This window comes from Bos grunniens, chromosome X (genome assembly GCF_055505025.1).
Source record: "Bos grunniens cultivar Pamir isolate PY7600 chromosome X, Bosgru_T2T1.0, whole genome shotgun sequence".
NCBI lineage: Eukaryota > Metazoa > Chordata > Mammalia > Artiodactyla > Bovidae > Bos > Bos grunniens.
This window is the reverse complement of record NC_141194.1, coordinates 69,938,842-69,998,347: the sequence shown is the minus strand read 5'-3', so window position 1 is coordinate 69,998,347 and position 59,506 is coordinate 69,938,842. Positions and strand designations below refer to the sequence as shown.

Below are 59,506 nucleotides of genomic sequence, written 5' to 3'. Positions count from 1 at the left end.
CCAGGGAACATTGATAGTGAGAGCCCTCCCAAAGGCCTCAATCTCAACACTAAGACCAAGTTCAACCCAAAGCCCAGAAAGCTCCAGAGATGGATGCCCCATGTCAATTGTGCAGAGAAACAGAAGCACAGCTCTGCACATTAGCAGATAGGCTGCACAAAGTGATGCCAGACACATAGGCACCCCAAAACATACTATTAACATGGCACCGCCCTTCAGAAAGAAAAGATCCAGCTCCATCCACCAGAAAAAGGGCACAAGTTCCCCCAACCAGGAAACCTTCATAAGGCAGCTACCCACATGTGGGCAGACTCCACAATTAAGAAGAACTATGACTTTCCAGTCTGCAGAAAGGAGATCCCAAACACAGTAAATTGAACAAAATGAAAATACATAGAAACATACAGCAGATGAAGCAACATGGTAAAAACCCACAAGACCAAACAAATGAAGAGGAAATAGGCAGTCTACCTGAAAAAAATTCAGAATAATGATAGTAAAGCAGATCCAAAATCTTGAAAATAAAATAGAAGCACAGATAAATAGACTGGAGGCATGAATCAAGAAGATGCAATAAATGTTTAACAAGGATCTAGAAGAATTAAAGAATAAACAGTCAACAATGAGCAAACAGTAATAGAGATTGGAAATATACTGGAGGGAACCAACAGTAGAGTAACTGAGGCAAAAGAATGGATAAGTGAGCTGGAAGATAAAATGATGGAAATAACTAAAGCAGAACGCAATAAAGAAAAAAGAAAGAAATAATGAGGACAGTCTCAGAGACATTAGGGACAACATTAAGCATAACAACATTCAAATCATAGTGGTCACAGAAGAAGAAGACAAAAGGAAAGGACATGAGAAAGTGGTTGAGGAGAATATAGTCAAAAGTTCCCTAAATTGGGAAAGAAAATAACCACCCAAGTCCAGGAAGTCCAGAGAGTCCCAAACAGGATAAATCCAAGAAGAAACATGCCAAGACACATATTAATCAAACTAACAAAAATTAAACACAGAAACAAATATTAAAAGCAACAAGGAGAAAGCAACAGAACATACAAGGGGATTCCCTTAAACCTAACAGCTGTTCTTTCAACAGAAATGCTGCAGGCCAGAAGGAAATGGGAGGATATACTTAAAGTGATGAGGGGGGAAACCTAAAACCAAGATTACTCTACCCAGCAAGGATCTTATTTAGATTTTAAAGATAAATCAAAAGTTTACAGACAAGTAAAAGTTAAGAGAATTCAGAACCACCAAAATAGCTTTACATAAAACAATAAAGGAACTTCTCTAGCGAGGAAACACACAAAAAAAGACATACAAAACAAATGCAAAACAATAAGGTAAATGATTATATATATCAATAATTATTTTAAGTGTAAATGAACTAAATGCTCCAACCAGAAGTTACAGGTTGATGGAATGGATATAAAAGCAAAACCCCTATATATGCTGTCTAAAAGAGACACACCTGAAGCTTAGTGAAACATACAGATTGAAAGTGAGGGACTAGAAAAAGATATTCCATGCAAATGGAAATGAAAAGAAAGCAGGTGTAACAATACTCATATCAGATAAAATAGACTTTAACATAAAGACTGTTACAAGAGACAAAGAAGGACACTATGTAATGATCAAGGGTTAAATCCAAGAAGAAAATATAACAATTATATATATATATATATATATATATATATATATATACACACACACACACACATACATACACCCAACAGAAGAGCACCTCAATATGTAAGGCATATGTTAACAACTATTAAAGGGGAAATTGACAGTAACATAATAATAGTGATGGACTTTAGTAACTCACTTACACCAACAGACAGATCATCCAGACAGAAAATTAATAAGAAAATACAAGCTTTATATGATACTCTGGACCAGTTGATATTGATAGGGCACTTCATCCAAAAACAAGAAATCTCACTTTTTTTTCAAGTGCACATGAAACATTTTCCAGGATAGATCATATCTTGGATCACAAATCAGGCCTTAGTAAATTTTTAAAAATTAAAATCATTTCTAGCATCTTCTCTGATTATGACACTGTAAAATGAGATATCAGCTGCAGGAAAAAAAAAAAACTGCAACAACACACACACGGAGGCTAAAAAACACACTTCTGAATAACCAGCAGATCACTAAAGAAATCAAAAAGAAGTCAAAATATGCTTATTAAAATATGACAATGAAAATACTACTCAAAAGTTATGGAATACAGTAAAAACAATGCTAAGAGCTAAGAAATAAGATTATAGCAATACATGCCTACCTCAAGAAACAAGAAACATGAGAGACATAAAATAAACAACCTAACCTTACACCTATAGCATCTAGAAAAAGAAGAATTAAACCCCCCAAAATTAGTAGAATGAAAGAAATCATAGAGATCAGAACAGAAATAAATGAAAATGAAATGTAGACAATACCAAATATCAGTAAAACTAAAAGCCGATTCCTTGAAAAGATAAAGCACATTGACTAACCATTAGCCAGACTCATCAAGAAAAAAAGGAAGACCCAAATCAATAAAATTAGAAATGAAAAAGAAGTTACAACAGACAACACAGAAATAAAAAAGATCTTAAGAGACTACTATTAGCAAGTATATGTCAATAAAATAGACAACACAGAAGAAATGGGCAAATTCTTAAGAGTATAACCTTCGAAAACTGAACCAGGAAGAAATAGAAAATATGAATAGACCAATCACAAACACAGAAATTGAAACTGTATTGAAAATCTTACAACAACAGCAAAAGAAAAGCCCATGGCCACATGGTGTCACAGGCGAATTCTATCAACAGTTTAGAGAATATCTAACACCTTTCCTGCTAAAACTCTTCCAGAAAATTTCAGAGGAAGGAAGACTTCCAAACTCATTCTACAAAGTCACCATCACCCTGATATCAAAACCAGACAAAGACACCATACAAAAAAAGAAAATGAGAGGCTGATATATTTTTGCAACATATATGCAAAAATATTCAACAAAATTCTAGCAAACCGAATCCAATAGCACATTAAAAAGATCATATATCATGAGCAAATGGGCTTTATCCCAAGGATGTAAGAATTCTTTGATATATGCAAAGCCATGTGATACATCTTAACAAATTGAAAGATAAAACTATATGATCATACCAATACACCCAGAGAAATTCTTTGACAAAATTCAACAACCATATATGATAAAAAATAATAACAATAATAATAAAATCTTCCAGAAAGTAGACACAGAAGGAACAAACTTCAACGTTATAAAGCCACATATGCCAAACCCACAGGAAACCTTATACTACTCAATGGGGAAAAACTGAAAGTGCTTCTGCTAAAATCAAGAACAAGACAAGGGTACACATATTCACCACTGTATTCAACAAGATTTTGGAGGTCTTGGCCACAGCAATCAAAGAAGATAAAGAAATTTTTACAATCCAGATTGGAAAATAAGTAAAACTCTCACTGCTTGTAAATGACATAATTCTCTACATAAAAGATCTAAAGATGCCACCAGAAAGTTACTGGAGCCAATCAATGAATATAGTGACGTCACAGGATATAAAATGAATGCACAGAAATCCCTTGCATACCTATACACTTAACAATGAAAGATCAGAAAGAGATCTTAAGGAAACAATCCCATTCACCATTGCAACAAGAGAATCAAATAATTAGGAATAAGTTTACTTAAAGAGAAAAAAATCTACATGGAAATTTTTCATCTACATAAAATAGTGATGAAAGAAATCAAAGATGACACAAACAGATGGAGAGATATACCATGTTGTTGAATTGGAAGAATTAATATAATGAAAATGACTCTACTACCCAAAGCAATCTGGGCTTCATAGGTGGTGCTTGTAGTAAATAAGCCACCTGCCAATGCAGGATACATAAGAAATGTGGATTCAATCCCTGGGTCAGGAAGATCCCTTGGAGAAAGGAATGGTGAACCACTCCAGTATTTATGCCTGGAGAATGCCATGGACTGAGGAGCCTAGCTACAGTCCATAGGGTCACAAAGAGTTGGCCATGACTAAAGTGACTGAGGATGCATCCAAATTAATCTATATATTTAATGCAATTTCTATCAAACTATCAATGGTATTTTTCACAGAATCAGAACAAATTGCATGAAAACACAAAAGATTCCAAATAGCCAAGGCAATCTTGAGAAAGAGGAATGGAGCTGAAGTAATCAATCTTCCTGACTTCAAACTATACTACAATGCCATAGTCATCAAAACAGTATGGTACTGGCACAAAACCAAAAATATAGACCAATGGAACAAGATAGAAATCCCAGAGATAAATCCGTGCATTAGTGGACACCTTATCTTTGACAAAGGAGGCAAAACTATACAGTAGAGAAAAGTCAGTCTCATCAATAAGTGGTGCTGGGAAAACTGGTTTGCTACATGTAAAAGAATGATATTAGAACACTTCTAACACCATGCATGCATGCTCAGTTGCTTTAGTCCTGTCCAACTCCTTGTGACTTCAAGGACTATAGCCCACCAGGCTCTTCTGTCCATGGTATTCTCTAAGTAAGAATACTGAAATGGGTTACCATGCCCTCCTCCAGGGGATCTTCCCAACTCAGGGGTCAAATCAGCATCTCTTATGTCTACTGCATTGGCACACAGGCTCCTTACCATGAGGACCACCTGGGAAGCCCTCCTAACAACATACACAAATATAAGATCAAAATGTATTAAAGAACTAACTAAAAGATCAGAAACTATAAAACTCAGAGAGGAAAACAGAATACTCTGACATAAATCACAGCAAGATCCTCTTTGACCCACCTCCAAAGAAATGGCAACCCGCTCCAGTATTCTTGCCTGGAAAATCCCATGGATGGAGAAGCCTGGTAGGCTACAGTCCATGGGGTCACAAAGAGTGAGACACACCTGAGCTACTTAACTTTCTTCTTCTTTTTTTTTCTTCTTCTAGAGTAATGGAAACAAAAACAAAAATAAATGAATGGGTCTGAATTAAACTTAAATGATTTTTTTAAGGAAACTATAAGCAAGATGAAAAACCCTTCAGAATGGAAGAAATTAATAGCAAATGAAACTACTGATGAAGGATTAACCTCCAACATATACAAACAGCTCATGCAGCTCAATAATAGAAAAACAAACAATCAAAACGTGGGCAGATGACCTAAAGAGACATTTCTCCAAAGAAGACATCCAGATGGCTAGTAAACCCATGAAAAGATTCTCAACATTGCACATTCCTAGAGAAATGCAAATCAAAACTACAATGAGGTATCATCTCACACTGGTCAGAATAGCCATCATCAAAAAGTCTACAAGCAATAAATGATGAAGAGGATGTAGAGAAAAGGGAATGCTCTTGCACTATTGGTGAGAATGAAAATTGATATAGGCCCTATGGAGAACAATATGGCAATTTCTTAAAATACTAGGAATAAAACTACCATATGAGTGCCAAAGAATTGATACTTTTGAACTGTGGTATTGGAGAAGACTCTTGAGAGTCCTTTGGACTGCAAGGAAATCAAACCAGTCAATCCTAAAGGAAATCAGTCCTGAATATTCATTGGAAGGACTGATGCTGAAGCTGAAACTGCAATACTTCAGCCACCTGATGCAAAGAACTGACTCATTGGAAAAGACCCTGATACTGGGAAAGATTGAAGGCGGGAGGAGAAGGGGATGACAGAGGATGAGATAGTTGAATGGCATCACCAATTCAATAGACATGAGTTTCAGCAGGCTCTGGAAGTTGGTGATGGACAGGGAGGCCTGGCATGCTGCAGTCCATGGGATCACAAAGAGTCGGACACGACCGAGCAACTGAACTGGTACCCCAGGAATCCCACTGTTGGGCATATACCCTGGGGAAACCATAATTTAAAAAGTCATATGTACCCCAATGTTAATCCCAGCACTATTTACAATAGCTAGGCCATGGCAACCTAGGTGTTCATTGACCCATGACTGGATAAAGAAGTTGTGGCACATATACACAATGGAATACTACTCAGCTACAAAAAGGTACATATATGAATCAGTTCTAATGAACTGGATGAACCTGGAGCCTATTATACAGAGTGAAGTAATTCATAAAGAAAAAAACAAATATCACATATTAATGCATATATATGGAATCTAGAAAGATAGTACTGATGATCCCACTGGCAGGGCAGCAATGGAGACACAGACGTAATGAACAGATTATTAGACACAGTGGGGAAAGGCTGGGATGATTTGAGAGAGTAGCATTGAAACATATACATTACCATAACATGCACATGTGAAAAAATAGCCAGTGGACATTTGCTCTGTGGACATTTGCTCTGTGACTCAAGAATGCCAGTGTTTTGTGACAACCTAGAGGGGTGGGATGGGACATGCAGTTCAAGAGAGAGAGACATATGTATTCTTACAGCTGATTCATGTTGATGTATGGCAGAAGCTATCATAATATTGTAAAGTAATTATACTCTAATTTTAAAAATTAAAATTTTAAAAATAGAAAAAATAAAATGTTTTAATAAATATGAGAATATAATGTTTATAGATAAAACAGTGATAGCAAAGTATGATTTTTCAGATGACATTAAAACATATAAAGAAAAATATAAATAAAAAAATATTTAAGTGCTGGCTTTCATAGTATAAAAAACCCTCACAGGACTATGATTAATATAGTATATTGCTTGGAATAGAGTAATCAATCCTGTATTTACTGATATCTGAAATTTATACTAATATTATTACAACTCCAGTTTTTATACATTTACTATGTATTGGTCACTGTAATTAATATTTTATGTGCATTTTGTCATTCAGTCTATAAGGTAGATATTATGTTATTTTTCTCCATTTTTAAAAATGAAAAATCAGACTCAGAAATGTTAAATGATTTGCTTGAGATGATACAGTCAAAGGTAGTAACAGCACCCTTTATAGACCTTTGCCCAAACATTATGCTATATTTTCAACTCTGCATCTAGTTCCAGGTAGAATTCAAAGAGGTACAGGACAAGACTTCTGTTTTCTAGGAGCTTGCAGGATGGTTGGTGAGGTATGACTCACAGCTAGAAGTATTTCAGAGGCACTATAATAAATGTTCAGTTGCAGGACTCTACCTTTAAGTGCTATAGTCATCCAGAAATTCTAACTCAGTCCAAGACACTTCTGAAAATCATGTGAATGGAATTTTAACTGTGTTAGATGTACTGAAAAACCACCTAGGAATAACAGAAGTAAATAGGAAAGCCACTAATATTTATTGCCCACTTATTATTGTGCAGGTATACCATTTAAACTCTACCCACAATAACCTTTGTTAAGAGTATTTTACAAAGGAGGAAATTTAACTTGGATACCTTAATGTCCCAGGATACCTGAGCAGAAAGTGGTGAAGCTGAAATTTGGATCCAGGGGTGCCTAATTCCAAAACATAGGAAGCAAATATTTTGTAACAGGAAGAGCATAGACATGGAGCTTTACTGTTTCTATCAGTAAAAGCAGCATGATAATAATACCAACCATCTTAATATAATTATAACATTGAATCACAAAAATAGAATATCATCACATATTCAAATATTTTTCAACACCTTCAGGTACATGAAGTAAGTAAAATAGTGTATGTAAAGTCTCTGGTATGTATTAAGCAATTGATAAAGTTATTGGTATTTTTATTTTAGTAATGCATATCAAGAACACTTAGGATGATGCATTGATTTTGAAGTATTTTAAATTCAATGCTTTTCAAATATTTGAAAATAAGAGAAGAAACAACTCTTAGCAGTACTCTTGGTTATCTCTATACAGAGATAGTTATTTTTTAAAATTGGAGTTTTTATGCAGATAAAATTCACAACAGAAAAATGAACCAGCCAGGTCTTGATTTAATATGATTAAGTCTCTTTGCAAACTGATGTTATCAATATTACTTATTCCATTATATTCCATTAGTTGTTTATAATGGTACTTACTGTCTTAAACCCTAGGACTTATTTGTATATTTTGGAAATTAATCTGTTGCAGAGATTTTCCAAACTGGGGATCTGGCAAAGGAACTGAGAACACCCAGGGAATTTGACTTTAAAGGCCAGTGGGATTTGATTATAGAACTTCCACAGGACTAGGGAAACAGACTCTTGGAGGATACAAAGAAAACCTGCACTACAGGACCCAGAAGAAAGGAGCAGTGACCCCACAAGGGACTGAGCCACTTGTGTGTGAGTGTCCAGGACCTCAGGCAGAGGCGTGGTTCAACAGTGGCCTGCTACAGGGGTAGATGCTCTGAATACAACAATTCTGGGAGCTGCAGCATGCTGGCATAAATCCGTTTGAAGTAGGTTGGCATTTACCACCATTACCCATACCATAATTTGGTCTCAGGCCAAAGTGCAAGGAGGAAACACAGCCTCACCCATCAACAGAAAATTGCTTTGAAGATTTACTGAGCATGATCCCGCCCATCAGAGCAAGACCCAGATTAACCACAGAGAGTCCCTGTCATCAAGAAGCTTCCACAAGCCTTTAATCCTTATTAATCAGAGGACAGACAGAATGAAAATCACAATCGTAGAAATTTAACCAAACAGATCACATGGATCATATCCTTGTCTCAGTTCATTTCAGTTCAGTCTCTTAGTCGTGTCCGACTCTTTGTGACCCCATGAATCGCCGCACGCCAGGCCTGCCTGTCCATCACCAACTCCCAGAGTCCACCCAAACCCATGTCTATCAAGTCAGTGATGCCATCTAACCATCTCATCCTCTGTCGTCCCCTTCTCCTCCAGCCCTCAATCTTTCCCAGCATCAGGGTCTTTTCAAATGAGTCAGCTCTTTGCAATAGTTGGCCAAAGTATTGTAGTTTCAGCTTCAACATCAGTCCTTCCAGTGAACACACAGGACTGATCTCCTTTAGGATGGACTGGTTGGATCTCCTTGCAGTCCAAGGGACTCTCAAGAGTCTTCTCCAACACCACAGTTCAAAAGCATCAATTCTTCAGTGCTCAGCTTTCTTTATAGTCCAACTCTCACATCCATACATGGCCACAGGAAAAACCATAGCCTTGACTAGATGGACCTTTGTTGGCAAAGTAATGTCTCTGCTTTTTAATATGCTGTCTAGGTTGGTCATAATTTTGCTTACAAGGAGTAAGCATCTTTTAATTTCATGGCTGCAATCACCATCTGCAGTGATTTTGGAGCCCAGAAACATAAAGTCTGACACTGTTTCCACTGTTTCCCCATCTATTTTCTATGAAGTGATGGGACTGGATTCTGTGATCTTAGTTTTCTGAATGTTGAGCTTTAAGCCAACATTTTCACTCTCCTCTTTCACTTTCATCAAGAGGCTCTTTATTTCTTCTTCACTTTCTACCATAAGGGTGGTGTCATCTGCATATCTGAGGTTATTGATATTTCTCCCGGCAATCTTGATTCCAGATTGTGCTTCCTCCAGCCCAGCATTTCTTATGATGTACTCTGCATATAAGTTAAATAAGCAGGGTGACAATATAAAGCCTTGATGTACTCCTTTTCCTATTTGGAACCAGTCTGCTGTTCCATGTCCAGTTCTAACTGTTGCTTCCTGACCTGCATACAGGTTTCTCAAGAGGCAGGTCAGGTGGTCTAGTATTTCCATCTCTTTCAGAATTTTCCACAGTTTATTGTGTTCCATACAGTCAAATGCTTTTCCATAGTCAATAAAGCAGAAATAGATGTCTTTCTGGAACTCCCTTACTTTTTGATGATCCAGTGGATGTTGGCAATTTAATCTCTGCTTCCTCTGCCTTTTCTAAAACCAGCTTGAACATCTGGAAGTTGACGGCTCATGTATTGCTGAAGCCTGGCTTGGAGAATTTTGAACATTACTTTACTAGCATGTGAGATGAGTGCAAATGTGCGGTAGTTTGAGCATTCTTTGGCATTGCCTTTCTTTGGGATTGGAATGAAAACTGACCTTTTCCAGTCCTGTGGCCACTGCTGAGTTTCCCAAATTTGCTGGCATATTGAGTGCAGCTCTTTCACAGCATCATCTTTTAGGATTTGAACTAGTTCAACTAGAATTCCATCACCTCCACTAACTTTGTTTGTAGCGATGCTTCCTAAGGCCCACTTGACTTCACATTCCAGGATGTCTGGCTCTAGGTGAGTGATCACACCATTGTGATTATCTGGGTCGTGAAGATTCTTTTTTTCAAGTAAACTCAATTTTTATTCTTCTATTTAATACATGGATATAAGCATAAAATCTCCTTAAACTGCTTGCAACCCTGAGGTAATGCCCTTGGGTATATAAAATATACAGCAATAGCAAATGAAATCTGAGCTCCAGAAATGAAAGTGGACTTCAAAAACATAATTTAATATTTATGTAATTGCACACATACCAATAGTATTCTATCCCTCATCTAGTCTCTGAATCCAACTAAATCAACTGCCTTGCATTTTTCACACTGGACAGCCTGACTCCCTACGCATATTTCATCATACACAATGCCTCCTTTCCACTGAAATTTAATAAATTGACATGGGATTTACATATAGGGATATCTATACAGTGAACATTGCCAGAAAGCACACCCAGTTTTTGACAACAGCATCTACCCACATAAAAACTTTGGCCCCCAGAGGGAACTTGATATAGTCTGACTATAGTAACCTTGGGGGGAGTGTCCTTGAGGGTCCCCTAGGATCCTCCAGAGGTGAGGTTTTTCATATAATCTGAGGGCTGCATCAAAGTTATGGCTGACTGAAAGAGGTGGAAGGTCATGGCAACTGCATTAAAGAACCAGCAAATGTGATGTTCTCTGGGGTCAGGATGCACAAGGCATCTACTGCCCCAATGGCATAACAGCTGGGTTGACTGTGGAGCTTGGGGGCAGAGGCCAATGGGCCTTTTATAGGAGACCACTGAATATTCAATTTTCCCAAAAGTTTCATAAACTATGGTGAGGGCAAATCCAATGAAAATCTAAAGGCTAGTTCATTATATTATCTATATATTATCATCTTCCCTCTGAGGATAACATATAAGTGTAAATAAAAAAGCAGACAAATGCTTATAAGGTGACTCAAGCTAGAGAGTGACTTTTGCCTTAAAACAATTGTCAGGCCTGAAAAGCAAAATCTTGCAAGCAAAATCTAACTTTATCTGGCCCATTGATAGACAATGATCCTGAGTCCCTCCTTGATTCACAAAGTCTATTTTTCTGAGGAATATCCTCCATTAATATTCATTTTGTGTCATAATTACTACAAAGGGTAACCAGTGCAGCTTTATCCTCATTTCAAGCAGTGACTCCATCCTGGTCCTACCATCTGTCCGCTTGCTTCACTTATCAGAACTCCTACGTGGCCTGCGGAAACTGGATACATTTTCGTTCAGTGCATAGATCCTTCGGGAGAACTCTTCAAACTCTCCCAGAACTTGTTCATCACACTCCACTGCCACAGCACTGTCCACGGGGATGCAGTTAAATGCTTCCAGCTGATCGCCTGAGGTGAAGCCTGTGGCTTCCATTCCAATGATCTCTTCTGCTTGTTCCACGGTGAAGCAGAGCACAGCTTCCGAGACTGGGTGGAAGCCCCCGGGGAGCTGGGCGCCAGACAAGCTGGCCTACTCACTGGGCAGGAGGGTGCTGTTGATTGTGGCCGGAGGCCCCGAGAGGGTTTGTCCTTGCTCCTGGCTAGTTTTCACACTCATGTGGCCTCCATTTAAGCTGTCACCCAGATCTACCCCCCCTTTTTTTTTCTTGTTTTCTTTGGAGAGGTCCAAGGAGGTGTCCAAGGAGGAAGACAGATGCTGTCTTTCTGTCAGATTCTCCTGTGGAGGGCACAAGGGTCACAGGCTGGACAAGTGCAGAGTTATGACTGGGGGGAGGGGTTCTGTACTGGACTCTCTCACTCTCTGAGCTGGCCCGTTTCCAGTATCCTTTGTCTGGTGAAGGGATTCCCCCAGAGAAACCTACATCTGCACCCCAAATATGGAGTTTTGTCTCTTTGGAACAGGGTTTGCACTGGAGGTGTGATGTCTGTCACACCTGACCGTTAGTCCATGCTCCATGAAGTTTTTCAGGTTAGAAAGGGTTTGCCTCAAGTCTGGAGTCCCTAGTTCATGTTGATATCTTAGCTGTGCTCTATTTTTGTTTCAGAAGATAGACACCGTAATCAAACTACAACTTCTCTCCTCCTTTTGCGCATAATCGAAACTCTCTCTCCTTTTCAGTCAGCTTGTCATTAATATTATCATTGATTGTTGATCTAGATCCCTTATGAATTACAGGATGGGCACTTGTAGGAAAAAGGAGATCATGGATACCATATGTGCAGTATAACCAAGGGCAACAGCAATGCCTCCATCATCTTTTGCTTGGAAGTCCTCAGAATTGGGCAACTTGACACCACATACAAAGTAATCTTTATGCTCATTCAAATCAATAGGGTAAATGTAGGAAAGCTCAGATAGTAACTGCCTGCAACGAATTGTCAACTGAGCATTAGTCTTCAGAAAGAGTTCTCTTTTCACAGTGCACTCCTTTCTCAACTCATTTAGGGATTCCTTTTGGAGTTGAAGCTTGAGGTGCTCAGCTGAAAATGTACTTCCTTTGTTCTGTAATGCAATTTTTTCTTTATGCAGCAAGACTACTTCCTGTCCCAAAGCTTTCTTCTGTCTTTCCAGTTCATTTCGAAGCACCAAAATTTTTAATTGCAGACACTCACTTTCTTTTTTCAGCCCATTGCTTGTAGATGTGAGTTTTAGTTTTTTCGTCAATTCCCTTTCCAATTTTCTGAAGTTACCTGAGTCTGTTTAATTGCACACTGGGCTCTATGAAGCTGCAGCAAAGAGAAGACATCATAAGAATTTCAAACACAGTTCTGATGCACCTGATGACGAATATTCTTCTGAGCATTTGAATAACCCTTATGTTCAAATGGAGCACCATATTAGCCATCATTCAGCCCCAGAATTATTTCATTCTGGTTGCGGGCATGAATCTGCTGACCCAGGTATTTAAACCAGTCCAAACAGATTTCCATTCAGTCAACAGCTGGTAGATGTCCTCCTTTCCACCCCATATCTTTACCACAAAACAAGACACAGATGTATCCAGACAGTCTGGCATTATTCCAAAATCAAGACTCCACCATATTGTATTCAAGGAATTCTTAATCACTTCACTCCTATAAAATTCTTTGTATACCTTTTCACTGTTACACAAGTGAAGTGTGAAGTAGGTATCAAGGAGCTGATGGCTATTAACAATGTTCCAGGCAGCAATGTTCTGAAGATGTCACTGCTGAGATGACAGCTCCACATGCAGGGCCCCCGCAGAAGAACCTGGCGGGGGCGTGGCGGCCCGGCCCATGGGCAGTGGGGGGAGTGGGCCCCGGACCAACGCTGAAGATCTTTTTTGTACAGTTCTTCTGTGTATTCTTGCCACCTCTTCTTAATATCTTCTGCTTCTGTTAGGTCCCTACCATTTCTGTCCTTTATTGAGCCCATGTTTGCATGAAATGTTCCCTTGGTATCTCTAATTTTCTTGAAGAGACCTCTAGTCTTTCCCATTCTATTGTTTTCCTCTAATTATTTGCATTGATGGCTGAGGAAGTCTTTCTTATCTCTCCTTGCTATTCTTTGGAACTCTGCATTCAAATGGGTATATCTTTCTTTTTCTCCTTTGCTTTTTGCTTCCCTTCTTTTCACAGCTATTTGTAAGGCCTCTTCAGACAACCATTTTGCTTTTTTGGATTTCTTTTTCTTGGGGATGGTCTTGATTCCTGTCTCCTGTACAATGTCATGAACCTCCATCCATAGTTCATCAGGCACTCTGTCTATCAGATCTAGTCCCTTAAATCTATTTCTCACTTCCACTGTATAGTCATAAGGGATATGATTTAGGTCATATCTGAATGGCCGAGTGGTTTTCTCCACTTTCTTCAATTTCAGTCTGAATTTGGCAATAAGGAGTTCATGATCTGAGCCACAGTCAGCTCCTGGTCTTGTTTTTGCTGACTGTATAGAGTTTCTCCTTCTTTGGCTGCAAAGAATATAATCAATCTGATTTTGGTGTTGACCATCTGGTGATGTCCATGTGTAGAGTCTTCTCTTGTGTCGTTGGAAGAGAGTGTTTGCTATGACCAGTGTGTTCTCTTGGTAGAACTCTATTAGCATTTGCCCTGCTTCATCCTTGTCTAGCTCAATGAAACCATGAGCCATTCCCTGTAGGGCTATCAAGACTGAGTGGTCATGGTAGAGTTCTGATAAAACGTGAGAATGAGAATGGAATAGCAAACTACTTCAGTATTCTTGCCTTGAGAACCCCAAGAACTGTATGAAAATAAAAAAGATGTGACACCTAAAGATGAAACTTCCCAGGTCAGTAGATGCCCAATATGCTACTGGAGAAGAGTGGAGAAATTACTCCACAAAGAATGAAGAGACAGAGCCAAAGTGGAAATGCCCAGGTGTGGATGTGACTGGTGATGGAAGTAATGTCTGATGCTGTAAAGAACAGTATTGCATAATAACCTGGAATTTTAGGTCCATGAATCAAGGTAAATTGGGAATGGTCAAACAGGAGTAGCAATAGTGAACATCAACATTTTAGGAATCAGTGAACTAAAATGGACCAAAATATGCGAATTTAATACAGATGACCATTATATCTACTACTGTGGGCAAGAATCCCTTAGAAGAAATGGAGTAGCCCTCATAGTCAACAAACGGTTCTAAAATGCAGGACTTGGTTGCAGTCTCAAAAATGACAGACTGATCTCTGTTCATTTCCAATGCAAACCATTCAATATCACACTAATCCAAGTCTATGCCCCAAGCACTAAGGCTGAAGGAGATGAATTGAACAGTTCCATGATGATCTACAAGACCTTCTAGAACTAACAGCACCACCACCAACAACAACAAATGGAATGGAAAAGTAGGAAAGTCAAGAGATACCTGAAGTAATAGGCAAGTTTGGTCTTTTGCCTTGAATGAAGCATGGCAAAAGCTAACAGAGTTTTGCCAATAGAAGGCACTGGTAATAACAAACACCCACTTCTAACAACAAAAGAGATGACTCTACACATGGACGTCACCAGATGGTCAATACGGAAATCAGATCAATTATATTCTTTGCAGCCAAAAATGGAGAAACACTATACAGTCAGCCAAAACAAACAAACAGAAAAGACCAGAAGTGGACTGTGGCTCAAATCATGAACTCCTCAGTGCAAAATTCAGATTTAAATTGAAGAAAGTAGAGAAATCTGCTAGAAGATTCAGGTATGATCTAAATCAAATCCCTTATGAGTATACAGTGGAAGTGACAAATAGATTCAAGGGATTCGCCCTGTAGATACAGTGCCTGAAGAACTATAAATGAAAGTTTGTGACCTTGTGCAGGAGGTGGTGATCAAGACCATCCCCAGGAAAAAGACGTGCAAAAACGCAAAACAGTTGTCAAAGGAGGTCTTACAAATAACTGAGAAAAGAGAAATGAAAGGCAAATGAGAAAAGGAATGACATTTCCATTTGAATGAACAGTTCCAAAGAATAGCAAGGAGAGATAAGAAACTTTCCAGAGTAAACAAAGCAAACAAATATATAGTGGAAAACAACAGAATGGGAAAGATGAGCGATCTGTTCAAGAAAATCAGAGATACTAAGGTAACATTTCATGCAAAGAAGGGCATAATAAAGGACAGAAACGGTATGAACCTAAAAGAAGAAGAGGATATTAAGGTGAAGTGGCAAGATACTAAGGAGAGTTGGTAAGAATACACAGAACTATTAAAAAGAAAGATCTTAATGACCCGGATAAGACATCCTGGAATGCGAAGTCAAGTGGGCCTTAGGAAGCATCACTATGAACAAAGCTAGTGGAGGTGATGGAATTCCAGTTGAACTATTTCAAATCCTAAAAGATGATGCTGTGAAAGTGCTGCATTCAATATGCCAGCATATTTGGAAACCTCAGCAGTGATCGCAGGACTGGAAAAGGTCAGTTTTCATTCCAATCCCAAAGAAAAGCAATGTCAAAGGATGTTCAAACGATCACACAATTGCATTAATCTCACATACTAGCAAAGTAATGCTCAAAATTCTCCAAGCCAGACTTCAACAGTACATAAACCATGAACCTCCAGATGTTCAAGCTGGTTTTAGAAAAGGCAGAGGAACCAAAAATCAATTGCTAACATCCATTGGATCATCAAAAAAGCAAGAGAGTTCCAGAAAAAAAAATCTACTTTTGGTTTATTGACTACACCAAAGCCTTTGACTGTGTGGATCACAATAAACTGTGGAAAATTCTTCAAAAGATGGGAATACGAGACCACCTTACCTATCTTCTGAGAAATTGGTATGCAGGTCAAGAAGCAACAGTTAGAACTCGACATGGAACAATGGGCTGGTTCCAAATTGGGAAAGAATTACGTCAAGGCTGTATATTGTCACCCTGCTTATTTAACTTGTATGCGGAATACATCATGAAAAATACCAGGCTGGATGAACCACAAGCTGGAATCAAGATTGCCAGGAGAAATATCAATAATCTCAGATGTGCAGATAACACCACCTTTATGGCAGAAAGTGAAGAACTAAAGAGCCTCTTGACGAAAGTGAAAGAGAAGAGCAAAAAAAGCTGACTTAAAACCCAACATTCAAAAAACTAAGATCATGGCATCTGGTCCCATCACTTCATGGCAAATAGATGAGGAAACAATGGAAATAGTGGCAGATTTTATTGGGGGGGGGCTCCAAAATTACTGCAGATGGTGACTGCAGCCATGAAATTAAAAGACGCTGGTTCCTTGGAAGAAAAGATACGACCAACCTAGACAGGCTCTTAAAAAACAGAGACATTACTTTACCAAAAAAGGTCTGTCCAGTCAAAGCTATGGTTTTTCTAATAGTCATGTATGTATGTGAGAGTTGGACTATAAAGAAAGCTGAATGGTGAAGAATTGATCCTTTTGAAGTGTGATGTTGGAGAAGACTCTTGAGAATCCCTGAAACTGCAAGGAGATCAAACCAGTCAATCCTAAAGGAAATCAGTCCTGAATATTCTTTGGAAGAACTGTTGCTGAAGCTGAAACTCCAATACTTTGGCCACATGATGCAAAGAACTGACTCACTGGAAAGCACACTGATGCTGGGAAAGTGAAGGCAGGAAGAGAAGAGGATGACTGAGGATGAGATGTTTAGATGGCATCACTGACGATGGCCTTGAGTTTGAGCAAGCTAATTGGTGATGCCTGGTGTGCTGCAATGCATGGGTTCATAAAGAGTCAGGCATGACTAGGTAACTGAACTGAACTGGAGTCCATTAAGAATATTATAGTAAAACAATTTTTAAAATGCATAAAAGCACAGAAAGGAAAGTTATTTGTGCTCTGAGATAATCACTATTACAACTCTGGTGTGCTTTTTCCCCCATTAATTATATAAACAAAACTAAAATTGTAATGTGCACAATGTTTTGCTACCAACTTTTTGCATTAATGTTTTGAAGAAATTTCTTTAATTTTTACTGAATTGTTGCTTTACAAAATTGAGTTTGTTTCTGCTGTACAAGAAAGTGAGTCCACTATATGTATACATTCTTTTATACATAGGATGGGTTTCCTATGTACAGGAAGGGTTTCCTTCATATTTTGGTACCTACAGAGCATTGAGTAGATTACCCTGTGTTATAAACTTCATTCTCATTAGTTATCTATTTTATATATGGTAGGGTATATACATCAGTCACAGTCTTCCAGTTCAACCCACCACACTTCCCAACTTGGTATCCACACATTTTTTTTCTACATCTCTGTCTTTATTTCAGCTTTGTTAATAAGTACATCCATGTCATTTTTGTAAATTCCACATATATGCAATATTACACGGTATTTGTTTTTCTCTTTCTGACTTATTTCACTCTCTATGACAGTCTCTAGGTCCATCCACCTCTCTCTACAAATGGTACAAATTAGTTTCTTTTTGTGGCTGAATAATATTCCATTATATATATGTACCACATCTTCTTTCTTGATTCGTGTGTTGATAAACGTTTAGGTAGCCTCCACATCCTGATTATTGAAATTAATGCTGCAATGAACATTGGAGTACATGTATCTTGTGGAATTATGGTTTTATTAGGATATATGCCCAGGAGTGGGTTTTCTGAGTCATATGGTAGTTCTTTTTATTTTATTTTTTTTACTTTTAAAGGAACCTCAATACTGTTCTCCATAATAACTATATCAATATACATTCCCACAAAGAGTATAAGAGGGTTACCTTTTCTTCACATCCTCTTTAGCATTTATTCTTTGTAGATTTTTTGATGATAGCCATTCTGACTGCTGTGAGGTGTTACCTCACTGTAGTTTTGATTTGGATTTTTCTAATGATTAGTGATACTGAGAATCTTTTCATGTTTGTTGGCGATCTGTATGACTTTTTAATAGAAATGTCTATTTAGTTCTTCAGTCATTTTTCAAATGGGTTTTTGCTTCTTTTGATATTGAAATACATGAGCTGTTTGTATATTTTGTATATTAATCCCTTGTCAGTTGCTTAGTTGCAAATATATCCTTCCATTCTGAGGTTTACCTTTTGTTCTTGTTTATGGTTTCAGTGACTAGGCAAAAATGATTTTTTTTTTGCATTTTTTTAATCTTTTATTTAAATATTTTTAAATTTTATTTTATTTAACTTCACAATATTGTATTGGTTTTGCCATATATGAAAATGAATCTGCCACAGGTATACATGTGTTCCCCATCCTGAACCCTCCTCTCTCCTTCCTCTCCATACCATCCCTCTGGGTCGTCCCAGTGCACCAGCCCCAAGCATCCAGTATCATGCATCGAACCTGGACTGGTGACTCGTTTCATATGTGATATTATACAATATTTCAATGCCATTCTCCCAAATCATCCCACCCTCTCCCTCTCGCACAGAGTCCAAAAGACAGTTCTATATATCAGTGTCTCTTTTGCTGTCTCGTATACAGGGTTATTGTTACCATCTTTCTAAATTCCATATATATGCATTAGTATACTGTATTGGTGTTTTTCTTTCTGGCTTACTTCACTCTGTATAATAGGCTCCAGTTTCATCCACCTCATTAGAACTGATTCAAATGTATTCTTTTTAATGGCTGAGTAATACTCCATTGTGTATATGTACCACAGCTTTCTTACCATTCATCTGCTGATGGACATCTAGGTTGCTTCCATGTCCTGGCTATTATAAACAGTGTTGTGATGAACACTGGGGTACACGTGTCTCTTTCAAGTCTGGTTTCCTCAGTGTATATGCAAGCAGTGGGATTGCTGGTTCATAAGGCAGTTCTATTTCCAGTTTTTTAAGGAATCTCCACACTGTTCTCCATAGTGGCTGTACTAGTTTGCATTCAGACCAACAGTGTAAGAGGGTTCCCTTTCCTCCACACCCTCTCCAGCATTTATTGCTTGTAGACTTTTGGATTGCAGCCATTCTGACTGGTGTGAAATGATACCTCATTGTGGTTTTGATTTGCAGTTCTCTGATAATGAGTGATGTTGAGCATCTTTTCATGTGTTTGTTAGCCATCTGTATGTCTTCTTTGGAGAAATGTCTATTTAGTTCTTTGGCAAATTTTTTGATTGGGTCATTTATTTTTCTGGAGTTGAGCTGTAGGAGTTGCTTGTATATTTTTGAGATTAGTTGTTTGTCAGTTGCTTCATTTGCTATTATTTTCTCCCATTCTGAAGGCTGTCTTTTCACCTTGCTTATAGTTTCCTTTGTTGCGCAAAAGCTTTTAAGTTTAATTAGGTCCCATTTGTTTATTTTTGTTTTTATTTCCAATATTCTGGGAGGTGGGTCATAGAGGATCCTGCTGTGATGTATGTCGGAGAGTATTTTGCCTATGTTCTCCTCAAGGAGTTTTATAGTTTCTGTTCTTACATTTAGATCTTTAATCCATTTTGAGTTTATTTTTGTGTATGGTATTAGAAAGTGCTCTAGTTTCATTCTTTTACAAGTGATTGACCAGTTTTCCCAGCACCACTTGTTAAAGAGATTGTCTTTAATCCATTGCATATTCTTGCCTCCTTTGTCAAAGATAAGATGTCCATATGTGCGTGGATTTATCTCTGGCAAAAATGATTTTTTAAAGGAGTATATCAAGTCTGTATATTGTCACCCTGCTTATTTAACTTATATGCAGAGTACATCATGAGCAATGCTGGACTTGATGAACCACAAACTGGAATCAAGATTGCCGGGAGAAATATCAATAACCTCAGATATGCAGATGACACCACAATTATGGCAGAAAGTGAAGAAGATCTAAAGAGCCTCTTAATGAAAGTGAAAGAGCAGAGTGAAAAAGTTGGCTTAAAGCTCAACATTCAGAAAACGAAGATCATGGCATCTGGTCCCATCCCATCATGGCAAATAGATGGGGAAACAATGGAAACAGTGAGAGACTTTATTTTGGGAGGGGGGCTCCAAAATCACTGCAGATGGTGACTGCAGCCATGAAATTAAAAGAAACTTGCTCCTTGGAATAGAAGTTATGACCAACCTAGAGAGTATGTTAAAAAACAGAGACATTATTTTGCCACCAAAGGTCCATCTAGTCAAGGCTATGGTTTCTCCAGTAGTCATGTATGGATGTGAGAGTTGAACTATAAAGAATGCTGAGGGCCGAAGAATTGATGTTTTTCAATCGTAGTGTTGGAGAAGACTCTCGAGAGTCCCTTGGTCTGCAAGGAAATCCAACCAGTCAGTCCTAAAGGAAATCAGTCCTGAATATTCATTGGAAGAACTGATGCTGAAGCTGAAACTCTAATACTTTGGCCACCTGATGCAAATAGCTGACTCATTTGAAAAGACCCTGATGCTGGGAAAGATTGAAGGCAGGAGGAGAAGGGGACGACAGAGGATGAGATGGTTGGATGGAATCACCGATTCAATAGACATGAGTTTCAGCAGGCTCCAAGAGTTGATGATGGGCAAGAAGGCCTGATGAGCAGCAGTCCATGGGGTCACAAACAGTCAGACATGTGAGCAACTAAACTGAACTGAACTGACTATGCAAAGCTGTTAAGTTTAATTAGATACCAGTTCTTTATATTTGTTTTTATTTTCATTAATCTAGAAAGTGGGTCAAAAAAGAACTTCTGTGATTTATATCAAAGAGTGTTCTGCCAATGATTTCCTCGAAAAGATTTAGAGTGCTGACATTACCTTTAGTTAGGTCTTTAAGTCACTTTGAGATTATTTTTATGTATAGTGTTAGAGTCTGTTCTAATTTCATTATTTTAATTTTAGCTGTCAAGTTTTCCAGAAACACCTACTGAGAAGACTGTCTTTTCTCCGTTGTATATTCTTGCCAACTCTGTCATAGATTAGGTGACCACTGAGCATTGGATTTTCCTCTGGGCTTTAATCCTGTTCTATTTATCTATATTTCTATTTTTCTGACAGGGCTATACTGTCTTGATGACTGTAGTTTTATAGTGTAGTTTGAAGTGATAGTTGTGAATACTTCCAGCTGTGTTTTTCTTTCTCAAGATAGTTTTGGCTAATTTTGGTTATTTGTATTTCCATAAAAACTGTGATTTTTTTCCTGCTTATTATGTGAAAAATGGAATTGGTAATTTGACAAAGATTGCTTGAACCCAAAGTCCAAGGTAAGGAACAGTGGCTGCGCTTTGCTGGAGCAGCCGTGAAGAGATACCACACATCAAAAGTAAGAGAAAACCAAGTAATACAGCAGGCACTGAGAGAGGGCATCAGAGGGCAGACAGACTGAAACGACAGTCACAGACAATTAACCAATCTGATCGCATGGACCAGAGCCTGGTCTAACTCAATGAAACTAAGCCATGCCCTGTGGGGCCACCCAAGACGGACAGGTCATGGTGGAGAGAGGTCTGACAGAATGTGGTCCACTGGAGAAGGGAATGGCAAACCACTTCAGTATTCTTTCCTTGAGAATCCCATAAACAGTATGAAAAGGCAAAAATATAGGACACTGAAAGAGGAACTCCCCAGGTTGGTAGGTGCCCAGTATGCTACTGGAGATCAGTGGAGAAGTAAATCAAGAAAGAATGAAGGGATGGAGCCAAAGCAAAAACAACACCCAGTTATGGATGGGATTGGTGAAAGAAGCAAGGTTGGATGCTGTAAAGAGCAATGTTGCATAGGAACCTGGAATGTTAGGTCCATGAATGAAGGCAAATTGGAAGTGGTCAAACAGGAGATGACAAGAGTGAACATCAACATTCTAGGAATCAGTGAACTAAGATGGACTGGAATGGGTGAATTTAACTCAGATGACCATTATTTATACTATGTGAGCAGGAATCCCTTAGAAGAAATTGAGTAGCCATCATAGTACATAAGAGTCCAAAATGCAGTACTTGGATGCAATCTCAAAAACAACAGAATGATCTCTGTTCATTTCCAAGGCAAACCATTCAATATCATGGTGATCCAAGCCTATGCCCCAACCAATGATGCTGAAGAGACTGAAGCTGAACAGTTCTATGAAGACTTACAAGACCTTCTAGAACTAACACCCAAAAAAGATGTCCTTTTCAATATAAGGGCCTGGAATGCAAAAGTAGGAAGTCAAGAAACCCCTGGAATAACAGTCAAATTTGACCTTGGAGTACCGAATGAAACAGAGCAAAGGCTAATAGAGTTCTCTCAAGAGAACACACTGGTCATAGAAAACACCCTCTTCCAACAACACAAGAGAAGACTCTACACATGGACATCACCAGATGGTCAACACCAAAATCAGAAGGATTATATTCTTTGAAGCCAAAGATAGAGAAACTCTATACCGTCAGTAAAAACAAGACCGGGAGCTGACTGTGGCTCAGATCATGAACTCCTTATTGCCAAATACAGACTGAAATTGAAGAAAGTGGAGAAAACCATTTGGCCATTCAGGTGTGACCTAAATCAAATCCCTTATGACTATACAGTGGAAGTGAGAAGTAGATTTAAGGGACGTGATCTCATAGACAAAGTGCCTGATGAACTATGGATGTAGGTTCAAGACATTGTTCAGGAGACAGGAATCAAGACCATTCCCAAGAAAAAGAAATGCAAAAAAGCAAAATGGCTGTCTGAGGAGGCCTTACAAATAGCTGTGAAAAGAAGGGAAGTGAAAAGCAAAGGAGAAAAGGATAGATATACCCATTTGAATGCAAAGTTCCAAAGAATAGCAAGGAGAGATAAGAAAGCATTCCTTAATGATCAATGCAAAGAAATAGAGAAAAACAATAGAATGTGGAAGCCTAGAGAACTCTTCAAGAAAATTAGAGATACCAAGGGAACATTTCATGCAAAGATGGGCACAATGAAAGGACAGAAAAGGTATGGACCTAACAGAAGCAGAACATATTAGGAAGAGGTGGCAAGAATACACAGAAGAACTGTACAAAAAAGATCTTCACTACCCACATAATCATGATGGTGTGATCACTCACCTACAGCCAGACATCTTGGAATGTGAAGTCAAGTGGGCCTTAGGAAGCATCACTACGAACAAAGCTGGTGGAGGCGATGGAATTCCAGTTGAGCTACTTCAAATCCTGAAGGATGATGCTGTGAAAGTGCTGCACTCAATTTGCCATCAAATTTGGAAAACTCAGCAGTGGCCACAGGACTGGAAAAGGTCAGTTTTCATTCCAATCCTAAAGAAAGGCAAGGTCAAAGAATGCTCAAACTACTACACAATTGCACTCATCTCACATGCTAATAAAGTAATGCTTAAAATTCTCCAAGCCAGGCTTCAGCAATACATGAACCATGAACTTCCAGATGTTAAAGCTGGTTTTAGAAAAGACAGAGGAAGCAGAGATCAAATTGCCAACATCCACTGGATCATCAAAAAGGCAGGAGAGTTCCAGAAAAACATCTCTTTCTGCTTTATTGACTATGCCAAAGCCTTTGACTGTGTGGATCACAACAAACTGTATAAAATTCTGAAAGTGATGGGAATATCAGACCACCTGACTTGCCTCTTGAGAAACCTGTATGTAGGTCAGGAAGCAACAGTTAGAACTGGACATGAAACAACAGACTGGTTCCAAATAGGAAAAGGAGTATGTCAAGGCTGTATCTTGTCACCCTGATTATTTAATTTATATGCAGAGTACATCATGAGAAAGGCTGGGCTGGATGAAGCACAAGCTGGAATCAAGATTGCCAGGAGAAATATCAATAACCTCAGATATGCAGATGACACCACCCTTATGGCAGAAAGTGAAGAAGAACTGAAGAGTCTCTTGATGAAAGTGAAGGAGGAGAGTGAAAAAGTTGGCTTAAAGCTCAACATTCAGAAAACTAAGATCATGGCATCTGGTCCTATCACTTCATGGCAAATAGATGGGGAAACAGTGGAAACAGTGTCAGACTTAATTTTTCTGGGCTCCAAAATCACTGCAGATGGTGACTGCAGCCATGAAATTAAAAGACGCTTAGTCCTCGGAAGGAAAGTTATGACCAACCTGCCGCTGCTGATACTAAGTGGCTTCAGTCGTGTCAGACTCTGTGCAACCCCATGGACAGCAGCCCCCAGGCTCGTCTGTCCATGGGATTTTCCAGGCAAGAGTACTGGAGTAGGGTGCCATTGCCTTCTCCATGACCAACCTAGACAGCATATTAAAAAGCAGAGACATTACTTGGCCAACAAAGGTCTGTCTAGTCAAGGCTATGGTTTTTCCACTGGTCATGCATGGATGTGAGAGTGGACTAAATAGAAAGCTGGGCACCAAAGAATTGATACTTTTGAACTGTGGTGTTGGAGAAGACTCTTGAGAGTGCATTGGACTGCAAGGAGATCCAACCAGTCCATCCTAAAAGAGATCATTCCTGGGTGTTCATTTGAAAGTTTGATGTTGAAGCTGAAACTCCAATACTTTGGCCACCTGATGTGAAGAACTGACTCATTTGAAAAGACCCTGATGTTGGGACAGATTGAAGGCAGCAGGAGAAGTGGACAACAGAGGATGAGATGGTTGGATGGCATCACCGACTCGATGGACATGGATTTGGGTGGACTCCGGGAGTTGGTGATGGACAGAGAGGCCTGATGTGCTGTGGTTCATGGGGTCACAAGGAGTCGTACACGACTGAGCGACTGAACTGAACTACATTGAATTTTTATGTTGATTTGGGAAAGATAGTTATTATCACAATATTTATCCTTCCAGTCCAAGAACAGGTATATTTCTCTATTTGATGGTGTCATCTTTGATTTCTTTCATCAGTATCTTTCAGTTTTATGACTATTGGTCTTTTACCTCCTTAAGTAGGTTTATTCCTAGGTATTTTATTCTTTTGTTGGAATGTAAATGGGGTTGTTTCCATGATTTCACTTTCTGATATTTGTTGTTAGGTTATAGGAATGCAAGAGGTTTCTGTGTATTAGTTTTGTATCCTGACACTTTACTAGGTTCATTTATTAGCTCTGGTTGTTTTCTGGTGGCATCTTTAGAATTTTCTATATACAGTATCATGTCATTTGCAAACAATGACAATTTTACTTCTTTTTTTTTCCATTTTTGATTCTTTTTATTTCTTCTTGTTGTCTGATAGTCCTGGCTAGGACTTCCAAAACTATGTTGAATAATACTGGTGAGAGTGGACATCCTTGTTCATTTCTGATCTTAGGGGAAAAGCTTTCAGTTTTTCACCATTGAGAATGATGTTTGCTGTGGGTTTCTTTTATATGGCCTTCATTATGTTGAGATAGGTTCCCTCTATGCCCATTTTCTTGAGAGTTATTTTTTTGTATATAATAAATTGGTGTTGAATATTTTCAAAAGCTTTTTCTGCACCCACTGAGTTGATCTTGTGGTTTTTATCCCTCAGTTTGTTAATATTGTGTATCACATTGATTGATGTGCATATATTGAAGAATCCACTTTTGCATCCCTGGGATAAACCCCACTTGACCATAGTACGTGATCCTTTTAATGTGTTGTTAGTTCACTTTGCTAGTATTTTCTTGAGGAATTTTTGTCTGTGTTCATCAGTGACATTGACTTCTAAGTTTCTTTTACAGTAATATCTTTGTCTGATTTTTTTAATCATGCTGATGGTGATCTTGTAGAATGAGCCTGGGAGTGTTCTTCTCTGTGATAGTATTTTTTTTTTTGAAGAGTTTGAGAAGAATAGGTGTCAGCTCTTGTCAAAATGTTTGATAGAATTTAACTCTAGAAACATCTAGTCCTGGGCTTTTGTTTGTTGGAAGATGTTTAATCACAGTATAACTTTCCATGCTTGTGATTGGTCTGTTCATATTTTCTATTTCTTCTGGTCGAGTCTTGGAAGTTTGTACTGTCCTATGGATTTGTCCATTTCTTCCAAGTGGTCCATTTTATTGGTATATAGTTGTTTGTAGTAGTCTTTTATGATCCTTTGTATTTCTGTGGTGTCAGTTATGTGTTCTCCTTTTTCATTTCTAATGTTACTGATTTCAGTCCTCTCTCTTTTTTTTCTTGACGAGTCTGGCTAATGGTTTATCCATTTATTTATCTTCTCAAAGAACCAGATTTTACTTTTATTGATCATTGCTATTGTTTTTTTTTTTTTCTTTTTATTTCTGTTCTGATCTTTGTGATTTCTTTCCTTTTACTAACTTTGGGTCTTTTGTTTTTGTTGTTCTTTCTCTAATGTTTTCTGTGTAAGGTTAGGAGGTTTATTAGAAGGTTTTTTTTTTTTTTTCTTATTACTTAAGGTAGGATTGAATTGTTACATAGTTCCTTCTTGAAACGGTTTTTCCTGCATCCCATAGGTTTTTTATTATCTTGTTTCCATTGTCATTTGTTTCTAGATATATATTTATTTGATTTTTTCAGTGATCTCTTAGTTATTTAGTTATTTTCCCCCATGTTTTTACAGTTTTCTTTTTTTTGTCTTTTCCCTGTAATCGATATCTAATCTCATAGCATCGTGATCAGAATAGATGCTTGATATGATTTAATTTCATTAATTTACCAAGGCTTGATTTGTTATCGAAGATGAGATCTATTCTGGAGAATGTTCTATGTGCACTTGAGAAGACAGTGTATTCTGATGTTTTTAGATGGAATGCTCTATAAATATCAATTAAGTCTATCTGGTCTAATGTGTAATTTAAAGCTTGTATCCTTATTTGTATTCTGTCTGATCTGTCCACTATTGTAAGCAGGGTGTTAATGTTTCCCACTATTATTATATCATGGTTGATTTCTCTTTTCATGACTTTTAACATTTGCCTTATGTATTGAGGTGTACCTATGTCTGTTGAATATATTTTTACAATTGTTATATGTCCTTTTTGGCTTTATCCCTTGATTATTTCATAGTGTCCTTCCTAATCTCTTGTGCTTAACCACTAAGTCATGTCTGACTCTTTGCAACTGTATGGACTGTAGCCCACCAGGCTTCTCTGTCTATGAGATTTCCCAGGCAAGAATACTTGAGTGAGTTGCCATTTCCTTCTCCAGGGGATCTTCCTGACCCAGAGATAGAACACAAGTCTCTTCTGTCTCTAACACTGGCAGTCAGGTTCTTTACCACTAGCACCACCTGGGAAGCCCAGTCTCTTGTAACAGTCTTTATCTTAAAGTCTATTTTATCTGATATGGGCTTCCCTCTTAACTCAGTTAGTAAAGAATCCTCTTGCAATGCAGGAGACCCTGGTTTGATTCCTGGATTGGAGAAGGGATAGGCCATCCACTCCAGTTTTCTTGGGCTTCCCTTGTGGCTCAGCTGGTAAAGAATCTGCCTGCAATGTGGTAGACCTGGCTTTGATCCCTAGGTTGGGAAAATCCCATGGAGAAGGGAAAGGCACTCCAGTTTTCTGGCCTGGAGAATTCCATGGACTGTATAGTCCATGGTATGGCAAAGAGTCAGATATAACTGAGTGACTTTAATTTTCACTTTGTCTGATATAGTTACTTCCACTTTCTTTTTTTTTCCATTTGCATGGAATATCTTTTTCCATCCCCTCATTTTCAATCTGTATGTATCCGAAGTGTGTGTTTCTTCTAAACAGCACATGTACAGATCTTGTTTTTATATTCATCCAGGCAGTCTGTGTCCTTTGGTTGAAACTTTAATCCCTTTACATTTAAGGTAATTATTGATATGTATGTTCCTCTTAATTGTTCTGACTTTGTTTTTGTAGATCTTTTTCTTCCTGCCTAGCATTTCTTGTAAATCTGATTTGGTGGTGCTAAATTATCTTAGCTTTCACTTGTTTGTAATGGTTTTGATTTCTCCATCAAATTTGAATGAGATCTTTGCTGGGTATATTAATATTTGTTGTAGTTTTTCTCTCTTTAATCTCTTTAAATATATTAAACCATTTTCTTTTGGTCTACAGAGTTTCTGCCAAAAATCCCCAGCTCTTAACCTTATGGGGATTCCCTTGTGCTTTTCTCTTGTTGCTTTTAATATATTTCTTTGTATTTATTTTTTGTTAGTTTGATTAATATAAGTCCCAGTGTGTTTCTCCTCAGGTTTATCCTGTATGGGACTCTCTGCACTTCCCAGACTTGGCTGATTAATTCCTTTCCCATGTTATGGAAGTTTCATTTATAATCTCCAAATGCTTTCTCAAAGTCCTTTTTTTCTTCTGGGACTTCTATTATTTGAATGTCTCTGTGTTTAAAATATCCCAGAAGTCTCTGAGACTGCCCTCATTACTTTTCATTTTTTTCTTTTTTCTACTTTGTAGCAATTATTTCTATCATTCTACCTTCCAATTCACTTATCCATTCTACCGCCTTAGTTATTCTGCTATTGATTCATTCTAGTCCACTTTTCAGCTCAGTTATTGTGTTTTTCATCACTGTTTGCTTGTTCTTTAGTTTTTCTAGGCCCTTGTTAAAAATGTCTTTTATCTTCCTGAGCCATGTCTTTTTTCTATCTCCAAGATAATGGATCATCTTTACTATAATTACTCCGAATACTTTTTAAGGTAGATTGCCTATTTCCTCTTCATTTATTAAGTCTTGTGTGTTTTTACCTTGCTCCTTCATCTGTAACATATTTCTTTGTCATCTCATTTTGTCTAAGTTACTGTTTGTGGTATACTTTGCAACAGGTTGCAGGGTCATATTTCCTCTTCTACAGTCTGCCTCCTGGTGCTTGTGATTGGTTCATGGCCTTGTGTTGGCCTCTTGTTGGGAGGGACTGGTTCTTGTACTCTGGTGGCTGGAGCTAAGCCTTGTCCCTCTGATTGGCAGGACCACTTGGGTTTGTGTGTTTGGGGGTCTCTGTTAGCTCCATACAGCTTTACTCAGCCTGTCTGCTGCTGGATGGGGCTGTGTTTCTATCTTCCTGGTTGTTTAATGTGAGGCATCCTCCACTGGAGCCTGTAGGCTATTGGGTGGTGCCAGGTCTTGGTGCTGAGATGGAGACCTTTGGGAGACCCCACACCAATTCATATTTCCTGGGCCTGGGAATTCACTGGTGGTCCAGAGCCGTTGACTCACCACTTCCACCCTGTAGGCTAAAGCCCAACCTCTGGCAGGGGAAAAAAGACTCTACAAGCCACATAACATGGCCAGAAAAAGAAAGCAAACAGAAAAATAAAACCAAACATAAACATCAATAATAAAAGTAACAGCTAAAGAAGAAAACAATCAGACAAACAGAACTGAAGATAAATGATCAAAACAAAATGAAACCAAAAAAAAAAAAAAAAAAAAAGAAGCAAACAAAAAAATAAAGGAAACAAAAAGCAAGAAAACAAAGAACGAGAAAAACAAAAAATAAAAGAATAAAGGCAAAAAAAAACACAAAAAATATTTGAAATAAAAGATTAAAAAGGTAAGACAAACAAACAAACAAACAAAAAAAAAAACAAGAGAAAATGCAGCAAAGTAAAAATTAATAAAATATAAATATATTGAAAAATTTTAAAGAAAATAATAAAACAGAAGAACACAATGAAACATACATAATAGTGATAATATTATTTTCCTGAGTCCTCTGCTGTCAGTGTCACAACTAAGCCTCACCTCCCCAGGAGGTCTTCCAGTACCTTTAGGTAGGTCTCTGGATGTACTGTGGGCACTGTGGGGTCAGCTCCAACTTTGATCTGACCCAGCTCCCTTGTGTACTTGTCCTCAACTTCCACAGATGCTAAGACTAGACCAGTCTCAGTTGTGGGAGCATTTGTTGTCCATTCAGATATTCCCAAGAGGCAGGGTTTATCATGCTGACTTCAGAGATTTAATTCACCACTTGTGAAGCTGCACAGAGAGATTTCTGTTGCTCTTCTTTGGTTGCACAACCCCTAGGATTCAGCTTTGTCTTTTCCCCCACCTCTGCCTATGGACTACCTTCAGGAGTATGTTCTCCACCCAGGGGATCAGGAGCAAAAGTAGCAACTTACTGGGACACAGTTACTCACTCAGGCCAGGGAGGAATAAGGCAGGCACAATTGGGGTGTGCATAAAGAACCTGAAGTGGCAGAGACTGGCAGGAAGTTGCAACAGACTGTGGCACACTTTCTTTGATGGGAGTCCTTCCTAGCGCCAATGGATGCAAGAGCTGGTGTGTGGGGAGAGAGACCAGGATAGTGGCTATGCCCCTTGTGCACCACTAAAAAATCGTGTTATATTTCCAAGGCAGACAATGTTTCCTTTAGGAGCATTCTTGGCAGTGGAGCCCCTCACTTCATTTCCCAGAACCCCTCATTTCCATCCCTTTAGGTTATCTCCACACAGCCAATGGCAGTCGTCTCCCCAGATCTGCTCTCTTAACCCCATGTTTTAACACTCTGCCTGTACTAGCATTGCCAGATTACCATTTCAGGCTGGGGTGCCCAGGGTTGACTCTCAAAAAGCCTCGCAGGTCCACTGGAGCTTGCATGGCCAAAGGAGGCTTTCAGGATGGAGATGATCAGAACCCCAGAGCCTGCATGTGTGGAGGAGGCTTTGGCTTGAGGAGTGAGCCTACTCAAACAGGTGTCCTTCCCAGTGCCCATGAAGGAAGGGACCAGTTGGTGGGTAAAGAGGTTGCAATGGTGGCCCTGCCCCTTGAACACCAGTCAACAATGACATATTGCTTCTACGGTGGCCCAGGCTTCTTCCATAAACTCTCTCAGTTGTGGATCTCCTCACTCCCATCCCTTCAGGCTGTCACTTCAGCTGTCCTTTAGGACACCAACAGCTTTACTTTCACTGGGTCTGCTCTTCAAACCCCACTTCCCAGCACCCAAACTCCCTTCTTATCAGGAGACACATGGCTCAGGCTGGGGTATGCCAGGTTGTGGTATGAACCATAAGCACACTTCTTACACTGTTCAGCCTCCCACAGACTGACTGATTTCTGTGTTCCCCTCCAGCCTGCCTGAAGTTTCCTTTCCACCCCAGTTTATTTCCCCACTGTGAAGAGGCTTTTCTGAGTGTGGGAACTTCTCTTCACTTTCAGCTTCCCACAAAGTGTGATGGATCCTTCTTGTTTCCTCTTTAATTTTTTTTTTCAGTGGTATGGGGATTTTTCTTATTCTTTTAGATGTACAAAGTCTTCCGCTAGTGTTCAACAGGTGCTTTGTGAGAATTGTTCCATTTTTAGGTATATTCTTGATGTACTTGTGAAGAGAGGTGAATTCCATGTCCTCCTATTCTGCCATCTTGATTCCTCTCCTTGAACCAATTTCTAATTGAACTTTCTGGGAAGAGCAAGGGAAGGGGTTAGATGTTTCTTACTTCTCATTTTAACTGAATTTAGTTCTGGTGCCTATTCTTATCTTTACTAGCTGTCCTCTGACTATGGTACTAATCTGCATGGTCCATAGGTGTCCACATAAGTGAAGGATAAACAAAGGGGCCTGGGTGTATTATCAGCAATCATAAAGCATATCAGCCTTTAATCTTTGCTTCTTTCAAGTTATAACCTTCTTTGGCCTTCACTAATCTACCCCAGATAATTTGTGCCTTACTATTCCCCCAGTGTCCCACACACTTGCATTAATGTACCTGTACTTTCTCAGAAAGTCTGATATTCCTTCTTAGAGACAATGAATGACAGAACTAGAAGGGATCTCATATATCATAAAATCCAACCCTCTCATTTGGCAGAAAAAATTGAAGCCCAAAGAGTACTAATAATTTGTGGCAGGTTACAGCAAAGGAGCAACGGAGTATGGTTGAGAACTTGGATATCCTAACTGCATGCCAATGCTCTTTCCTCTGTGAAAGAAACAGTTTCTTCCATAATTATGTAATCAGTAAATCAGCCACCAGTACATGTCAATCAGTAACAGAGTCAGGGCCAGAGAGAAAACAGAAACAGAACAGAACCTAGGCCTGGAGGACTGCAAATAATCTTTTTCAATGAGTTAATTATCACCATTTTGCTGACTCAAGGTTAGTTTGGGCTCAAGGTTAGGGAGCCCTGCAACATTATTATTTATCTTCTTCAACCTTTCTACAACCTTATTATTTATCTTCTTCCCAAGTTAGGTGTCTTCCTTCCTTCTTTCCTTCCTTTCTTTCTATTCCTGTTTTTAAACCTGACTCATGCTAGCCCTCTGCCTTTGGATACCCTGATTCAAACTATGCATGTTAGTTAAACATCAAATTTGTAAACTGAGTCAAACCAAGACATAAAGACATGATTACTGGTAGTAGCATTCAAAGATTTAAATGAGAATAAGTATTCATTTCCATGGAATTAGTCATCTAACACAGAAGTGACTTGCACAAGACTGAGATTATATATTTTAATGAATCAGGACCAGTTAATTATTATTTACATATAGCAGAGTACTATATAGTAAGTGATCACACTTATAGTAAGTGATGTTAGGATAGGGACTGAGTTTCAGATAACCTGATGTCCAGTCTTGTTGTCTTAATGTCTTTGCTGGTGGCTCAGATGGTAAAGAGTCTCCCTGCAGTGCAGGAGACCCAGATTTGACCCCTGGGTTGGGAAGATCCCCTGGAGAAGGAAATGGCAGCTCACTCTAGTATTCTTCCCTGGAAAATCCCATGGATGGAGGAGGCTAGTAGGTTAGAGTCCATGGGGTCACAAAGAGTCGGACATGACTAAGTGACTTCACTTCTTCTTTCTTAATGTTAAACTTTAGTTAGATGTGCAAAAGGCTAGTCTCTATAAAGTTGATATTAATAAATATTATGAGGTTTATGAGACTCTATAAATGGATATCACTAGATGGTCAATACCAAAATCAGATTGATTGTATTCTTTACAGCCAAAGGTGAAGAAGCTCTATACAGTCAGCAAAAAACAAGATTGGGAGCTGACTGTGACTCACATCATGAATTCCTTTTGCCAAATTCAGATTAAATTGAAGAAAGTAGGGAAAACCACAAGACCATTCAGGTATGACCTAAGTCAAATCCTTTATGGTTATACAATGGAAAGAACAAATAGAATCAAGGGATTAGACTGATAGAGTGCCTGAACTATGGATGGAGGTTTGTGACATTGTACAGGAGGCATTGATCATGACCATCCACAAGAAAAAGAAATGCAAAAAAAGCAAAATGGTTGTCTGAGGAGGTCTTATAAATAGCTGAGAAAAGAAGAGAAGCTAAAGGAAAAGGAGAAAAGGAAAGATATACCCATCTGAATGCAGTTACAAAGAATAGCAAGGAGGGATAAGAAAGTCTTCCTCAGTGATCAATGCAAAGAAATAGAAGAAAACAACAGAATAGGAAAGACTAGAGATCTCTTCAAGAAAATTAGAGATACCAAGGGAACATTTCATGCAAAGATGGGCTTGATAAAGAACAGAAATGCTATGGACTTAACAGAAGCAAAAGATATTAAGAAGAGGTGGGAAGAATAGACAGAAGAACTATACAAAAAAGATCTTCAAGACCAAGATAATCACGATGATGTGATCACTCACCTAGAGCCAGATATCCTGGAATGTGAAGTCAAGTGGGCCTTAGAAAGCATCACTATGAACAAAGCTAATGGAGGTGATGAAATTCTAGTTGAGCTATTTCAAATCCTGACAGATGATGCTGTGAAAGTGCTGCACTCAATATTCCAGCAAATTTGAGAAACTTAGCAGTGGCAACAGGACTGGAAAAGGTCAGTTTTCATTCCAATCCCAAAGAAAGGCAATGCCAAAGAATGATCAAACTACCACAAAATTGCACTCATCTCACACACTAGTAAAGTAATGCTCAAAATTCTCTAAGCCAGGCTTCAGCAATACATGAACTGTGAACTTCCAGATGTTCAAGCTGGTTTTATAAAAGGCAGAGGAACCAGAGATCAAATTGCCAACATCCACTGGGTAATCAAAACAGCAGCAGGAGAGTTCCAGAAAAACACCTATTTCTGCTTTATTGACTATGCCAAAGCCTTTGACTGTGTGGATCACAATCAACTGTGGAAAATTCTGCAAGAGATGGGAATACCAGACCACCTGACCTGCCTCTTGAGAAACCTATATGCAGGTCAGGAAGCAACAGTTAGAAGTGGACGTGGAACAACAGACTGGTTCCAAATAGGAAAAGAAGTACCTCAAGACTGTATATTGTCACCCTGCTTATTTAGCTTATATGCAGAGTACATCATGCAAAATGCTGGGCTGGAGGAAGCACAAGCTGGAATCAAGATTGCCAGGAGAAATATCAATAACCTCAGATATGCAGATGACACCACCCTTATGGCAGAAAGTGAAGAGGAACTCAAAAGCTTCTTGATGAAAGTGAAAGAGGAGAGTGAAGAATTTGGCTTAAAGCTCAACATTTAGAAAACAAAGATCATGGCATCTGGTCCCATCACTTCATGGGAAATAGATGGGGAATCAGTGGAAACAGTGTCAGACTTTACTTTTTTGATCTCCAAAATCACTGCAGATGGTGATTGCAGCCATGAAATTAAAAGACACTTACTCCTCGGAAGGAAAATTATGATCAACCTAGATAGCATATTAAAAAGTAGAGATATTACTTTACCAACAAAGGTCCATCTAGTCAAGGCTATGGTTTTTCCAGTGGTCATGTATGGATATCAGAGTTGGACTGTGAAGAAAGCTGAGTGCCAAAGAATTGATGCTTTTGAATTTTGGTGTTGGAGAAGACTCTTGAGAGTCCCTTGGACTGGAAGGAGATCCAACCAGTTCATCCTAAAGGAGATCAGTCCTGGGTGTTCATTGGAAGGACTGATGTTGAAGCTGAAACTCCAATACTTTGGCCACCTCTTCTGAAGAGTTGACCTATTGGAAAAGACTCTGATGCTGGAATGGATTGGGGGCAGGAGGAGAAGGGGACAACAGAGGATGAGATGGCTGGATGGCATCACCGTCTCGATGGACATGAGTTTGAGTGAACTCTGGAAGTTGGTGATGGACAGAAAGGCCTGGCATGCTGCGGTTCCTGGGGTCGCAAAGAGTCAGACATGACTGAGAGGCTGAACTGAACTGAACTTAAGGTCCTCTCATGTAATTGTGAATAGTAAGATTTCATTCTTTTTATAACTAATGTTAAATTGCATACATGTACCACATCTTCAATATTCATTCATTTATTGCTGGGCACTGGGTTTGCTTCCTTATAATGGCTATTGTAAATAATTTTGCAAGAAATATCAGTGCATATATCATATATAATTATTGTATTTGTTTTGTTAGGATAAATATCCAGGTGTGGTATTGCTAGATTGTAGGATAGTTCCTATTTTTACCTCTTTGAGAAATTTCTATAATTTTTTCCATAGTGAGTGTGTTAATTTAAATTCCAACCAACAGTGCACAAGGGTATACTTTTCTCCAAATGTTTGCCAAAACTTTTATTTTTGTAATTCTTGATAATTGCCATTTGGCAGGTGTGAGGTGATATCTCATTTTAGTTTTTATTTGCATTTCTCTGATTATTAGTGATGTTTAGCATCTTTTAATGTGTCTCTTGGTCATCTGTATGTTGCCTTTGGGAAAATGTATATTCAGGTCCTCTGCCCATTTTTTAATCCAATTGTTTAGTTTTTTGATGGTGATTTGTATATCTTGGATATTAGTGTCTTACTAGATACACACTTACAAATATCTCCCCCCATTTGCTATGTAGCCTTTTCATTTCATTGATAGTTTCCCTTGCTGTTCAAAAGGATTTTTTTTGTTTGCTTTTTTTTTTTTTTAGTTTGATATAGTTAAATTTATTTTTTCCTATTGTTTCCCTTGCCTGGGGAGACATATCCAAAAAAATCTTGCTAATACAGATTTCACAGAATACTATCTATGTTTTCTTTTAGAGGTATTATGATTTCAGGTGGTTATATTAAAGTATTTAATCCATTTGGGCTTTGTTTTTGTATATCATGTGAAAAGTAACCCCATTTGTTTGTTTTGCATGTAACTGTCCTGTTTTCCCAGAAGAGTGATCCTTTCCCAATGTATATTTATACCTCCTTTGTCATATATTAATTGCCCCATATAAGTGTGAAGTTTATTTATGGGCTGTCTATTCTCTACCATTAATTTATGTGTCTATATCATAGAATTTTGATTTATAGTTTAGTGTAGTATAGCTTTATAGTACAGTTTGAAATCAGGGAGCATGAAAGTTTTGGCCATTCAGGATATTTTGTGTTCCATACATATTTTTGAAATATTTGTTCTAATTCTGTGAAAATGACATTGTTATTTGATAGAGATTGCATTCAATCTGTACATTGGCTTGGGTAGTACGGTTATTTTAGCAATACTGATCCTTCCTATCCATGAGCATGGTATATCTTTGCACCTGTTTGTGTCTTCTTCAATTTCATTCATCAATGAGTTATAGCTTTTGGAGTACAGGCCTTTTGCCTATTTAATTAGAATTTTCCCTATATATTTTATTCTTTTTCATGTCATGGTAAATAAGATTGCTTTCTCTTTTTTTCTTAAAATTCCTTTTTAGTGTATAGAAATGCAACAGATTCCTGGGTATTAATCTTGTAGCCTATACTTTAGAGAATTCTTTCATGAGTTCTAGTAGTTTTCTTGGTGACATGTTTAGAATTTTTGTATAGAGTATCATGTCACCTGTAAACAGTAACAGTTTTACTTCTTCCTTTCCAATTTGGATTCCTGATTCCTGTAGCTAGGACTTTCAATATTATGTTAAATAAAAGTGGTAAGTGTGGGCATTGTTGTCTTTTTCCTGATCTTAGAAGAAATACTTTCAGCTTTTCACCATTGAGTATAATGTCAGCTGTAGGTTTTCATATACATACTTATTATATTGTGTGTGTTCTGTCTATGCTCACTTTCTGGAGAGCTTTTTATCATAAATGGTTATTGAATCTTGTCAAAAGCTTATTTTGCATCTGTTGAAATGATCATATGATTTTTATTCTTCAATTTCTTAATGTGATATATCATATTATTTTGCAGATATTGAGCCATCTTCTCTTCCTGGAATAAATCCCACTTGATCATGATGCATGGCCTATTTAATATATCGTTGTATTTGTTGTGTTAATGTTTTGTAGAGATTTTTTGCATCTATGTTTATTAGAGATATTGGCCTGTAATTTTCTTTTTTGTGTGATATCCTTTTCTGGTTTTGGTAACAAGAGTGATGTTGGCCTCTTAGAATGAATTCAAAAGCAATTCTTCCTCTGCAAATTTATTGACTAGTTTGAGAAAAGTAGATATTAACTCTTCTCTATATGTTTAAGAGAATTCATTCATGAAGACAAAGGTTCCTGGACTTCAGAAGACAGTTATTTTTTAATTATTGATTCAATTTCCTTATTGATAATTGTTCTGTTCATATTTTCAATTTTTTCCTTTTTTAGTCTTGTAAGATTGTACATTTCTAGGAATTTGTACACGTCTATGTTGTTCATTTTATTGGTATATAGTTCATAGTAAGCTCTTATGATACTTCGTATTTCTTTGGTATAATTTGTACTTCTTTTGCATTTCTCATTTCATTGATTTTGGTCCTCTCTTTTTTCTTGAATCTGACAAAAAATTTATTGATTTGATTTATCTTTTCAAAGAAATAGCTCTTAGTTTTATTGATCTTTTCTATGATTTTTGCTTCTATTTAATTTACCTCAGCTCTGATCTTTATAATTTATTTCCTTCTACTAACTTTGGATTTTCTTTGTTCTTCTTTTCCTAGTTCCAATAGGTGTAAGCTTGGGTGGTTTAATTTGAGATTTGTTGTTTGTTTGTTTCCTGAGAAAAGCTTGCACTTTTATAAACTACCCCCTCATAAAAGCTTTTGCCTGAATCCCATAAATTTGGGATCATTGTGTTTTCATTTGTACTTTTCTTCGTGTATTTTTTTAATCTCCTCTTTGAGATCTTCAGTGATCCATTAATGGTTTATTTATTTATTTATTTTAATTTTAATTTTTTTTTTTTTACTTTTTTAAATTTTATTTTATTTTTAAACTTTACATAATTGTATTAGTTTTGCCAAATATTAAAATGAATTTTAATTGGAGGTTAATTACTTTACAATACCGTATTGGTTCTGCTACACATAAAAATGTATCTGCCATGGGCGTACATGTGTTCCCCATCCTGAACCCACCTCCCACCTCCCTCCCAGTACCATTCCTCTGGGTCATCCCAGTGCACCAGCCCCAAGCATTCTGTATTCATTTCTTATGTGATATTATATATGTTTCAATGACATTCCCCTAAATCATCCCACCCTCTCCCTCTCCCACAGCATCCAAAAGACTGTTCTATACATCTGTATCTCTTTTGCTGTCTCATATACAGGGTTATCATTACCATCTTTCTAAATTCCATATATGTGTGTTAGTATACTGTGTTGGTGTTTTTCTTTCTGGCTTACTTCACTCTGTATAATAGGCTCCTCTTTCATCCACCTCATTAGAACTGATTAAAATGTATTCTTTTTAATGGCTGAGTAATACTCCATTGTGTATATGTACCACTGCTTTCTTATCCATTCATGCGCTGATGGATATCTAGGTTGCTTCCATGTCCTGGCTATTATAAACAGTGCTGCATTGAACATTGGGGTACATGTGTCTCTTTCAATTCTGGTTTCCTTGGTATGTATGCCCTGCAGTGGGGTTGCTGGGTCATAAGGCAGTTCTATTTCCAGTTTTTTAAGGAATCTCCGCACTGTTCTCCATAGTGGCTGTACTAGTTTGCATCCCCACCAACAGTGTAAGAGGGGTCTCTTTTTCCACACTCTTTCCAGAATTTATTGCTTGTAGACTTTTGGATAGCAGCCATTCTGACCAGCCTGAGATGGTACCACATTGTGGTTTTGATTTGCATTTCTCTGATAATGAGTGATGTTGAGCATCTATTCATGTGTTTGTTACCCATCTGTATATCTTCTTTGGAGAAATGTCTGTTTAGTTTTTTGGCCCATTTTTTTATTGGGTCACTTATTTTTCTGGAATTGAGCTGTAGGAGTTGCTTGTATATTTTTGAGATTAGTTGTTTGTCAGTTGCTTCATTTGCTCTTATTTTCTCCCATTCTTAAGGCTGTCTTTTCACCTTGCTTATAGTTTCCTTTTTTGTTCAGAAGCTTTTAATTTTAATTAGGTCTCATTTGTTTATTTTTGCTTTTATTTCCAATATTCTGGGGGGTGGGTCATAGAGGATCCAACTATGACTTATGTTGGAGAGTGTTTTGCCTATGTTCTCCTCTAAGAGTTTTATAGTTTCTGGTCTTACATTTAGATCTTTAATCCATTTTCAGTTTACTTTTGTGTATGGTGTTAGAACATGTTCTAGTTTCACTCTTTTACAAGTGGTTGACCGGTTTTCCCAGCACCACTTGTTAAAGAGATTGTCTTTTCTCCATTGTGTATTCTTGCCTCCTTTGTCAAAGATAAGGTGTCCATAGGTGTGTGGATTTATCTCTGGGCTTTCTATTTTGTTCCATTGATCTATATTTCTGTCTTTGTGCCAGTATCACACTGTCTTTATATTATGGCTTTGTAGTAGAGCCTGAAGTCAGGCAGGTTGATTCTTCCAGTTCCATTCTTCTTTCTCAAGATTGGTTTGGCTATTTGAGGTTTTTTGTATTTCCATACAAGTTGTGAAATTATTTGTTCTAGCTCTTGGAAAAATACTGTTGGTAGCTTGATAGGGATTGCATTGAATCTATAGATTGCTTTGGGTAGTATACTCATTTTCACTATATTGATTCTTCCGATTCATGAACATGGTATATTTCTCCATCTATTAGTGTCCTCTTTGATTACTTTCATCAGTGTTTTATATATATATATATATATATATATATATATATATATATATATATAATATGTCTTTTGTTTCTTTAGGTAGAAATATTCCTAAATATTTTATTCTTTTCGTTGCAATGATGAATGGAATTGTTTCCTTAATTTCTCTTTCTATTTTCTCATTATTAGTGTATAGGAATGCAAGGGATTTCTGTGTGTTGATTTTATATCCTGCAACTTTACTATATTCATTGATTAGCTCTAGTAATTTTCTGGTGGAGTCTTTAGGGTTTTCTATGTAGAAGATCATGTCATCTGCAAACAGTGAGAATTTTACTTCTTCTTTTCCAATTTGGATTCCTTTTATTTATTTTTCTGCTCTGATTGCTGTGGCCAAAACTTCCAAAACTATGTTGAATAATAGTGGTGAAAGTGGGCACCTTTGTCTTGTTCCTGACTTTAGGGGAAATGCTTTCAATTTTTCACCATTGAGGATAATGTTTGCTGTGGGTTTGTCATATATAGCTTTTATTATGTTGAGGTATGTTCCTTCTATTCCTGCTTTCTGGAGAGTTCTTATCATAAATGGATGTTGAATTTTGTCAAAGGCTTTCTCTGTATCTATTGAGATAATCATATGGCTTTTATTTTTCAATTTGTTAATGTGGTGTATTACACTGATTGATTTGTGGATATTTAATAACCCTTGCCTCCCTGAAATAAAGCCCACTTGGTCATGGTGTGTGATCTTTTTAATGTGTTGTTGGATTCTGATTGCCAGAATTTTGTAAAGGATTTTTGCATCTATGTTCATCAGTGATATTGGCCTGTAGTTTTCTTTTTTTGTGGCATCTTTGTCAGGTTTTGGTATTAGGGTGATGGTGGCCTCATAGAATGAGTTTGGAAGTTTACATTCTTCTGCAATTTTCTAGAAGAGTTTGAGTAGGATAGGTGTTAGCTCTTCTCTAAATTTTTGGTAGAATTCAGCTGTGAAGCCGTCTGGACCTGGGATTTTGTTTGCTGAAAGATTTCTGATTACAGTTTCAGTTTCTGTGCTTGTGACGGGTCTGTTAAGATTTTCTATTTCTTCCTGGTTCAGTTTTGGAAAGTTGTCCTTTTCTAAGAATTTGTCCATTTCTTCCAAGTTGTCCATTTTATTGTCATATAGTTGCTGATAGTAGTCTCTTATGATCTTTTGTATTTCTGTGTTGTCGGTTGTGATCTCTCCATTTTCATTTCTAATATTATTGATTTGATTATTCTCCCTTTGTTTCTTGACGAGTCTGGCTAATGGTTTGTCAATTTTAGTTATCCTTTCAAAGAACCAGCTTTTGGCTTTGTTGATTTTTTTTTATGGTCTCTTTTGTTTCTTTTGCATTTAATTCTGCCCTAATTTTTAAGATATCTTTCCTTCTACTAACCCTGGGGTTCTTCATTTCTTCCTTTTCTAGTTGCTTAAGGTGTAGAGTTAGGTTATTTATTTGACTCTTTTCTTGTTTCTTGAGGTATGCCTCTATTGCTATGAACTTTCCCTTAGCACTGCTTTTACAGTGTTCTACAGGTTTTGGGTTGTTGTGTTTTCACTTTTGTTCATTTCTACGCATATTTTGATTTCTTTTTTAATTTCTTCTGTGATTTGTTGGTTATTCAGCAGTGTGTTGTTCAGCCTCCGTATGTTGCAGTTTTTAATAGTTTTTCTCCTGTAATTGAGATCTAATAGTGATTTCAACTTCTGTTGAATTTACCAAGGCTAGCTTTATGGCCTAGGATGCGATCTATCCTGGAGAAGGTTGCGTGCGCCCTTGAGAAAAAGGTGAAATTCATTGTTTTGAGGTGATATGTCCTATAGATATCAATTAGGTCTAACTGGTCTATTGTATCATTTAAAGTTTGTTTTTGCTTGTTAATTTTCTGTTTAGTTGATCTATCCACAGGTGTGAGTGGGGTATTAAAGTCTCCCACTATTATTGTGTTATTGTTAATTTCCCCTTTCATACTTGTTAGCATTTGTCTTACATATTGCAGTGCTCCTATGTTGCGTGCATATATATTTATAATTGTTATATCTTCTTCTTGGATTGATCCTTTGATCATTATGTAGTGTCCATCTTTGTCTCTTTTCACAGCCTTTGTTTTAAAGTCTATTTTATCTGATATGAGTATTGCTACTCCTGCTTTCTTTTGGTCTCTATTTACGTGGAATATCTTTTTCCAGCCCTTCACTTTCAGTCTGTATGTGTCCCTTGTTTTGAGGTGGGTCTCTTGTAGACAACATATATAGGGGTCTTGTTTTTGTATCCATTCAGCCAGTCTTTGTCTTTTGGTTGGGGCATACAACACATTTACTTTTAAGGTAATTATTGATAATTATGATCCCGTTTCCATTTACTTTATTGTTTTGGGTTCGAGTTTATACACCCTTTTTGTGTTTCCTGTCTAGAGAAGATCCTTTAGCATTTGTTGGAGAGCTGGTTTGGTGGTGCTGAATTCTCTCAGCTTTTGCTTGTCTGTAAAGCTTTTGATTTCTCTTTCATATTTGAATGAGATCCTTGCTGGGTACAGTAATCTGGGCTGTAGGTTATTTTCCTTCATCACTTTAAGTATGTTAAGCCATTCCCTCCTGGCCTGAAGAGTTTCTATTGAAAGACCAGCTGTTATCCTTATGGGAATCCCCTTGTGTGTTATTCGTTGTTTTCCCCTTGCTGCTTTTAATATTTGTTCTTTGTGTTTGATTTTTGTTAATTTTATTAATATGTGTCTTCTGGTGTTTTGCCTTGGATTTATCCTGTTTGGGACTCTCTGGGCTTCTTGGACTTGGGTGATTATTTCCTTCCCCATTTTAGGGAAGTTTTCAACTATTATCTGCTCAAGTATTTTCTCATGGTCTTTCTTTTTGTCTTCTTCTTCTGGGACTCCTGTGAGTCAAATGTTGGGTCATTTAACATTGTCCTGGAGGTCTCTGAGATTGTCCTCATTTCTTTTAATTTGTTTTTCTTTTTTCCTCTCTGATTCATTTAGTTCTACCTTTCTATCTTCTACCTCACTAATCCTATCTTACGCCTCAATTATTCTACTATTTATTCCCTCTAGAGTGTTTTTTTTTTTATCTCATTTATTGCATTATTCATTACATATTGACTCTTTTTTATTTTTTCTAGGTCCTTGTTAAACCTTTCTTGCATCTTCTCAGTCCTTGTCTCCAGGCTATTTATCTGTGATTCCATTTTGTTTTCAAGATTTTGGATCATTTTCAGTATCATTATTAGGAATTCTTTATCAGGTATATTTACTATCTCTTCTTTTGTTTGGTTTGGTGGGCATTTATCCTGTTCCTTTACCTTCTGGGTATTCCTCTGTTTCTTCGTCTTGTTTATATTGCTGTGTTTGGGGTGGGCTTTCTGTATTCTGGCAGTTTGTGCAGTTCTCTTTATTGTGGAGTTTCCTTGCTGTGGCTGGGGTTGTACAGGTGGCTTGTCAATGTTTCCTGTTTAGGGAAGCTTGTGATGGTGTTCTGTTGGGTGGAGCTGGATTTCTTCTCTCTGGAATGCAATGAGGTATTCAGTAATGAGTTATGAGATGTCAGTGGGTTTGGAGTAACTTTGGGCAGACTGTATATTGAAGCTCAGGTCTGTGTTCCTGTGTTGCTGGTGAATTTGCATCGTATGTCTTGCTCTGGAACTTGTTGGCCCTTGGGTCGTTCTTCGTTTCAGTGTAGGTATGGAGGCATTTCATGAACTCTTGTCAATTAATGTTCCCTGGAGTCAGGAGTTCTCTGGTGTTCTCAGGATTTGGACTTAAGCCTCCTGCTTCTGGGGTTTTAGTCTTATTTTTACAATAGTCTCAGGACTTCTCCATCTATACAGCACCGTTGATAAAACATCTAGGTTAAAGATGAAAAGTTTCTCCACAATGAGGGACACCCAGAGAGGTTCACAGAGTTACATGGAGAAGAGTAGAGGGATGAGGGGGTTAGAGGTGACCCGAATGAGATGATGTGGAATCGAAAGAGGAAAGAGCAAGCTAGCCAGTAATCACTTCCTTCTGTGCTTTCCACAGACTGGACTGCTCAGAGATGTTCACGGAGTTATACAGACAAGAGAAGATGGAGGAAGGATACAGAGGTGGCTAGGAGGATAAAGGGGGGAATCAAAAGGAGAGAGACAGATCCAGCCAATAATCAGTTCTGTAAGTGTTCCCTACCGTCCGAAACACACTAAGAGATTCACAGAGTTGGATAGAGAAGAGAAGGGAGAGGGAAGAGATAGAGGAGACCTGGTGGAGAAAAAGGAGAGTCCAACAGGGGAGAGAGCAGTCAAGCCAGTAATCTCGCTCACAAATAAAAATGGGTACTGAAGACTGGGTTCTTAAAGGTACAAAATTGATAACAAATACCAAAAAGCAAAGATTAAAAATCTAGAGTAGAGGTTGACTTTTCAAAAAAACAATATTAAAGAAAAAAAAAGTCACAAAAATTTATAATATATATATATATATATATATATACGAAGTTTACTTTAAAAAATAGGCTCTCTCTCTCTTTTTTTTGAAGTAATAGTAGGTTATAAAGATAAAGATTAAAGGAATAATAGAGGACTTAAAATTTTAAAAAATCAGTAAAAAAGAATGATAGTAAAAATAGTAAAAATATATCTAGGACTTTATCTGGTGTTGTGGGTAGTGTGGGGTCAGTTCGTTTTCAGATAGTTCCTTGATCCGGCTTATATTTCTCAAGATCTATAGGCCCCTCCTATGTACCATGAACTTCCTGATGTGCAAGCTGGTTTTCGAAAAGGCAGAGGAACCAGAGATCAAATTGCCCACATCCACTGGATCATGGAGAAAGCAAGAGAGTTCCAGAAAAACATCTATTTTTGCTTTATTGACTATGCCACAGCCTTTGACTGTGTGGATCACAATAAACTGTGGAAAATTCCGAAAGAGATGGGAATACCAGACCACCTAACCTGCCTCTTGAGAACCTGCATGCAGGTCAGGAAGCAACAGTTAGAACTGGACATGGAACAACAGACTGGTTCCAAATAGGAAAAGGAATACGTCAAGGCTGTATATTGTCACCCTGTTTATTTAACTTATATGCAGAGTACATCATGAGAAACGCTGGACTGGAAGAAACACAAGCTGGAATCAAGATTGCCAGGAGAAATATCAATAACCTCAGATATGTAGATGACACCACCCTTATGGCAGAAAGTGAAGAGGAACTTAAAAGCCTCTTGATGAAAGTGAAAGTGGAGAGTGAAAAATTTGGCTTAAAGCTCAACATTCAGAAAACGAAGATCATGGCATCCGGTCCCATCACTTCATGGGAAATAGATGGGGAAACAGTGGACACAGTGTCAGACTTTATTTTTCTGGGCTCCAAAATCACTGCAGATGGTGAGTGCAGCCATGAAATTAAAAGACGCTTATTCTTTGGAAGGTAAGTTATGACCAACCTAGATAGCATATTCAAAAGCAGAGACATTGCTTTGCCAACAAAGGTTCATCTAGTCAAGGCTATGGTTTTTCCTGTGATCATGTATGGATGTGATATTTGGACTGTGAAGAAGGCTGAGCACTGAAGAATTGATGCTTTTGAACTGTGGTGTTGGAGAAGACTGTTGAGAATCCCTTGGACTGCAAGGAGATCCAACCAGTCCATTCTGAAGGAGATCAGCCCTGGGATTTCTTTGGAGGGAATGATGCTGAAGCTGAAACTCCAGTACTTTGGCCGCCTCATGCGAAGAGTTGACTCATTGGAAAAGAATCTGATGCTGGGAGGGATTGGGGGCAAGAGGAGAAGGGGACGACAGAGGATGAGATGGCTGGATGGCATTACTGACTCAATGGACGTAAGTCTGAGTGAACTCTGGGAGTTGTTGATGGACAGGGAGGCCTGGCATGCTGGGATTCATGGGGTTGCAAAGAGTCGGACATGACTGAGAGACTGATCTGATCTGATGTAGTCAGTACTAACTACAGGATTTTAATCTGTTGCATCTGTCACTTCCAAGGAGGTTCGCTCAGTTTTAACTTCTTCTGTTTGCTGGTCTTCCACCCTGACACAAGAGGGTGGTGTTGAACACTTTTTTAGGCTCACTTGTTCGGTCGCCCTGTGGGGAGGGAGGGACGCTGCAAACAAATAACACTGGCGTGTGCTCGCAGTGTCTCAGCCACAATGAGCGTGCCCCAGCTCATGGCGTGTGTGCCCTCCTTGCCCACACTGCTCAGGCTCTAGGTTGCTCCACTGGGAACCATCCCAGGCCCACCCTGGGCTACATGCACCTCCCAGGTCTAAGCCGCTCAGGTTCAGGTACTCGGGTAGGCCTCAGAGGTGCAGACTCGGTTGGGCCTCCGTTTTGTGCCCTTCCCAGGTCCAAGCAGCTCAGGTGATGAGGTGTTTGACGAGCACGGTTACTGTGACTTATCGCCTCCCCCATCCTTGCCGCTCAGTTTTCTGGGTGTACAGCCGGCACACCTTCTCAGGTGGATGTTGACTGTCCAGAACCCCAAGAAGTCTTAGTTAGCAAAGAAGCCTGCTTACAGTTTGGTAGATAATGTGTCTCTGGGGCCGCAATTGCCCCCTCTTGGCTCTGGCTGCCTGTCACCGGAGGGGGATCGTCTGCAGCAGGCTAGCTCTGTTCAGTCCTTTGTTCTGTGAGTGGGCTTGGCGGTGTCTTAGGTTAGGGCTTTTTGCATGGTAGATATCCCACAGTCTGGTTTGCTAGCCCAAGTTAGTTCCTTCAGATTGCCCTCAGGGCATTCAGGCCCGGTCCTTACTCTAAGCAATGCAGCCCGCGCCTCCCTGTCCAGCCCCCGCTTGCTAGTGGCAGGTGCAGGCATCTGCGCTGCTTCTCCACTGGGGGAGTTATCGTTGGGATTGTAATCTGTGGGTTTTAATTATTTATTTATTTTTCCTCCCAGTTATGTTGCCCTCTGTGGTTCCAAGGCTCTCCACAGATTCGGCAGTGAGAGTGTTTCCTGGTGTTTGGAAACGTCTGTCTTTTTAAGACTCCCTTCCCAGGACAGAGCTCTGTCCCTGCCTCTTTTGTCTCTTTTTTGTCTTTTATATTTTTTCCTACCTCCTTTCGAAGACACTGGGCTGCTTTTATGTGTGCCTGATGTCCTCTGCCAGCATTCAGAAGTTGTTTTGTGGAATTTACTCAGTGTTCAAATGTTCTTTTGATGAATTTGTGGGGGAGAAAGTGGTCTCCTGATCCTATTCCTCCACCATCTTAGGACTGCCCTCCCCAATTGATTGTTTAGTTGCACATTATTTAAGCCTTCACATGTTTGTGATTTTTGCAGTTTATTTCCATGTAGTTGATTTATAGTCTAGTCCATAGAATGGTGGTTAGAAAATATGGTTGATATGATTTCAGTTTTCTTAAATTTACCAAGACTTGTTTTGTCATCTAGCATGTGATCTGTCCTGGAGAATGTTTCATGTGCACTTGAAAAGAATTTCTATTCTCTTGTTGTTCTACTCTGTAATTTTAAGGCCAGTGTTTACTGATTTTCTGTCTGGATGATCTGTCCACTGTGTAGGTGGGAAGTTAAAGTTTCCTATGTTTATTATGTTATTGTCAATTTCTTACTTTATGTCTGTTAATATTTGCTTTAGGCACTTATGTACTTATGCTGGGCACATATGTACTTACAAGTGTTATATATTCTTCTTGTATATATCCCTTTATCATTATGTAATGTCCTTCTTTGTCTTATTATAGTGTTTGTTTTAAGGTCTATTTTGTTTGATAGAAATATTGCTGCCTCTGCTTTCTTTCCATTTCCACTCCATGGCATATGTTTTTCCATTTTCTCATTTTCTGTTCATGTGTGTCTTCAAAACCTAGGTGAATCTCTTATAAGTAGCATATACTGAGTTGGCCAAAAAGTTTTTTTGAGGCTCCAAGGGAACTCTTTGCTCAGCCCAATATATGGGCTTTATTTTTATATGCATTCAGCCACTCTTCTCTTTTAATTTGAAAGTAAAGTCCATTTATATCTAAAGTAATTCCCGATAGACATATTCCTTTGTGTTCCTTTATTTTACTTTTGCTGTCTTCCCTTATGATTTGGTAACTATCTTCAGTGTTATGTTTGGATTCTTTTCAGTTTTTGGCGTTCTGCATCTATTATGGATTTTCAGTTGTGCTTATCATGATATATATATATATATATATATATATATATATATATATATATATATTTAATATATTTATATAACCATATCTCATCCCTATGCCATCTCAGAGGTCTTTTAAAATATTCCCATATTTTTTACTATTTTCTTTTTTCTGTTTGGCTAAAATAATTTCCTCTATTATGTCTTCCAGTTTGCTGATCTATCCCTAAGTATAATATTATCTAATCTACTGTTGACTCATCTAAGTGTGTTTTTTAATTGTTACTGCATTATTTATCTCTGTTTGGTTCCTCTTTATATTGTCTAACTCTTTTTTTTACTGTTCTAACTGTGTCCAACTGTTTTTTTTTGTCCTGAGTTCTTTGAGCATCTTTAAGATTATTGCTAGGAATGCTTTATTGGGTAGTTGCTTATCTCCAATTCAATTAGTTCTTCTGGGATTTTTTTTCCTTGTTCCTTCATTTGAAACATATTCCTATGTCACTTTATTTTGTCTAATTTTCTTTCATTTCTATGTATTTAGTAAGCTGTTTACATTTCCCTATCTTAGAGAAATGGCTTTATGTAGGAGACATGCTATGGGGCTTAACAGCATACTTCCTTCGTGTCACCAGAGCTATATGCTTTTGGAGTGGCCTCTGTATGGGTTATGTGGGTCTTTCTGCTATGATAAGCTGACAGCTATAGAAACTTGTAAGCATGGCTGTCTCCTAACCTAGTTGGCTGCCAGGCCCTGCCTTGCGTGGAGATTGCCAGCTTCTGGTATATGGGGCAGGGTCCTTCCATGGTTAGCTGCATGACCGGGAAAGTTCCCAAACTGGTGCCAGTCCACTGGTATATGGTGCCATGTCATGTATATGGTGCCAGGTAGTTGACTGCAGGGTTGGGATCCCATACCTAGTATCCACCTGCTGTTGGGCTGGGCCATGGCCGAAGGCAGGTGGCTGAGACGCTGAAGCTGTCCTGGGGCTGGTGTCAACCTCCTCATGGGTGGATCTGGTGCTCTGGGTATCCTAATGTTGCTGCCTTCCCACTAGTGGGTAAGTTTTGATCCCCCAAAATACTACCAGCACATTATGTGCAGAGCTAAGATCTGGGGTCTCTGGCTATGGGATGGAGTCCTAGAGTTGGTATCCACCCAATAGTAGATAGAGCTAGGAACAAAAGAGTTCTGGGGCTAGTTCTGGCCCACAGGATCCTGGGGTCTCTGGGTGCAGTATGAAAAGGTCCCAGAATTGGTGTCCACCCACAAGTGAGAAGGTCTAGGACCCAATCATCCTAGGCCTAATTCCCACTGCTGAGGAGTAAGACTGGACCCAAGGGCTAGTTCATGCCCACTGGTAGGTCGAGCTTGATACTGAGTACTCTAGCTCTGAGGTCTTGAATTCACAGACCTGTTGTCCTGTTGGGGGTGAGGCTGTGTTCTGGGTGTTGTGGTGAGTAGGGCCAGTTTCAGGGGAGCTAAGAGGAGGTTCTACATCAAACAGCCTGTTAGAGAAAGAATCTCAAAATGGTGTTTCCAACATTGCTGATGTTGGTCCAACATCAGGACACCCCTGAGATCCCTTGGAACTGGCCCTGTTCACCACAACACACAAAACCTAGCCTCACCCACAACAGGACAACAGGTCCAAAAATGACTGTCACCACTGTATATAACCCTAGAGTGAGTCCCAATTGCCTTCTCTGAGAGAATTTCCAAGATCAGCAAGTGAATATAACCCAAGTTCCTTTCAAATTGTTACTTGTGTCCTGGGTCTCAGAGCTTGTGAGATTTAGTGTGTGTCCTTTTAGAGGGGAGTCTGTATTTCCCACAGCACTTAAGTTTTCCTGAAAGTAAGCCCCACTAGCCTTGAAAGCCAAATATTATAGAGGCTTATTTTTCCCGTGAAATGTCTCTGGCGTGGGGAGCTCAGTGTGGGGCTTGGACCCTTATTCCTTGTGGATAATCTCTGCAATTGCAGTTATTCTCCTGTTTGGGGGTCACTTACCCAGGGATATGACTCTTGACTATACTGTGTGTCCACTCCTCCTTTCCATCTTGTGGCTGCTTCTTTACATCTTTAGTTGTAAAATATCTTTTCTGTTAGTGTTCAGGTTGTTCTCATCAATAATTGACCAGTAAGTATTTGTAACTGTGGTGTGCTTGTGTAAAAAAAGATCTCTAGTCTTTCACATTCTGTTGTTTTCCTCTATTGCTTTGCATTGATCGCTGAGGAAGACTTTCTTATCTCTTCTTGCTATTCTTTGGAACTCTGCATTCAGACGCTTATATCTCTCCTTTTCTCCTTTCCTTTTCGCTCCTCTTCTTTTCACAGCTATTTGTAAGGCCTCCCCAGACAGCCATCTTGCTTTTTTTGCATTTCTTTTCCATGGGGATGGTCTTGATCTCTGTCTCCTGTACAATGTCACGAACCTCATTCCATAGTTCATCAGGCACTCTATCTATCAGATCTAGGCCCTTAAATCTATTTCTCACTTCCACTGTATAATCATAAGGGATTTGATTTAGGTCATACCTGAATGGTCTAGTGGTTTTCCCTACTTTCTTCAATTTAAGTCTGAATTTGGCAATAAGGAGTTCATGATCTGAGCCACAGTCAGCTCCTGGTCTTGTTTTTGCTGACTGTATAGAACTTCTCCATCTTTGGCTGCAAAGAATATAATCAATCTGATTTTGGTGTTGACCATCTGGTGATGTCCATGTGTAGAGTCTTCTCTTGTATTGTTGGAAGAGGGTGTTTGCTGTGACCAGTGTATTTTCTTGGCAAAACTCTATTAGTCTTTGCCTTGCTTCATTCCATATTTTAAGGCCAAATGTGCCTGTTACTCCAGCTGTTTCTTGACTTCCTACTTTTGCATTCCAGGCCCTTATATTGAAAAGGACATCTTTTTTGGGTGTTAGTTCTAAAAGTTCTTGTAGGTCTTCATAGAACCGTTCAACTTCAGCTTCTTCAGCGTGACTGGTTGGGGCATAGACTTGGATTCCTGTGATATTGAATGGTTTGCCTTGGAAATGAACAGAGATCATTCTGTCATTTTTGAGATTGCATCCAAGTACTGCATTTTGAACTCTTTTGTTGACCATGATGGCTGCTCCATTTCTTCTGAGGGATTCCTGCCAGCAGTAGTAGATATAATGGTCATCTGAGTTAAATTCACCCATTCCAGTCCATTTCAGTTCGCTGATTCCTAGAATGTCGATGTTCATTCTTGCCATCTCTTGTTTAACCACTTCCAATTTGTCTTGATTCATGGACCTGACATTCCAGGTTCTTATGCAGTATTGCTCTTTACAGCATCAGACCTTGTTTCTATCAACAGTCACATCCACAACTGGGTATTCTTTTTGCTTTGGCTCCATCCCTTCATTCTTTGTGGAGTTATTTCTCCACTGATCTCCAGTAGCATGTGGGGCACCTACTGACATGGAGAGTTCCTCTTTCAGTATCCTATCATTTTGCCTTTTCATACTGTTCATGGGGTTCTGAAGGCAAGAATACTGAAGTGGTTTGCCATTCCCTTCTCCAGTGGACCACATTTTTGTCAGAAATTGAGGAAATTCAAAGAAATAGAGGAAAACAACAGAATGGGAAAGTCTAAAGATCTCTTCAAGAGAATTAGAGATACCAAGGGAACATTTCATGCAAAGATGGGCTTGATAAAGGACAGAAATTGTGTGGACCTAACATAAGCAGAAGATATTAAGAAGAGGTGGCAAGAATACACAGAAGAACTGTACAAAAAAGATCTTCATGACACAGATAATCACAGTGGTGTGATCACTCACCTAGAATCACATATCCTGGAATGTGAAGTCAAGTGGGCCTTAGAAAGCATTACTACGAACAAAGCTAGTGGAGGTAATGGAATTCTAGTTGAGCTGTTTCAAATCCTGAAAGATGATGCTCTGAAAGTGCTGCACTCAATAGGCCAGCAAATTTGGAAAACTCAGCAGTGGCCACAGGACTGGAAAAGGTCAGTTTTCATTCCAATCCCAAAGAAAGGCAGGGCCAATGAATGCTCAAACTACCACACAATTGCACTCATCTCACACGCTAGTAAAGTAATGCTCAAAATTCTCCAAGCCAGGCTTCAGCAATACATGAACCGTGAACTTCCAGATGTTCAAGCTGATTTTAGAAAAGGCAGAGGAACCAGAGGCCAAATTGCCAACATCTGCTGGATCATGAAAAGAGCAGGAGACTTCCAGAAAAACATCTATTTCTGCTTTATTGACTATGCCAAAGCCTTTGACTGTGTGGATCACAAGAAACTGTGGAAAATTCTGAAAGAGATGGGCATACCACACCACCTGATCTGCCTCTTGAGAAATTTGTATGCAGGTCAGGAAGCAACAGTTAGAATTGGACATGGAACAACAGACTGGTTTCAAATAGGAAAAGGAGTATATGAAGGCTGTATATTTTCACCCTGCTTATTTGACTTCTATGCAGAATACATCATGAGAAACGCTGGGCTGGAAGAAGCACAAGCTGGAATCAAGATTGCTGGGAGAAATCTCAATAACCTCAGATATGCAGATGATACCACCCTTATGGCAGAAAGTGAAGAGGAACTTAAAAGCCTCTTGATGAAGGTGAAAGAGGAGAGTGAAAAAGTTGGCTTAAAACTCAACATTCAGAAAACGAAGATCATGGCATCTGGTCCCATCACTTCATGGGAAATAGATGGGGAAACAGTGGAAACAGTGTCAGACTTTATTTTTCTGGGCTCCAAAATCACTGCAGATGGTGACTGCAGCCATGAAATTAAAAGACGCTTACTCCTTGGAAGGAAAGTTATGACCAACCTAGATAGCATATTCAAAAGCAGAGACATTACTTTGCCAACAAAAGTCTGTCTAGTCAAGGCTATGGTTTTTCCAGTGGTCATGTATGGATGTGAGAGTTGGACTGTGAAGAAAGCTGAGCACCGAAGAATTGATACTTTTGAACTGTGGTGTTGGAGAAGACTCTTGAGAGTCCCTTGGACTGCAAGGAGATCCAACCAGTCCATTCTGAAGGAGATCAGCCCTGGGATTTCTTTGGAAGGAATGATGCTAAAGCTGAAACTCCAGTACTTTGGCCACCTCATGCGAAGAGCTGACTCACTGGAAAAGACCCTGATGCTGGGAGGGATTGGGGGCAGGAGGAGAAGGGGTCGACAGAGGATGAGATGGCTGGATGGCATCCCTGACTCGATGGACGTGAGTCTGAGTTAACTCCGGGAGTTGGTGATGGACAGGGAGGCCTGGCGTGCTGCTATTCATGGGGTCGCAAAGATTCGGACACGACTGAGCAACTGAACTGAACTTAACTGAACTGTGGAAGAAGGTGAGATCAGGTCTTCCTTCTCTGTCACCTTGGCCACTCCACCTCTGTATATTTTATTTGGTAAGGCTAGGATTGTGTTACTCTCCTGTGCATTTAAAAATGTGTAGACAATTCATCTGTGTCCATCTGTTTTCAATTTGCATTTTGCTTCTTACAAGAGAAGGTGAAAATTTTGTACCCATTGTTGAGGAACAGGTGTACAATTGATTTTATTTATCCTTTTCTGTAAGGAAAGATATTTTGTCATACATATGCTCCATAGAACAATGCTTCCATTTTGACAGAAAATATAAGCATTAATTTTTTTTAAGAATCATCATTTTGAGGATGAATGGAAGAGTGCCATGTTTGAGGCACATTTAAGTATAAAACTTTTTTAAAGAAAGATCTTCAAGATGACATAGATAAATTCATAGAGCATATAGATTATTCTTTTAATTTTAAAAGTAATTCTTTTCTTACATTACTTTGGAAGCGTCCCAAAATTCAAGAGAGATAGTTTTAAAACCCTCTTTCCTATGCTGAATTTCCAAAGCACTATCCTTGCATTTCACACATGACTGAAGAACCAAACTACCACTTTCTGAAAATCCATCAGAAAATTCTGAGATCTTAAAATAATACACAACTGGATCAAAACCGCAATTTAGATTTACAAGAGACAGGGAAATTATATGGAAAAATAGAGTGCTCTTAAGAAAGGAGCAGTTTTAAAAGAGTTTATTGCTTCACCACCATAAAGAATGAGAAACTGAGGTAGTAAGGTGTGAAACACACAGTGAATACTACCACACATATAAGGACCATACACAAAGCCTTTTTTATCTTTGGTGGTTTGAGGAAGAACTTGGAATTCTTGTAAAAGTTTTCCTGTTCTCCCTGTACAATAAGTAATAATTACAACAGAGAATACAAACTTTCCAAGTTCAACTACAATTATCATGCCAATAGTAGATGCTATGCTAATGTATTGAAACCCTAAATCAGCAAGTCAGGGCTCAGAGTGTTCAGTGTTGTTATCTAATCCAACATTTCTCAGAATTCCAAGTGGCAAACAGGCAGTCCCTACCATCACTCAGATTGCAGCACTGATGCTCAGATCGTACCTATTCCAGCCTCTGGTCCTGAAGGGCCTGAGGAGAAAGAAGTATCTCTGAAGGCTGTTACATGTCAAGAAACAAATGCTGGCATAGATATTGAGATAATTCAGGTAAAAGTACAGAAAGAAACGGGTTCTCTGGAAACGCCAATGGTGGCTGATTTAATAGTAAATCCAGAAGGGTAAGGACAGCACGTGAGCACAATTAGCCACAGAGAAGTTGATTATGGAAATAATGGCTTTATTATTCTTGCTGATGAAGTGACACAGAATCCACAAGGCTATACTGTTGGCCCGTAGACTAGGGATAAATCTTAGGATGTAAGTAGCTGCATAGAGGGAGTACTGAAATGATATTTGAAGATCAGTGTACTTTGCTCTTGTACTGTTTGTGCTGTTGCTTCCCATCCTTCCTTAGGGAAAGCATCAGAATGAGTATTTCTGCAGAAAATAGTCTATAAATATAGTCAAGGGCATATCAGTCCATGTTTGGGTATACAAATAAACTTGTCTAGCAAAGAGGTATCCAAGTGTGAACTTTGATAAATTCAAAAGATCTTTTCTATGTAAACTGAAAATAGCTTGCCAATCTACAACTGGATAACAGTATTGTCGAAGATATTTTGGGGAATCAAAAAAAAAAAATCACTATATTGGCAGTAGCCTCAGTCAGGTTTTTTTCTTAGTAGTCAAAAGAAGAAGTAATCAAGCTTGCAGAGATAACCAACAAGCAAGTCTTCACTGACAAATAGTCCCTAAACATATATTTTAAGATTCTTGTTTTCCATTTGGTTTTACAATTCTATCTGTATTGTCAAAATTTGAGATCTGTCTTGCCCTATCATCAGCCTATTTTGAGTGGCAACCTTACCAGGGATTAGATGACTGCTTAAATGAGTCTATGAACATTTAGGAATGAAACGTGGGATAAAGGCGTGGGAAAGAGCTGGCTGGTCACTAGGCCTTGGGAAGATAAGGGTTTGGAAAAAATAATGCAACTCAGATAACCATTGTCTCTTTCAGAATTTGTCTAAAAGCACAATTAGCTCTGTTTATATAACTTTGCACTTTCTTGAAGCTTCAGTAACTTTAGAGATCTGTGTTTATTAATACAATTTCAGTAGCTTCAGATGTTCATGTTTATTGAGACTATCCTTGCAACCATTGCAAGCAACTACCAGAGTGTGTGAAGGACTAAAGGATATCTGGTGGTAGATGTAGCAAAAGGGGTTGCCTCTACTTCAGCTCTTAGGGCAAGTTCAGTGAAAAAGTTGTTAATGTGGACAGTTACATTTCTAGCAATCATAATTGTTAGAAATCCTTCCCTCTAGTAAGCCAAAAACCCACATCCCTGGCATTTCAACCAGTTTTGCCTACCAAAACTAAATAAATCCTACTTCCTGTTATGCATGAAACTCTTGAAATATCTAAGGATAGCAATTCTGTCATTTCTCAAATCTTCCATTATCCAGGTTAAATATCCATCCCAGATATGAAATAGTTCTTATACTTGGCTTTGGATCAGAACATTTTCCTTTTAGTCAAAAGAGACTACAATACAGCTTATTTTACCCATGAAAATGACAGTTTAGGAACCCCTATGTTTGATTTTTTAGGAAATATAACATGCATTTGATTGCAGGACAAAAGGATAAATGCTTTCTTAATACTCTCTTGTGATTTTCATCACTTGTAAAAGCAGTTAGTTTGCTTCACATTTATAAAATTAAAAGGAAAATAAGACAGACTTAACATTGACTATTGAAAGCAATATAGGGTCAAGGACAATGCCTAAACACAACCAATTAAAAAATGTAAAAGTCAAAAAAAAACGAAAAAGTCAGTCCACCCATGCACAGTTCATACAGTGCAAAACAACCTATTTGGTTCATTTGTGTTGACTACATGGGGCTCTCTGATAAACTGTATTTACTAACTGATTGTTGATTGCAATCAATCAGTTCATTCCGATAAACAGCTACTTTAAATGTGCTGTTCCCTGCCCCCCACCACTGAGTTGATTGTTTTGCTAATCGACCAGTTAGTTTAACAAAATGTAGCTAGGGCCAATACTATCTTTTTTGTGGTTTGTTTAGTCACTGAACTAACTAAAATAATTGGTCTTATGTTCTCTATGTGTGGTGTGTGTGTGTGTGTGCGTGCGTGTACTCTCAGTTGTGTTCAACTAATAAAAAGCCATATAAGGTAGAACAAAATTATTCTTGAAATAAAACTTAAGGAACAGTTAATATACATGAACTCTTCCTTGATCAACGTTAATTTTGTTATAATAATTGCTAAAAATCGCTGAATGCCTACTTTGGACAAGGTGCTATACTTTATATACACTCTCAATAGATCTTTCACAGCAATCCTGTGCAACAATAAAATATTACCAGTATTTTACAAAAAGGAAAACTGAGGCCTCAAGAAAGGTAAGGCTCACTTCCTCCAAGAAAGGTTTTCCTGACCTCTCCAAACCACAGATCACTTCTACAACCTCAGAGTATCCCTAATTTTGATAATTATATTTAGTGCACTTCACACACTGCTGCTGCTAAGTCGCTTCAGTCGTGTCCGACTGTGTGCGACCCCATAGATGGCAGCCCACTCACTAGCATGCTGCAATTATTTGCCTTTACATGCAGTTAATTATGTTCCTTTGAATAGCCTGCAATCTACCACAGACATATAAAAAATGTATTCTCTTATTTCTTCCTTTCTTCCATGATAAAGTGTCTAGTAATTGTCTTGTACATATTAGAGGCCCACTAAGTGTTTATTGAATGAATGACTGAATAGTACAGGATGAATGGATGAATCAGGGGCAAAATGTCTTACCCAGAAGATAAAAATAAGTATCTGGAGAATTTGAATTTAGCTGTGATGTTTGACTTGACCACCAGGTGTCATAAGTATGCCAACATTCAAATATCTTTTGATATTTTAGCACATAATTTATTTTAAAATTTCATTAATGGAGAAATCATAATAAAGAATAAAAGTATCAATAACTTCCTGGTAACATCAGAAACACATTTAAAATGGCATTTTAGAGAGTTTGAATTTATTTTATTTTTTTAGACATCATACTTCTCTTATAATTCTCTGAAAATAGTTTGGTTTCTAAGTTAATTGCAGATTCCTAGAATATTAAAACTATTACAAGCCATTGAGATCTTCTGATCTCAGAACTTCTTATAGATGAGAAAACTAAGACCAAAAACAGGGAAATTAAAATTTTCAAATTTGAAAAGAAAATTAGCAGCAAATGTTAGACCAAGGTCTCTTGTCTCCATCTACAGAACAATTTCTAATTTTCCAGGAACTTCTAAGAAGAAAATCAAATTTTTGGAAAATTTCTACTACTTCAAACTTTCAGAAACAAACAAATGCCAGAGTTTAGAACACTAAACTTGACAGTATATTATTACAGCAAAAGGAATATTCCAGGACAAATGCATTTTTTTTAACAGAATGAACATTTCCAAGTCTCAAATAATAACTGTGTATAAAGTCTGCTTAAAAGTCTTTGTTTTGAAATGTGTATTATTTCTTTACACAAGGAATGTAAAGTGGGTGAAAATCACTCAGTCATGTCCAACTCTTTTTGACCCCCATGAACTATACAGTACATGGAATTCTCCAGGCCAAAATATTGGAATGGGTAGCCTTTCTCTTCTCCAGGGGATCTTCCCAACCCAGGGATCAAACCCAGATCTCTTGCATTGCAGGCAGATTCTTTACCAGCTGAGCCACAAGGGAAGTCCAAGAATACTGGAGTGGGTAGCCTATCCTTTCTCCAGAGGATCTTCCCAACCCAGAAATCGAACTGGGGTCTCCAACCCAGAAATCGAACTGGGGTCTCCTGCACTGCAGGCTGATTCTTTACCAACTGAACTATCAGGGAAGCCCACACAAAGAATAGAGTTTTACATTAGAAAATGCGTGTTTGTGTGTGAGCGTGCACACTCAGTCACGTCCGACTCTTTGCAAACCCACCAGAGGCTCTTCTGTCCGTGGGATTTTCCAGGCAAGAATGCTCGAGTGGGTTGCCATTTCCTCCTCCAACAGGTCTTCCTGACTCCGGTTTGAACCCACATCTCCTGTAGCTCCTGCACTGGCAGCCAGATTCTTTATCACTGAGCCACCAGAGAATCCCTTACTTTAGAAAATATATGTAAGCAAAAACAAATAAAAATATATACCTATCTATCACAAATAATTCCAATGCAAACATTCTAGTATATAACCATTTACATTTTATTCTGTGGCTGTAAATCTGCAAGCTGATGTATATAAAGATATTTTTACCACTTTAACTCATATACATATATGTTTTATAATCATAGTTTATATTCAATCATAGTTGCTCTGATTGTAGTGCCCTGTCATAAAGATGGCAAAAATAGCACATGAAAAGATGCCCAACATCACTAATTATTAGACAAATGCAAATCAAAACTACAATGAGGTATCATCTCACATTGGTCACAATGGTCATCATTAAAAAAATCTACAAACAATAAATGCTGGAGAGGGTGTGGAAAAAAGGAACCCTCTTTCACTGTTGGTGGGAATGTAAATTGGTATAGCCACTAATGGAGAACAGTATGGAGGTTCCTCAAAGAAACTAAAAACAGAACTACCATGTGACCCAGCAATCTAATTCCTAAACATGTACTTGGAGAAAACAATAATTCACAAAGATACATGTACCCCAATGTT

General features: G+C 38.4%; 2 pseudogenes; both read right to left on the bottom strand.

The window, feature by feature from the left end:
• Positions 1–11,349: 11,349 nt before the first annotated feature.
• On the bottom strand, positions 11,350–49,331 carry LOC147340685 (UV radiation resistance-associated gene protein pseudogene; annotated as a pseudogene).
• Positions 49,332–54,137: 4,806 nt separating this feature from the next.
• On the bottom strand, positions 54,138–55,186 carry LOC147340684 (putative P2Y purinoceptor 10; annotated as a pseudogene).
• Positions 55,187–59,506: the final 4,320 nt, after the last annotated feature.